A 70,931-nucleotide genomic window follows, 5' to 3' on the forward strand; every position below is an offset into this window, starting at 1 on the left:
GAGGCTTCGGGGCTCGGTGCCGCTCTGCAGCGCTGGTGGGCTTGGGCACAAGCGTTTCCTGCCGGTGCGGTGTGGGCGAGAGGCTGTTGCCTGAAAGTGCTGTTGCGAGGGCCTGATCTGGTCCTACAAGGAAGGTTGTTGGTGTCCCTTTGCCTCTGTGTGTGTTTGGGGGCTTGGTGAGGGTGCTTAAACTTGCCGTTTGTGTAAAAGCCCGCCCAAAAGCTGTTCAGAAGCTTGTGAAGCTGCAGACCAATAAACGAGAGCATTTTGGTATAAATGTTAGGGTCTTTGCGGGGGGAGGGGGGGACGGAGACGTTGTGAGAGAGAGATCAGTTCGTATGCCTCCATGTGTCTTACGAATTTGAGAAGCAGAAGGTATTGGAAAGGGGAGTAGAGGGCTGAATTACTCTTAGATCAGCGGTGTGCTTGTTGTGGGAGCTCACACTGGAAACGTCCTCTGTGCTGTTTTAAATGCTATTGCTCGATGAGTGTTCAGATCTGACTGCGTGCACTGTTAGTGTGCCAGGCTCGTGCCTGCGGTAAATCCGAGTGGCACTGTGTTAATGCTGAAAGCTCTTCACCAGGTGATATCCACAGACCATTTCTTGTCTGGCACAGCTTCCAGCGCTCTTCTAAATGTGAAGTTCCTGCATCCCACCGTAGCGATTTGAAAGAGAAAAAAATTGAGTTTTCCTCTTTCATGCGATATTTAGTCTTGGTGCCCTAGCGATTGAAAGGAGAGAGCTGTTCCAGTGTGCGATCACTTGCCACAGCAGAACTTTGGTGTTGACAAACCACACAGCTTTGTAGTGGAAGACATAATCCGTAAATGGAATGGCTCCCTGCTTATGGGTGTGCATCATCAAGCTTCAGCTGAGGTTTCTGTGCCCTATTTCAGTGCTGGGCCCAGGTGCCTCTCATGTTCTCAGCATGGTGCTGCAGCTTTTTGGTATGCCCTGAGTTCTGTAGAAGAGTGTTGTGGAGCTGGAGGGGGATTGTTGTGCTGAAAATATGAGCTACCTGCTGCCTCAAGTGATGGGCATGTGAGCACAGAGAAGCAGAAGAGTGGTCTTGTACCATGTGGGAGAGTTGAGTGTGAGTAGCCCTTCCTGCTGGCAGCTGTTTATATTTGCTCTGAAGGTGTATTCCCATCTGTTAGAGGAGTGCATGTGTACAGCACTTACTGCTGAGGTGTGTGTAGAGGGATATAGGTTTAGGGGTTATAAACCTTAGGTTTATAAGGTTAGGGTTATGAGTCCACAGCATGTGTTAACAGTCACTGAATGGCTTCCCATTAGGGAATGCCTTTCTGTAAATGGAGTTGCCTTTTGATTCCCATTCAGATTGACAAGCCTTCAAAACACTGCGTGGTACTTGGTTTGGCCAGTCTGTTTGAACCTGACTTGCAATGGCTTTGGCTGCCTCTTTGGCCTCTGCAGAGTAATGCGAGGATAGAATTCTGAGTGACAGGGGCGGAACCCAGCAGGCTTTGGGTTTTGCTTCTGCGGCCATTTGAGGAGGTTCAGCACACTCTCTTCACTTCCCCGCTGCCGAGCATGTGGTGTTGGACCTTAGTGGCTCCCTGGGAGCTGTTACAAAGCCACTGAACTTAGACTGTGCTCTGCTCAAGGCTTCTGCTATGTCTGTCAGCAGAGTCTCCTAGAGTAAATGGCAACAGATGCACCCCTGGCAAACTATTCCCAAATGTTTGACAAAGCCAGTAAGTTATTTGTTGTGCATGTCTCCATCCGCATCAATATTCTTGCAGGAGCACTAATGTCTGCTGGCAACCTTCGTGTTTCAGATCATGAGTTGATATGTAGGCTGTTTTTTTTGCAGACTAGATGCAGCCACAGTGCTTCCTTCAGTAAGACTGTAGATCGTAAATCTAGTTGTTCTGGTAGTAGTTAGCTTTCCCTTCTGTTCCACTAGTCTCCTGGCAGAGAAACTAATGAATTTTCTTTTTTAGTACAGAGGGGCACCAAAGGTGAATATATACCATTCAAAAAGGTGGTATTAATTGACCTGGCTTTGTTTTACTGTCTGTAATCCAAGGAACAGTTGCAGAAGCTGTTGTATTTGTACGTAGGTGATGAGCCCTGGAAACAGTGTAAGAATGGCTGGGGATGATGATATCTGCTTGATGACACAGCTAATCACCTGCTTTTGGCTTAGATGAGCCTATAAATCACATGTAGTTAAATCAAGTAGCTGCATAACTGGCTTCCTGTGAGTGCTTGCTGCACTACCCTTTGATAAAAGATTTCCAATAAGGTTTTAGAAATTTCAGCTTTTATTATAGACTTTCAAAATTTTATAACTTCATTGTAATTCATTTTTTTTCTACTTGTATGATTTGTGATGTCTGCTGAAATGTGGCAAGTGTCAAAGCGTAGTTTGGATTTTTAAAAGGGCAGTTCAAGGGAGCAAAGAAACTTTACTCTGGTGGAGTGCCCTGAATTGAACTGAAGGTCGGCTCAAGATAGATGGTATCGTGAGTGCCTGGAAACAGCTGTTTGTGTGGAACTGTAAAGCGAGATGGTTACCCCTTTCATGAGCATAAGCTAGAACGTTAGAAGGATGTAACCTGGCTTTATTCATGCAGCAAAACAAACTAAATTTTCTGAGTAAAACTTCTGGCATGTGCAAGTTAACTCTTCATCGCCCTGGGACTGTGACAATCTGTCCAGACCTATTGTGTGGTGTGAAAAACACTGTTTTGGAATGTTCAGATTTCGTTAAACTTGGCTACTTGGTGTATTTTGTAAGATATCTTGTTCTTGAAATATGTAAACAAATTATGTGTACTTGTGTTTTAGGCCCCTGGAGGAATTGCAACACCCCTTGTTTACGGCCAACTTCTAGCTTTATACCTGTTGCATAATGACATGTAAGTAGCTTGATTTAATCTCTAACTTCACATACTGAATTTGTCACTATTGGCTTGAGCTCTAGTTGCCAGAATATCAATTATTGATTGTGTGACAAACAACAAAATCCATGTAGGCAGTGCTGTCTTTTTAAATTAAAAAAATTCACAGAACTTCCTGACTGAGCAAGAGGTGGAAGAGTATTCTCATCTGTTTGCTTTTGCCCACCCTTTTGAACTGTAGGGAAAGAAAGTTCCTGAGATAGTGAAATTGACTCCTTTGGAAAGTGTTGAACACCTCAATGTCTTGATTTGTAGCTTTTCAAGGCTAAATGACTAAATGTTTCAATATGTCCAAGTCTCCAGAATGCATGTGACAAAGCTGGGTTGGGAAGAACACGCACAAAGCAGTCTAAATCTTTGGTATGCAAAATGGGGTGTGGGCATATGAAGAAAGTATTTTTGTACTATTAAGTAAAATAAAAAAGTCTTTAAATGGTGTTTATTTCATGCTTTGTACCTTCTATATTTGTATGCTTTATAATGTACATAATACAGTAGTACATGTATATAATATAAATACAAATGCATATACTGGGGGTGCATGCTCAAATGTGGTTTTTTTGCTGAAGTGCATGATCAATGTTTGGACACCACTGGTCTAAATGACTACTGACACTGTGAAAACGTACTATTTTACATGTGTTCATCAAAGATGCAGCTATTCCAAAAATAAAACTGCAAAACGAACTTCTGTGAAATGCTGCCTAGGATAGAGGAAAGAAAAACCTTTTCTAAGCTGGTGTTAAATGAGGCAGTTGATGAACTATTTGTTGTATTGTGGCAGTCATGATGGTAGTTGAGGGTAACTTTGTTAGAAGTAGACATAGAAGGAATATTCTAAAGCACTGAGACTGTGTTAATTATAGCATCTCGGCAAAGCTTTTGGTATCTCCTTGTAGCAAGTATTTGGTTACTGAGAATTATTTTTAATTCAATTTTTTTTAGGAATAATGCACGGTATCTTTGGAAAAGAATCCCTCCTGCTATCAAATCTGTAAGTACTTTGTAAAATACCATTTGATACTAAACCAGTTAGACATAAGCTTGCAAAAGAATGGATTCTGTTTGGTTCTGTGCTGTGAACTGCTTGCCCAGCAGATGGCCTGCTGGTCTTTAAGATCTCCTAGCTGTGCATGGGTTACCCGTTTCCCTTCCCAAATAACCTGGTGCAGTAGAATTCGGTAAAACTGTGGACTTTTTAGCCGAAAACCTCCTGATAAAGGGTAGTCAGCTGGAGGAAAAGAATGGATCTGACTCTGGGATGGGGCAGCATTCCATATGAGGGTGCAGAATCCTTTGTGCAGTGAAAAATGACTTCAGGTAAGATGCATCTACAAACTGATTAACTTTCTGACGGCAATTTGTTTTGCACTGCATTTGGATCAAAGCTGCATTTTGAGGTTCTAGGTAAATAGCATACCAGAAATGCTTCCAGACTTTACTGTTGTTAATTTCTTGGTTTGAGATCATATATTTTACAAGGAAACAAGCATTCTATAGTCTTGTATTAAGAAACCTCATGGTCAAGATGGGAGCTGTCAGGTGGTTCTGAAATAATTTTCTTTTGCCTTCAAGAGAAAAGAGTAATTACATCAGTTGACTCAAGTCATCTGGACCAAATTTTACTTGGACTTTCTCTGCAACTTGCTGCATTTGTTGCACAGCGATGTTCTGTGAATAATCAATCTGGCTTTTTTGGTGTGACTTGCATTTCATGTGAAGCATCGTTCTGGTGGGGGAAACTTACTGCATGGATTATTTTGGGAAAGTTATACCTCAGAGCGTAGTACTTTGTTATGTGTATGTGTTGATGAATCTTCTGATTAGTTCGAGTCTTAACTTCAGAAACAAATCTATTCTCCCTTACAGTTGGAAATATTACTTTATTACCCAATTTGGTGTTTGTTGCTATTCTGACAGACTTTGCTTTAGATTAGACATTAGAAAAAATGTCTTTACTGAAAGAGTGGTCAAACATCGTAACAGGCTGCCCAGGGAGATGGTGGAGTCACCATCACTGGAAGTGTTCAAAAAAGTGGGCATGGCATTTCAGGACGTGGTTTAGTGGGTGTGGGGGTGTTGGGTTGATGGTTGGACTTGATGATCTTAAAGGTCTTTTTCAGCCTGAATGATTCTGTGATTCTGGGTGGTAAAGTTTTGGTAGAGGAGGGACCAGGGAGCTCGGAGCAGTGATACCTACTAGAACAAGGTTTCCCGATGCTTGTCTGTTCATCCTTACTGTGATATACTCTTAACAAGGGGAAAAGGAGGGGAGTGGCAATGGGTTTTTATGGAATGGTTGCTGTAGAGAAGACACCATTCTGGGTTAACTGTTTTTTTTGTTTGTTTTTGTCACAACAGGCAAATGCTGAACTTGGTGCAGTTTGGTCAGTAGGACAAAGAATCTGGCAGAGAGACTTTCCAGGAATCTATACAACAATCAGTGCGCATCAGTGGTCCGAGACTGTTCAACCAATTATGGAAGCACTTAGAGGTACAAACTGAACTCCTTTAGGTAGCATGGAATTATGTGGCCTTAAATTATTTCTGTGTGCTCAAACACAAATAGACAAGTAGACAAATGACTACTTAAGAAAAATCAGAAGTAGTCAGGAGCATTGTTGCCAAGTTTTTCTAGGTTTTATTTAAAGGATTTTAGGTAACAGGTGTAAATGAAACGCTTACTACAGAAACTTGCAGAAACAGACTGTTGTTATTTAGGATTGTGTGTGTAGTTGTATATTCTTTCATATTAAAACTTCACACACCAGATGTTTTGTTCTGTAATAGCAAAATAGACCACTAGTTACCCAGTTCTATCAGACTTTTAACCAGCAATCTAGGGAACTTGGCTTGGTATTTCAGAGCCTTGTGACACTTAAGAAAAGGTTTTTCTTTTCGATGTGGCTTTAGGCAAATGTTTTAACTATACTGTGCAACAGTAACGTGCAAAGTCTTACTACTAGAGGGCAGTACAGATTGCTAAAAAGCCTTCCAAGGTGTTTTGCAATAATGAATTCTCTGTAGCTTTAGAAGCGACTGATCTGCAGATGCCTTGGTATCAAAGTAGATGTGGTTAAAAAGGCATGAATAGTTTTGACTAATTGCTTTTTAATGATTTTTTCTGATTATGAACTACTTGACACTCAAGCTATTGCAAATGGAGAGTGCCATTGGAAGCAGTTTCCTAAATTGCTTTACATACTGGTGGTAGTACTTAAGATACTGCAAACTACATTTGGAAGTTAAATGTGCTCTCTGAGGGGTTTTGTCGTGGCATAGCAGCCAGAGACAACAGCTTGCTCTGGCTGTGGTACTTCAGTGAGTTGTGGGAAGGGAGAGGAAACTTCTACCTTGAAGTGCTAGCTTTAAGGGTGGTAGTGGTTTTCCAAATCTATTAGAATTAGAAGAATTTTCTCAGATTTCCTAGTTATGGAGATTAGGCTACTGTCTGCTTACAGCGTTTATCTCTTCTTAGATGCAACTAGGAGACGAGCCTTTGGACTGGTTTCTCAGGCATATACCTCAATAGTTGCAGATGATTTTGCAGCCTTTGTCGGACTTCCTGTAGAAGAAGCTGTGAAAGGTACCTTGCATTTATTCATGGAATAGTTTTTCTATAGATGATTGAGATCAGAGAGCTGTTAAGTGATGGTCAATAGAAATGTGTACAAATTCTGAGACTGTCACAAAGAAGTGATGAGGCAGTGAATAGAGATAAATATCTTGGTTCTGGTTAAGTTTTTTACTGTTTGCCACTAGTTAACATCGATTATCCTCCCCTTCTACATCTGGAAGCGTTAAAGCAATTCAGCCATGAGGGAGGACTGAAGGTAGTGGGTTAACCTAGTTTTGTGTGCTGTTACTACCTTCATGATCTTAACTTGTCCAACTAAATGTCTAAATGCTTACAAGAAGTGTGTCTGGGTTGTGGCATATAGGCAGTGTACTGAGATGCTTTTCTACTGGTCTTAATGTGCATCTTTGTTTTGCATTTCCAGCAACCATACAGTATTTTTTCTTACAAATGTGCAAATGCCTTTTCAGGTGTGTTAGAACAGGGCTGGCAAGCAGACTTTTCAACTCGTATGGTAATGCCTAAAAAGCCAGGTAGGTGGAGCTGTTATTTCATTAGACATAGAGTTTAGCATTTTCTAGTAATTAGGTGTTAGTTTTTAATTACAATTTTGCACAATATTCTCTTAGATATTTTTATGGTGGCTTATGCTGCTGTAGAACACGGTGTGTTTCTGAAATGTAGGAAGAACAAAGTAGTGGGTTTGGTTTGAGGTTACAAGTAGTTTGGATTAAACTATATCCTCAGATTAACTTTTTTAAACAAAAGCAGACAGGATATGCAATGATTTCTCCTGCTCCTCCTCTGGTGCTCGCTCTGACTCAGTGGAACGTAAGTTGGATGACCTCAAATGACATGTCTTAATCTAATAAAGATGAGTAAAATATACCATTTTGAAGCTGAGATTTTTTTTTTTCACAAGAAGTAGAACTTCTTTATGCAGGGATCTAGTAGATTGTTGTGTTCTGAGGAGCTCAACTTGTTGGTACAATTTCCTTTGCTTTTTGAAACTTACTGTACTGGATCTTTTCTTCACTGTCATGATGTTGATAACAGAATATCTGTTCCTGCTAAGATCAGCCTGCAAAAATACTTGTGTTTTTTTCCTAAAGGCAATATCTATGGCTGGCTGAGGCAAAAATAAATGTTAAGCTATGAAGGTAGAGATGAAATGACTGCTCTTAAACTGCACAGTACAGCTCTGGCAGGAGCAAAATCATAGCATATCTAGAAGGGTAACATCTAAGAAAAAACATGGTTTGGGCAGAATTTTTAGGCGTTCAGAGCGCAGAACATTACAGTAAACATGTGCCAGGCAAGGTGTTGAAATTTATCCCTCGGGGCATAAAACTAACGAGAGTTAACTTCAGTTTTTGCATGTGATCAGTTTTTTCATGAACTGGTTGCAACATATGCAGTGCTTACAAGGACTGAGAGTTAGTTACATGTGGTTCTTTTCCAAAAGTGAGTGCAAGAGCTGTTTCAGAGACCAAAGAAAGAGGCAGGGGACTGGTGTCTATTTTGAAGCTGCATGTCTAACCAGCTAAGCCTTGGGTATTCTGCTTTTGGGCTATGAAGTAAAACAAGCAAATAGGTTTAATTTCAATTACCTTTTCCCAGTTTTGGCTTGATGTATAGAACTGTTTAAAAATGGGTCCACTGGGCTAACTTCTACTGTGTTTTTCTTCAGGTGTGCTGGAAGCTTCCTTTAACAGATTTATTCCTTCATCAGGTACTTCCTGTTTATATGTAATCTACTTGCATGATTAATGTAAACACAGTTTCACCAGCATCACAAAATAGGAATTGGGTCTTAGACAAATGGATGTCATCGTTCCCCCCTCAAAAAAAAAAAAGAAAACCCAACAAAGCCCAGTTGGGTGCTATGCAAACATGTTTCTCCCTCTGTCTTCTCTTTCCCCTCATATTTTGAGGAGTGCCTGAGATTCCTGCTGCCATAGCTGAAGAAGGGAACAGAGTCCAAAGCAGGGGTAGGCAGCCCCTGTAAAACAAAAAGGATTTTGGTGAAAACTTCTGACTTGCAGGCAAATTCTTCACAAAGCACCTCTGAGTAGGTTTTGTTGCTTTTGTGTGATGTGGGACTTCTGAAGTCTTCCCTGTAGAAGAAAGCAGTCTTCTGGTTTTCCTCAGAGCTCAACTGTAGGTTGAGGTGTAATATGTTATGTCATGCTGATTCTCAAAACACTGTTGTCTCTATTGTTCATAAGACAGTGACAGCAGATATGAATTGGTGGCTTGCTGGGTCAAACATAGTTGCCAGAAGTGTCTTAAATCTACAGGTTTAATTCCAAGCCAATTTCAAGAGCTGGAGTCTTGCTTTTTGAAAACATTCTTCTGATTGTCAGCCTCCCCTCTCTCATACTTGCAGCCCTGAGCAGTATGTCTACTTTAATTATATCCTGAATGCTAGTCTGTGAGCTCTTCAGGGAGAGTAAATGCAAATTTTCCTGCTGTTTTTTATTTCTGATTTTTAATTCCGAATTTATCTCCCTGCCTTTAGCCACTTGTCTTCCAATCTATTGTTAAACTCTAATCTCAGGTTAGCTGGCGTCTATATAAGGATCTGCATGTGCATTGCATTCTCTTGCCACCCATGCATACTTTGGTGTGTTTTGTGAGTCAGATAACCCAGTAGGTTTATTTGGTTTTTTCAGTAAGGCAACTTGTAAGGGAAGGAGTAACCGCAGAGCTCCAGGACACTTTTTGTCAAGTGGAAGTACTGTCAGTCTTTGTTAGTCAGACTTCAGTATATGCAAAAAAAAAGGAGACTGCTGACAACTGGAACTTGTTACAGCTGTCTTTGTTGTTACTAACTCTTGGACTACTTAATGTTGCTGATAACAGAAAAGTAATGTCAGCTAAAAGCTGCATAGGTAGGAGATACAGTTAAGATATGCCCCTGTAAGACTGTTTAACAGTCTTGATGCATTTAACTTTTCCCTTACTGTTGTGATGGGTGGTATTGCAGACGGATTTGCTTTCTTAATATCATTAATGATGCATTTTTTTATTTTTGTAGAACCTGCTCCGGTTCCACCAATTCCAAATGAACAGCAGTTGGCCAGATTGACTGACTATGTGGCTTTCCTTGAAAATTGATTGCCCTGCTCCTGTATTCAGAACAACTTGGGAATCCTGTGTACTGACAGTTCTAGAAATCTAAGATTTATTTCATTTTGTATCTGTTAAATGTTGCAGCACCCCCTGCTCAAATGTGTGAAGTGTATAGCGTATGTTATCCTGATTTGTGTTTTGCCAAAGCCAAGCTAGCAATTGAAACAGTCCTTTAACTCCTGTAATATTTATTCAGTAGGTACACAGCAGTATTACATAGTAAGTTGGGTTTTTTTATTGACTCATAGTAGAGAGGCAGAACTTTTCAGGTATATTAGAAATGAAGAAGAGAAGAGTAATGAAGCAGGTTAACTGTGAGGAATTTATGCTAGTAGGCTCTGTGCTTCTATGGTGAGTATTGCAGTGCTTATCACAGATCAATTGCCTGTGGAATTAAAGTACAAAGAGTGGAAGACTGCCCTACCTGTATCTGCAGAGGGAAAATATTTTGATGGAACAGTAACTTAAAAGAATTTACAGTAACTCTTCTGCAAGTATGTTTGTGGCATATTTATAATTGATCATTTTTCTTGTTTGTCTTTCTGGGTTGTTAAATGTTCTTGTTTTGATGTGAGAAATTTCACATTGGGCATATTTTTACAGCAGAAAAATTGGAGTTGTTTAAGAAAGGCAAATCTTCACTTTGAGGAAGAATTTTTACTTTTGGAAGTTTTTGAGTAACATAGGACACCAGGTATTTTGCTGGGTGACCATACACCTTCTTGAGGCCTGTCATGTCTTGGTTCTTTTCAGTATACTTGGCCAGGATTTACAAGAGACAACAACTCTTACATGTCTTTAAGCTTTCTGGATTACCTCTGCAGTTATTGGAGAGGCATTTAAAAATTAGAGGAGGTGTCCCTGAATAGAGACCAATTGGGATGGGGATGATATGTTATGCTGCAACGTCAGATTGAGGAATATGTTTTCTTTATCAGAGCACTGCTGTGTTAATCTTTGAGTTGAGAGTGGATTTTAGAAGCAGAAAGATGCCTTGTATTCCCAGGCTTCTTATTTGTATTATGCTGGTAAAAAGGCTGTGGGAAAATAGTGGTGCTTTAAAGGGCAGTGCATGCCTTCATTTGCTTCTCCCCCTGCCCCCCTTTTCAACATCATATTTGGTGGTTTCATTGAAGATGGCAAGTGTGCCGTATGTTGTGATTGTTTTTTCCGGTGTGCACTACCTACTGTACATTCTCGTGCTGGGGATGTGTTAGCAGGGAGGAGTTAAACTGTGCACTGCTGCTTTGAGAGCTCCCTTTATATGTAAACTCTAAAGCAAAATGATTATTTATTTGAAACCCACCTAAGACTTGGATTTCTAAATTCAGTGATATTAAAGAACATGTTTACACTGACCTTGTGTACTTGATTTTTTTAATTTTCCTTAGTGTACAGTTTTTCTGGTTTGGCTAGTTTTTTAATGAATTCTTATTGGCCTGATTTGGATAGGGCTAGTTAAAGATTAGTGCAATACATTATGCCTAGACAGGTATTTTGAACGGTTTTGTGTGCAGCAATTGTATGGTTTTATATTAAAAAAAGTACCCTTCAGATGCCTTTTAAAATATTCAAAGGTGTAAAGTACTTGAGCTAAGTAAGAAAGAAAATAAGAAAATATTATATAATTATAATATATAATTAATATTATATAATGATAAATATAAGAAAATTAGAAAATTTCCCCTTCTGTGTGTGTATTGTGCAACTCTGCAGTTGTTTGTAGCACACAAGGTCAATCCTGCTTGCAACAATGAAAGTCAGGTGTGATGAAAGGATTACTAACCACTTGTACCTAAGTGGTAATGGGAGAGAAGCAATGTGGACACTGGTAGTCTGTGTCTGTCTCAAATCTAGGATCAAATCTACGTCAAGTTTAGTAAGCTTAACTCTATCTAGTTCTAACAAGTTCATGATTTTGAGATCTCTGGTCTGCTGTAAAATTAAAGCTGGCTTTTAGCTTTGGGTATGGCATGAACTCATAGCTTGCCTTGAGTACTGTTCCCAGCCATGCTTTTTTCTTTGTACTTCTTTGGAATCCAAGCTATTTGAGATCTTTTCCATCCTCGTTGCCCATTATCATGGTTTCTGGTTCATAAGTATCCTTTTTCAGGTGGACTGCTTGTTGCCACTCTTACTAGTCATGTAGTGGATGTAGTATGGCTCATAACAGCAGAATATTTTCTGTTTGCTCCTGATCCTTTCTGCGGTTGGCTCTGTTCTAACATTGAGCACTGCCCTGTTCTCAGTGTAGTAATGACAATGACTTGAGTATCTTTCATCAGCAGTGGTAACTAGGTTGGTGTGCATCATTGCATGTCCTGATCCAGGGTTTTCCCCTCTGGTTAGTGCAATGCATGCGTGGATAAGAAACGGGCAGTGAAACAGTAGGTGATATTTCAGTATTGTAAGACACTTCTGGTCTTTGTAATAAGACTTGCTTTTGACTGCTTGAATAACTTTATAATCCTGGCATTGTTGCCTTGCTAACCTGAACATCTTTATCGATGTTGAACATAACAGGTATTAGAGTAATTTATGGTAGCTTCCTCCACTATGAAAACAGACTACCTGCTACTTATCCTTACCCAGTCCTTTCCCCTGTAGTCTACTAGCTTGCGTAGTTTTGGGAAAATCTGTTGTATATGAAGTAGGCCATTTAATCTACATTTGTTGATTCTTTGTAGAAGAAGTTAGTAGACTTGAAGCTGCCTACAAAACCAAACTGCACTTCCTCAAATACTGTTCTATGTGTCTTTAGTATTTCTCCATTTTATTAACAAAACGCTGCCTGGTTCCCCTGTCTAGATGCTCATCTTGTTTTTTTTTGTTTTAAATGGGCAGGTGAGGAGTAGGCTGAGCTTAAGACTTGGTAAAGGAGGTAGAGGTATTAAATGTTGGAGAAGTAGGGGTAGTACAGCCAAATGGAATGCTGTGCTTCATGTCTGGGAAAGGCAAATGGGACAAGTTGCTTTTATTGGTGTTAATTTGAAGTAACACTGGAATAAGCCTTAATCTGCTGCCAGTGATACAGCTTAACACAAGTGGCTTTGAGGTATGTTGTTGATAACTGTCATGAGACCTCTAATGGACTTGTTTGGTACGTATTGAGCTAATAAAGTCAAATTTTTAGTTTTCCAACATGTTCTTAAAATTAGGGGATGATTTTATCCAGCAGGCTATCAGCTGGTTCACAGTACCTATAAATAGCACATTTGCATCCAGCGGCAAGTTATTTGTAGTTCTTTGTGGAGACTGTGTGATACACTGTCATGATTGATTGATTTGGTTCCTGAACTGGACGGTGCCATGGATCCTCAAAATGGGAATGAGGGCAGTCTCAAAGTACTGTGAAACACTGTGCTTCTGTTTCAAAATACTGGATCAGAAAGTTTGGAGTTACAGTAGGTCACTAATAAAATTCACCATTGGATTTAATGGCTGAAGACAAATGCAGCTTTTCTGTATCGGCAGAGGGTCAATAGGTAGAAAGACATGTTATTGTATAGCATAATTCCTTTAATTAAATGAAGAGGGTTTAACCACTTTCTGAAATGTAGAGAGAAATCTGTCCATAGAGCTGTGGTTAACCTAGCAAGCGAAGATATAAGACAAGCTTGGTAGAAAAGGTAGGAGAGTTCAGTTCTTTTCAAGGCAGTGAGTAGTCTCAGTACAGTAGCTATTTTTAGGTTTGTTCTAACTCATATTATGGTCTTCAATTGAGTGTACTTGGATACTATGGAAAAGCCTAAACAACTCTGACACATGGCATTACTAAAGCAGAAGTAAGACATCTCTGTAGAAAAGCTTTTTTTTCCTCTCTCTCTCTTTGGCATGGGCCTGTCTTGTTCTAAAATATTGCAGTCTTAAAGGGGTCAATAACTAATTCTGCTCAGCAGCAGCGTTAGTCCATTTGTTAGACGTGATCTGTGTCAAAGGATTTCAGTTTACACTTTCATGGCTCTGACAAGCCTAGCATAGCTTTGTGCTTCCCTGTCCAGAGCCCTGTCTTGGTAAACGGACTGAGTAAATGACTTCCTAAAGTGAGATCTTTGAGTGTTTGAATACTTACCTGGGCTGCTTTAGTCCTGTGCTTTCAACTTGACAAAGAGGAAGTATTTTTGTGGTTGTATTTGCCTTTTTTTTTTTAATTGAAGCAATTGGTGTGGGTTTTGGAGTTCTTCCAAATGCTTTTCCGTCCACAGTGCTGGAAGAGTGCTGGAGTGGGAGGACCTTTGGGTTAAGAAACCATTAAGAATTCAGTTGGGAGCAGAGGTTCATGAAGTATTTGAAAAAAAAATTCCATTTCAGTTTGTTTCCTGTTTTCATCTGCATCCCACATGTAATTGAACATTGTTTCTTTGCATTTTATTAGCCTCTCCTATATCGGTCAGTGATGCTCATTTACCTGCAGTTTCAGTCTGGCCAGAGAAAGCTGTTTCAGCATAAAGGTGGCCAAAAAAGGAGAAACTTGGTGTGGAAGCACAACACTAGGGTACGCCTCCTTGCTGAAGACCCTCATGGAAACCTTCCATAGGCTTTAATAACAAAGCCAAGTGGATTTTTCCAGGATCTGATCAGAACTGTCAAACTCAGTTAAGAAAGGGAAAGCAGAATGCACATGTAGAAAAATGCCTGCAATGCCTGGTGAGACGAATGGTACTGATGTTGCTGTAATGCGTTTTGATCGATCCTGCTGCAGATACCGTGTGTAGATAATGTTCTTCCTTGTTTTGGTAATTTGATTCGTTCTGGAAACCCAGTGGAGGTTTTTCCGTAGATAATATTCTTCCTTGTTTTGGTAATTTGGATTCGTTCTGGAAACCCAGTGGAGGTTTTTCTGCTTTGCTGATCTATAAAATATGTGTGGAAACTGGCCGGTCCAGTTTCTGAACATTTGAAAAGCTCCTTTTAAGGGTGAGAAGGGCATCAGCTCAGGGCAGTGCTAATTACTCCTCTGGTGCCCTGAGTTTATTCAAGTGACTGGCTACACTGGTAGCAAGCACAAGATGCAAACCACTGGGCTGTGTACATCTTGTTAGCTTCTTTCCTCTCATCATAATATCTTGTGGGGCTTCCAAGATGAATGCTGCAGATCGATTACTCAAATTAAGAGTTCTGTCTAGGCAAGGAGAGAGCTAATAGTGGTGTCATTAAGTCTGTATTCCAGCAGCCTGGTGTATGTGCAGTAAAACCCTATGTAAGACAGTAGGGGACATCTGGAAAAATGTCTTGGGTGAGTGGTTAGTTCTGCCTGTGCCCTACCCTGCTAGAGGTGCCTGGGCCATCATCCAGACAGCTTGTTGGTATTTTCTTACTTCTAGGAAGGACTAACTGGGCTAGCTGACTTGGCCCTACCAGTTCCAGAGCTAGAAGCAGTTGGAGGTATCTGCTGCCCAGAGCCTGGCTTCCTGCCTTGAGAGAAGCAGTCCTAAAGCTTTTGTAAGGTGTCTGAAAGTAATTATTAATATGTGTTTAATCAAGTCCAAGAGTGACTAAAGTAAGAGTAAAAAGAAAGGGCTCACAAGATTATACTCTAAATAGGCTTAACCTTGTGAAGACCAGGGCTTGTAAGTCACTGAAGATCTACAGTGAAGCTTTCCTCTTCAGGTCAGTTGACATCACAAATCTGTTCCAATGCCCTTAAATCTTCTAATATCTTAATTCTTAATATCTTTTTATAAGGTATTAATTCTTAATTTCTTATTCTTAATATATTCTAATATGTAATCTATTGCAACTTCTTTGTAATATAGTAAATGATTGGCAAGCTTCCTGTGGTCCACTTAAGAAAGCTAAAATCAAAGCCTAGGTTTTATTTGTTGTAATTCAGAATATTTGTCTCAGAAGCAATGGAAACACAAAGTAAATGGTTAAGTCTACCAAGATGCTGCAAAGAACCTAAATATTGAAGTAACAGTCTATTGTACTTTGACTGCGGCTGTCTTAAATCTGAGAAATACTAGTCAATGCTGATGGGCTGTGTGGTTTTATTTTGGAGCTGGTGCACTGGGACATGATGTGAGTTATTGGCCACCTTTGGCAATTCAGTGAGGTTTTAGTTTCACCTGGCTAGCTGTGGATGCTTACTTAAAACAAACCCCTCTGAAAACAACAAACTTCTGCTTCTGTTTAGTGTAAAACAAAACATCAGTTGGCTCCCAATGGACCATGACAAGGGAAAGGCAAATGAGTTGCTGGTTTGTGATGGGAAGCAAACTTCTAAATATCTTACATTCTCAGATCATACTAATTAATTTGGGAGGTTTGCAACTTTTTTAAATCAATTGTGTTGAGCAATGGAAAGTAATGTGCATTCCTCGTTTCCTGAATTTAGGATTGATTATTAAATGCTGACTTCTTCTGTGCTTTCACAGTAAAGGACTTCAGGTGGGATGCTAGGGCTGTGTGGCACAACTCAATGTAAATAAAGTCAGAGAACATGTTAAGCATTTGTAATCGGGATGCTTATCAATTCCTCAGCATTGCCCTGAATGTGGATATCTTTCTATTAAATATGAACACGTTCAAGAGAAATACAAAACTGGGAAGGAATGAAGTTTTTTAAAAGTAGGAACCCGGTTTGTTTCTTCCATGCGAGCCTTCAGTTAAGCTGGGATAAGTGATAGAACAGACAGTACTGAATCGTGACTAGCATCTTACTTTGTATTATAACAGCCCATCAAAGCTGAGATTGGTGTAAAAGTATGTGATGAGAATCCATCTGAGGTGACAAGACTTGTAGATCACTGACTGCACTGAGAATGGGACCTGGCCTCTAATTCACAAGGTAGGGCACACTCTTGCAGGTGTTTAAAATCTGTCAGATGTTTGAGGTATGAAACCTCTTTTATTGCTTTGTCTTTTTATGTGGACTTGAACCTGTCTGGGGTAGAGCGTACTAACTCTTACGGTACCCTGAGCTTTACAAACTCAGGAGGATGACACACTGTGCTTTCCTGTGCTAATTGGGATCTGGTTTTAGACTGAGCTTATGAATAAACATGTGGGACTTAAGTACCATACACAGTGAAGGTCTTGCTGCATAACTTAATCCTGCAGCAAACAAAGGGAACTGTATTTAGTTCAAACATTTTACTGTAGTTCCAACTCATGTGGTGCATTTTTGGCCTGTCAGTACAGTGCAGCTCATACAAGGTAAATGGCGTATTCAGCTTACCCTGCCCTTAAAAGAACTAATATTTGGAAATAACTTATACCTTTGTTTAAATTTTTACAAATTGGTTAGCTGCATAAATACTAACTGCTCCCAGAGATTTAATGCTGTTTGTGGGTAGTGCTGTAATGTGGGTAAATCAATGGCAAATGGGCTCAAGCCTTGATCCGATTCATCAGCAATGCTTGATCTTTCAGAGTTGAGCTCTTGGGACTTAGCTGACTTAAATGCTATGGCACTCCTTATGTATTTGGTCTTGCAGGCTGGCATGTGCTAAACTTTGGAGGTGTGGAAAACACTGGAGATTGACTTGTCTCCTACTGTGTGGAAGGGCACCTGCTTGTGACTGACAGTCTGTACAAAACAGGATTGGATAAAGTATAGCAATATAAAAATACTGGGTGTGCTTTGGGGCGGGACTTACTATGAAATCTTCACGGTTGGAAGTCCTGCACTGCGTTTTTATTACTAGGACATTACAGTTGTATCCTTCTCAAGATCAGAAGGGCAAGTGATTGGAACAGGTAGTAATAGATCTTGGGTACCTCAGGTAGACAGCCCCCAAAGCCTGACTGGGATGAGATGTAGAGAGAACTTGAATGCAATAGTAGTCACTGCCTAGACCAACTAGTGGTAGATGAGAGAAGACTGTTGATCTATTTTTCAGTGCTGCTTAGGACAGATGTTAGCTGGAGAACTACTCTAGCTGTCACAATATGGTTAGGTTTCATGTGTGGTTGGAGAGAGCAGGCCAAATTCTCTATGTGGAAATTCTATTTCAGGAAAGAGATTGATGCAAAAAGAGGCAGTTAAAAAAACTGCAAAAGGGAACAATCAAAGCAAGGTGCCTACAACGCCTATGTACAACCTGGAGACTTAAACCTACTGTTTTAGAAGCCTGGGTAAAAGGTGCTTTGCTGCAAGTAGAAGCCTAACACCCCTGCAGTGGCTCCATAGGAAAGTTGAAGAGGTGTTTTGGGGAGAAGGTTGGCACTTAAAGCAGAAAGCTTGTGCAAAGAAGGAGTAGAGAAGCCTGTAAAACATGTAAGATCAAATGTAAGTGGGAAATGAAAAGTGTAATGAAATGAGAATCAAGCAGTGTTTTGCAAAGGGTGCTCAAACTGATGGGTCGTAGTTACTTAAATGTATTGCAAGTGGGAAGTCGGCAAGGGCATCAGTAGAAGTTGTCCTTGACAATGGGGAAAATTACAGATGCTGAACGATTTTGCGTAAGTCTTTGCGTAAGTCTTTGCGTATTCCCACCCCAACATGTTCTTTGCAGTGGTATTTGCTCAGGGTTCCTAGGTCAATTTAGAGTAATTATATGGGAAACATTAGACTATATGCAAGTAAGATACCAGAAAACTGTCAAGACCACAGTATTTATCAGAGTCCTGAAGGAACTCTGATACTAAACTAGAAAGTTGCAAGCAAACGGTGTCTAACGTTCTGTTGCAAATGGTTGCTGTGCCAGAGGCCTGATGGGTTGTCAGGGTAACACTTCCAAGTAAAGGTCTGTAGCGAGAGCCTGGGAACTACCAACTGTTAGGCATCTTGCTAGGACTAGATATTAGTGGTAAAGATGATGAACCACTGAACTTATAGATAGAACAGTCCGTTTGGGAAGAACTGCTATGGCTTCTGTAAAACAAGTCCGGCCCGTTGTCTGGAACTCTATCAGTGTGTCTTCAGGCATGTGGATAAGAGGGGATCTAGTGAATGTACTGGATTTGATGTCCCACACTAAACACTGAGGAAATAATATTGCTGCAGGATCACAGGAAAGCTGCTTTAAGGCCTGAAAGCTGGTTAAAGGGTAGAAAGCAATGGGCAGGGCTTACTGGCTACTCTTGCAGTAAACGCAAATCAGCTTTGGGGCCTGCTGGGACCAGTGCATGGAACATTTTTATTGATATCCCAGAGGAGGACATATGCAGCAATCTCCCAGTTTTCTTAGGAAGCTCTTTCGGGTAGTCATTGCAGCACTGATGGCAAGGAAAACGGGAAGAATCTCCCAAAACTGACTGGGTAGACAGAGTGGTAGCAGCTGAGTTGTAGGGCACTGTAGGTAAAGGCATCCAGGGGCAAAATAGTTGTGCTTGCATGATGCTGAACTTGAAACTGGCATTTACAGCTTTGAAAGGAGATTGGGGAGTCTTTACCAATAGCTGTCCAAAATCATTAGTGATGTGTGAGAGTGAAAAAAGCCAATAGTGCTAAGCATCATCAAGGAGGTTAATGAGAACAAGAGGGAAAAATTTTCTTGTTATATAAAACTTTGGTGCGGTTGCAGAAAAATTCACTCGAGTATTATGATTCTGACTTCCACCTCTTGAGAATGACAATGGAATTAGAGAAGATGCAGAAAAGTACCTGTAGGATGCAAGGGATAGAGCATCTGACTTCTAGGTACAGAATGGAAATGCTGGGGGCCCTCAAGGGAGTGTATAGAAGAGGTATATCTGAGATGTTTGAAATCATGAAGGCAGTGGATAAGCTAATGCAAAGCTTATTTAGCAAATCCCACAAGATTCTAGAGGTAGGGCACACTTTGACACTGGTTTAAAGCAGATGGAGCATACTTCTGTATAGCATGTAGTGAGCCTCTGGAACTTCTTGCCGCAGAAGGAAGTAGAGGCAGAGCATATCTGTGTACTCTCAGAAGGACTACAAATTCACAGGTATTCACAGGTCTGTAAATAGATAATAAAAAGAATAGGCAAAGATGTACCTTCTAACCTTCTTGTTCTAGTGGATGCTGGAGGAGTCTTGAGGAAAGAAAGGATTACTGAGAAGAGCCAGGCCTAAATAGCATCTCCAGTTGCCACCGTGCTAGCCAGGCTACTGGGCTACATCGACCTTTGTTCTGACCCAGTGTAGTACTTCATGTGTTCCTAGCTCTGAGTCCCTTTCTCACAGGTACTGTGTTCATTTGCTCATCTTTTACTGGTTTGATATTTTACTTGGATGACATGGGTAAGGGCCTGTGAAGTTTTCAGTATAATTGTGAAAGAACTGGTATTGAAATAAGAGTTGTGAATTTGTAACATCCTTGGGGATATTGTATATAATGAAGCGTGCACTTGTATTCTGTCAGATCTGAGAACTTCCTTTTGTTTTCTAAGTAGGGTGGAGGTTATTTGCTAAATCTTAGGCAAAAAGCATCATCTTGCTATATGGCCAAGCAATCAGTGGTTGAGAAGCTTAGTTTAGAACATTTGGACCCAAAGGACGTGAATGCTCCCTGATTTGCATGGCACGTCTTAGGTCAGCATTTTGTTTGCCTCCCACGGCCCTCACAGGTTCAAGGCCCTTTAACATCTGGTGAGTAAAGCTCAGGATTAGCAAATGTTCCCGTGAGGTCCTGAAGAGCAAATTTTGCTTTCATGTTTTGTACTAGCTGATTCGATGACAACAAAAATGTCTAATTACGAGGGAAGATCCTATTTCTGTTAACAGTTTGGATCCACGCTGAAGGTCTTGTCTGGGTTTAAATTTCCAGCCTTGTCTCATTACTGCGGACTATTTTGTGTAACTTCAAGTACAGTCAGTGTGAGAACCTTTGTATGCTACTTGGGGTATTTGGAGAGGAAAATTTAGGTCAAAGGGAATTGCTCGGATACCATCCAAAGGTTTGGAGTGTCTCTAGCATTAAGTCTTAGCATTGGGGAAATCTCTCTGACCACAGGAAATTATTTAACTTTTTAACACACAAGTTTTTGGGCTGTTTGTCAGGGGTTACCAGTTCCTCCTTTCCCTTACTTTCTCCCACTCCCCTTTTTTTTCCATACTTACTGTCCTGGGAATGGGCCATCTTCTAATATGTGTGTACAGTATCTAGGGTCTAGCATAATACAGTGAACTTCTTAGGTTCTGATTAACATTTTATAAAAAGTGAGGAAGCATGTGGGAGTGGAATTGGGAGTGGGACGAATGGTCTGATGTGCCAAAAAATTTTGATCTTTTCCCCTGCTGCTCAGTGACTCATCCAAACCATGTGTTGTGTGTCAAGTTACTTGGTTTTGCAATAGTTGATTTCCATGGGACAGTCTCCTTAGCCCCCTGCTCAGGTGATTAGTATTTATCTAGACTCATTCTTTTAAGCTTTTTGGCTGCCTGTCCAGGTCTCAGCTGGTTTAAGGATTTAACAGAGCACAGCTGAGCTGTTAACCAATTGTGATGAGATTTCTTTGGATGCTTGAGGTGAGCACACCATTGGGAACAGAAAAGAGAAGAATTTTATTTTATTTTAATGTGTAAATGCTGGCTTGGAGATTGCAGTAGGAATGACCTGAAGCCTGGGTAGATGATGCATGATTTTGAAACTAGACTGTCAACTAGATGATCTGAAGTTGCCTGAAGTAGGATTAAGTGAGGAGGTGATTGTGCTCTTCCAGAACTTTGAGGGGAAACTTGCTTCTCCTTCAACAAGAATGGGATTTGTCTTGCTGCCTTTAGGCCTGTGCCAGAAAAGCTGCTAAGACCACCAGCAGTACTGGAAGTGAGTGAAAGTTTTAGGACTCCTATTTGGAGGATAAATCTTGGAGGGTTATTAACATGGAGAAGCCTGTTGACAGGTGGCTTTGTATGCGAACCGAAATACAGACCATCCTTGCTACCTGTGCATTCACCTTATGTGGTTACTGGTTGGTTTAATTTTCCCCAGAGTTTAGTCAGTGATGTTTTTCTACCTTAAGACACATTTATCATCACTGTAGTATCTCCTGACTACACCTTGGCCCCAACCTGGTGTTTAAGACACTGAAATCAGCCAACCAGCAGGGAAGAAGAGGACGACAGTAAAGATAGCTTGCTACTGTGAGCACTTGAGCGGTTTGTAGGAAGTCCCTCGCCTGGGGAGGGAGACTTACTTTACTGATCTCTGGAAGGTGAGAGGCCTAGGCTGAGTTTTGATTCAGTTGAAGGCAGCACCTGTAGTTTTGCACAGCTTTGGTTACGGAGTGCAGAAAGAATATTTATGACTTTCCTTTTTCTGTTAGCAGCATAGAGTCTCAGCGAGGAAGAAGAGGGGAGAGCTGTACTTTACTGGCCAGAGACCTTTGTACCAGAGAGGAAAGATTAATGTTTTTGCAATATACTTACTTCATGTTGGAGTGCTTTTGTAACGCTAAAACTTTCATCCCTTGAGAGCTTTTTTCGTTAATAGAATGTGTGATTGAAAAAATTTGCAAACTGAGCACAGCCGAGTTTGGGCTTGACCTGGGGGTTAAAATAATGCAAAACAGGTAGCTCTTAGCATCTTCCTGACCTGCCCAAATGCCATAATTCAGCCAAGGGTTTCAAAAGTCAGAAAACTTCAGTCTGAATTTGTGAATCTGAAAGATGGGTGTTCTTCAGCACTTCTTGAAAAAGACTGAAAAAGCTCAAGTTCTCCTTGGCTGAGAAATAAAACCTGGTAGGGTTGTGCTAAATGGTATCCTTTCAAATTGTCATGTGGGTCAGTGTCTGTGACTGCAAAGCCTGGGGAAAGGGGAAAAAAAAAATCAGCACTTCTAGTAGCTTGTGAGCCCGTATGGTCTGCAAATAAATCCAGAGGTCCTGGTGAAGTGACAGGTAGTGTTATGACCAGCTTTTTGAGTACCCTCTTGAGGCTTTCACCCTTGCCCATTTTTTTGTTAGGTGGTGAGAACATGCCGTTTCCTTCTCACACAAGGGCTAACTGTGGAGTGGTTAACCACCTGCCTTGATGGATCACTCCCAGGTGGCCTTGGAGAGTCTGGCTCTGTGCATGAAGCAAATGGATGTTATGTGCCTTAACTGCTCTCTGTCTTTCTGCAGCGTGCTCCCCCTTGCACGGAGGGTGTCCTCTTCCTTGGTTTGTGGGAGGTTGCAGACATGTGCCAGCTAAGTGCTATAAATAACATCAGCTAGTCTGCTGCTCTTTCCAGGGAACTTTAAGCCTTCTTTTGAATCAACATTACCTTTAAGCAGCATTTCCTTGAATTTTCAGAGTATGTATGCAGACTTCTCAGGGTGGATGTGGGTTATTTTTAAACTATGATGAAGCAAGGTGTGTACAGCGTGGTGTGGCAGAGTGATGTAAACCATGGCTTGCAAAGTTTGTTACCAGCACTTTGTTTTCAAAGGAGTAAGAGCTGAAGGGTGAGGAAAGGAGAGGTGGAATGAAGTTTAGGTTCTCTGCAGTTGTTGAACTGCAGATGCTCGTGATGGGACAGAAGGTCCTTCCCTCCTGAATGTTGGAGATGCTGTTCTATCTTCTCAGTGGGAGGTCATAGAGTAAAGGATGAGGAACTTGGGCAACAGCACTATTTCTGTTGGAAGGCATCTGGTAACCTGAAGATGCGAGATATTTGCAGCCTGCCTAAGTTTGGTCTGGTTAGTTGATTCATGAGTAAGTCGGCTTTTAAAACAAAAACCAAAGCTGTGAGTTGTGAGTATTTACCTGAGTGTGAGATCAGGGAATGTTTGGCTTAACCTAGTAGCCAAGGGAACAACCAGATCTAATAGTTGGAAGCGGGCTAGAGGTCAGATGTGGTTTATGGGGCTGTTCTCCTTAGGCAGTGAAGTCTATTGAGAGTTTATTTTAGTGGTAGAGCTGTAACTGCATGTTGTTTTGTAGATGTGTTGTGACACAGCCAGTGCTGCTGGACTTGGTGTGGAAAACGGTGCATGCCAGAAGAGAGAGGCTTTTAACTGTGTGATTTTTTTTTTTTTATCTTGAGCAGTTTATACCTTCTCAGGATACAGCATAACTCTTCTTACCTTTGAGATTGGAGTGAGTGTGGATGCTTGCATAATCAGAAACCACAGATGACGGGCAAGTGCCATATTATCACCTCTGTAAATGAGTATTGCTCCAATATCAAGAAAAGTGTATTTGGGTGATATGATCACACCACTGTATCAGTAAAACGATTGGTCAGAAGGTCATGTTCTACATTTTGGTTTCCTCAAGTACTGGCTTATGCTGGATGTTTTGAGTGTCGTCTTAGCAGGTGCTTATCCATGTGCATGTGGAAGTGAGAATATACACTCACTACTCATCTCCCTCTTCCTGCTAATGATCACAGCTGGTTTTTTGATTGTTGTGCTTAGTAGTTTTATAGTTAAGGCTCTATTTTTTGCCATCAAGTCTAGTGCTTATTCCTGCTTAATGTATGAGCAGGAACATAAGAGAAGGTTTTGTGGTGGCTCTGTCAAACAAGCAGTGACTTTCTTTGTTTTGTGTGGACTGGGAGGATTGGGGTCAGCAGCCAAAATATCTGTGCTAAATATCTGTGCAGACAAGCTGTCAGAGTATTGTTCTCCCTTTTGGACTCTTTGAACATGCTGGGTGACCATAATGAGAGTGTAAGCACCACAGCAGACCCTTTTCTAATCTTATGACATGGATGGAAAGGATTTGCAGGAAAGGCACTGATGGAAGTTACAAGCTGACAAGACTTTTTCTGGAGCAGCTCTAATGTATAAGAGCCAAGATACAAGATTAGAATCAGAAGAAGAAATTTCATGGTGGAATGAAGTTCATTGTTTTCATCTGAATGCTGCTAAAGGAGAAAGGTCATGGTACAGTTGGTGAACCTGAAAAGGAAAAAAATATGGCAAGAGTCATGGACAAGTATACTCGTGGACAGGGAGGGAGTAAATATAATCTATTGCTATTTCAAAATTCTGCCTGTTCCCTCAAGCAGTCCTTTTTGGACTAGTTATGTTCAGCTTGGTGGAGAACAGGTACCCAGATATTTGTCTAGGCAAGAAGTCAGTTCTGAACCCTCGGTTGGAGGATGATGGCCAGTTTGCCCAAGTACCTGACTTTCTCACAGGGAAGAGTAATCTTAGGGGCAGCCGGTCGTTGAGTCGTCATCTGTCCTGCAGCCTGTGCATTCACACCACAAGAAGAGACGTTGATGTAAAAGAAAATCATGCCCAGCTTGAGGAAACAGAGACCTGACCTCAGATGAGTAGTGAAAACACGTTGAGTAGAAAAAAAAAACTGAACAGCAAATCAGTGGATTATAGTGTGGTTCTGGGAATGCAGTTAATTTATAGAAACAAGACCTAGCTTGGCTATGTTCAGAGCGACCTAGTTCTATGTAGAGACTTTTCTCCTCTGTGGTGGCATAGGGAAATGTCCTTTGTTCAGATTCTCCCTGTTCCTGTGCAGATAGGAAGGCAGTGTCCTGTGAGAATTTACTATATGCTTTGTGAGATTCAGGTCAGTATAGTTAGTATGCAATATTTCTGGACTTCTCTGGAGAGCAGCTTCACATGCTTGCCTTGTTCAGAGTTGCTATGTTGAACCCATGTTTTTATTGAGAAATGGGCAAGATTTGTGATCTGCATGCTCACCTGGCTTTTACTTTTGTTTTGAGAGATCCCTTAATGTTTATTTGGAGTTTTTGTTGTCATTGTGTTGATGGAAACCCTCCATTTTTTTGTTCTCAAGCTTAGAAGTCTTTCAGTTTTTCTGAAGTGAAGATAATTCCCCACAATGGGGAAGGGCCGAGTGGATGTTTGAGAGGTTTGAAACCCTTTTTGTGAATAACTGATTCAGAGCATTAGGGATTTCATTCCTAGACATGCTGCGAAATACAAGTTTTTATTTCTTCTGTACTATTAGCTGAAGCTGGAAATACTCTGCAGCGATAGCAAAAAGTCAGTAGGATATTTCAACTGAGCTAATGTCTGGGGGAGGAATGGAAGTCTTTTCCTTTGCTGTCTTAGATCTGTGTTTGTTTTAAATCTTTTGGCCTCAGCAAAAGGCTGAAAAAGAACAATGTGTTTCTGTAGTTTCCTAGGACTGTCTCGCCTTGGGGGCAAGAGGTCTCTCTTTAAAAACTATTTCCCATTCAGTTTATCTCTTCAGGGTTTCATCCAGTTCCCACTGTAGTTAAAAGTCTTCTGACTTCAGTGCAAGCTGATTTGGATCAAGATACGTGGTTTTAACAATGTGGAGGAGGTTAGTAGAGCTGACTAATTAACACTTCAAAACAAAGGCTCTGTGGGCTCTGCTGTGGCAAATAGTATGGATTTTTTTTTCTTCCAGCTTCTGCAAAGGTGAGCAGTAATCTTGACTCTGAAACTTTTAAGTTTCACTGTTGGCATTTTCTCTTCATTAGAAGTGACAGATGATCAGATTCTCAAGACTTAGTTTAGTCCACTGGGAAATAGAATAAATTCCCTTTTCCATAGAAGGGTACACATTGTTACCAGAGTGCTTTTTTTAATAAACAACTTCACAGCTTTGCTTTTCTTTAGGGGAAAAAAACATTTGAGGGTGAGGTGAATGATCCCCCTATGAGACGCTGCTCCAGAGCTGGAAAGCTAGGAGGGATGTGGGACTCTGGTCAATCTGTGAGAAGTTTTTTCCCTTTGAGAAAATTCTTACTGTAACTCATACTTATCCAATTTTCAGGTCTTTGTTAGTATTTGAAGAGCTTTTAATGAAGCCATAACAGATTTGTTGCTAAAACATGACTGTCTGCAGCATTTGTAAAAATGTTCTTATAGTCTCAAGAAAAAGCCATTTAGAAGGAGTTTCCAGTTTATATTAAATTTATCCACCTTCCATAGTTGGTACTTGAAATACCAGACTGTACGAAGGTCACTGCAGTAGTCGATCTGTCTGAAGAAGGTGGGAAAGCCTCTGGAAGTGTTGTAGGATGTCTGGTGAATTCCTTTGAGGGCAAGGTGTTTCCCTGTTAGCAGTATCCCCAAAGAAGGTCTTGAAGACCAGGTAATAATGTACGTACCTGAATCTGCATTTGTGCCTGCTTCTCTGTATCCATTTAGTATCTGTATCCAGTACTAAACCCCATCCTTTCTCATTTCTAGCATTCACCTATAAGCTTTAACTCGTGTGCCACTAAGCGGTAAAGTATGCGAAGCTGACAGACGCTTGTATTGCAGGGTGGCTGTGGATTCACTAGTGAGTAGCTGGAGGGTATGTAGACTTCAGGCCAGTGTGCTCTGGGTAGATGGCTCCTGCATCTGGCCCCAGTGTCCTGCTCTTCGGCTGTTCCACAGGTTGCTGTGCCTGTGTCTTGAGGCAAGAAAGACATCATTATGGTGGGAGTGCGCTGCGTTTAGCAAGGGGTTATGTTTAAAAGAGTTCAAAGAGGAAGGCCTGCTTGTAAGCTGTGACCCCAGGTGTACCCTAGTTCCTGTCCTGGAAGGCACTGAGGTACCTAGATGGCAATACCTGCACCAGATTGGGTGGGCATCCCCATCTCCGCACGTGACCCAAGGTTGCCTTGATTTCACAGTTACCACCCTGATAAAGAAAAAGGGCAACAGTGGCACTGGTCCTAGCTATACAGCCTGTCTACAAGCAGAAAGGCACACTTAGGTGTGTGCTGAGGTGTTCAGAAAGTGAGGCAGAGCAGCTGTGAATCAACAGAAGTAGGGGAAAGTACATTAAAGTGATTAGTCTGTTACCCAGTTTCTTCCAACATCTTTGCAAATACTGACAATGAGTCATTCTGAAGCCTTGTCATTCTTCCTGTGGTTAAGAGTTCCCAGACTTTTGTAAGATGTGTCCCATTAGAAACATGGATCTTCTCCAGACTCTTTTGCAGTGATCTAGGCTATTGTAACAAAAGCCATGAAACCTTAGTTCAAAGCTTTATTTAAAAAAAAAAACCCACACCAAAATTCATCAGTACAGTCAAGGTAAGTGTAAGGGGCAGTGTCCTGACTTATGCATGGATATAAACCAAATCCTGTTTTTCCTAGATGGGTATTAAGAATGTACATTAAGCTATTTGGATAGCCAACATCAAACTTTAGAAAAAGATCCAATATTTACTTATGCTGTGATGTTTGTAATAGATGTGCTTTATTGTGCTCCTCTTTGGGAGGAGAGTAGGAATTGGGAGCTGGCTTCACCGTTTATATTTTGAGACCCAGCCAGATAGTAGGAACAGTACATCTTCGAGAGCATGTGAGATAAAAGATGTGAGATGCAAGAGCGTGTGAGACACGAGCCCATGGGAAATCTCCCACTGACTTCAGAGAGGACAAGGACTCCCACCTCGAGTCTAGCATAACATCTAGAGAACACATCTGTCCAAATGGCAAGAGAACAAGTGTGGTAAGGAACTTTGCAGGCTCTGCTTGGAGGCCACTGAGAACAAGAGTGCCTAAAGCATAGGAAACAGCAGAGGGGAAAGGGGGAAGGAAAAATAGATATGGACTTGTTTAACCCTTGATTAAAATTAAGTTCTCAATTTTTCAGTATCGTTCATGAGGGAGAAGGTGGTGCTGCTTTCCCCATTGCTTCTAAATTTCATGCTGTCTTTAGGCACCTAGAACAGAACTTAATATTCTTGGTGCTTGTATCTGGGAAATATGCTCACTTAGTAGAACTTAAGTGGGGGAGGCTGAGCTCCAAAACTACTGGCATATCCAGAGCTTGGTCAATTTAACAGTGTACCACAAGACCACTTTCTTCCCTGTTGTATTGTATCCAACACAGTGGCAAATGATGTTTTTCCCAGTAGTAGCCTTCTTGGGCAGCAGTCATGCAGTGGGAGGGGTGACTTAAACACAAAAACCCTCTTGACTCCAAGAAAAGTCTTCCTACTCAGAATTATTGGAGGACTCTCCTTGTTTAGGGTTTGCCAACTGCATCTGTGACATACAACTCAGCTTCTTGTCCCTGTAGCATTTGTAATAGAATTTGACATGCTGCTCTGACATCCTTCAACATGCATGTTTGAAAGCTAATGGGTTTTCAGCTGTTGGTGTTCTCCTGTGTTTGAAGCTGATATCGGCCCTTGCCGGTGCAACATTTGTGTTGTCATCCATATGTTGGGAGTGGTTAGATGTGTAGTAGCAAAATCAGTAGGAGGAATAACTGGGGAAATAAGATTCCTCGTCACATTTAAAGCATTATAGTTTTTAGTATTTTGGCTTGGCAAATCACTTATTTAGGTAGCTCCAATTAACTAAATTTTGTAAAAAAAAAAGTAGTAGTTGCAGGCAAAGGCAAAGAGATCTTGACTTTGAGGATGAGCTTATGATACTTGGTAGTATATTCACAACGTAAGTATGAGACTGGGGGAAAGAGGCGGCAGAAGGAGATGTTAAGAAATCTTGTATTTTAGAGTGCTTCTCCCACATTCCTCCCTCCCTGCTTTTTTAACGTGATGTGGCACATTTTTGTGTGCCTAATTGCTCTGGACCCTGTGGAGGGATGTACCTGATGATAGATGAGATGGATTTAGCCAAAAGGTCCTGGGGTAGGAGTTCAGAATTTGAAAGAAGGTAAGATAGTATGGACCTGAAAATCTCTTGGCAAGGTTATTAACTCAGCAAAGGCTTGCATTAAGTGTGAGATTTGGCTTAGAGCTGGTTCCTTCGATTTTATTTTTTTTAACTAGGCCATGAGGGTCTTCACAGTTTTGCAGCCCTCCCAGGTGCACATTGTGGACTGAATACAAACCCTTGCAGTTTAGCAGCTCAGGGGTACTTTGCCAAGTTTGTAACACAAAAAAACCCATGAAAGGCGATCTTCTGTTTAAAACTCTAGATCGTGCCTGTGCTCAGGTAGAGAGAGAAGGCTGGCTGCAGGCTGCATGCTGAGTTTGGTTACCTGTGGCATCCTAGTGTCTGTGTAGCCCAGTAGCATGTTGGGGTGGTATGAATCAGTGGGGAGAAGAGCTGCAATAGGTTGTGGTGCACAATTTTTACCTGAAACAAAACAGAATAGCTCTTTCAACTCTTTTGGAGCTGTGTTGACTCATGCAAGAAGGAGACCTTTCTCTGGTTTCCCCTGACTGTCTCTTGGGCTTCTCTGTTTTTCTTGCAGTGGTGGTTTATGCTGCATGGATTGCAAGTAGAGAGTGTCTTCCTCTGATGCATCACTGCCTTGCACCCCTCCTGCTCCTTGAGACAGCCACTGGCACAAACCCTTCCTTGAAGAGGTTAAAGAAATGGCTTTGTTGGATTTATTGCAGGATGGGGCTGGTAGGAAATGGAGTGGTGTGCAGTGCCAAACCCATGATGTGTGTGCTCTTTCCATTGGGAACACTGAGTCATAAAATGAAATAAAAAGCTGTTACATTTCTGCATGATGAAAGAAACGGGCCCCAGTCTACCCTCTCTTATGCACTCCCACAATCTCTGTCCAATGAACGCTTTCCCTATTATAGGTTATGAAACCTGGCTCCCCTTGGTAGAAATTCAGTTTATTTCAGCTGAAAAGAATTGGGCGTCACCTTGGATGGGCCTTCTCCCTCACCCCTAGTCAGGGCCAAGCACTAGCCTTGTGACTTTCTAAATACAATCCATGTTACTTAATTTGCTGTTATTTTAATTCAGCTGACAAGAGCTTAGTAATGTCTCCATTTGGTTGTGTTGTCAGCTGGTTGCGTTGCTGATCAGTTGTCCAAGGTATGCTTGGTAGAAACTAGAGAAGGAAGCACTTCTGATAGCTGTGGTTCTCCACTTCTAATACCTGTTTCAGGTGTAGAGCAAGAGTGTAACATAGTGACAGGAGAAGTAATATTAGATAATTAGAGGTAAGGAAGCTTAAGAGAGGACGAGAGTATTCTCACTTTCTGTGTCCAGCATAAGGTGCACTGGTTAAGTACCAGGTTTTATTGCATGGTCAGTTACAAAATGATTTTGATGTGATTTTAGGTCTGCAGCTTTCTTTATAAGTAAAGCTTAGGCAAAAAAAAAATAAATGTCACAATTATGAACTGAGATACACAGTTAGGTTCCAGTTTATATTACTGTCACCATAGATGAGCCATGGTCTCAAACGATCTGAGGTTTCCTCAAATGCCTCTTTGTTGTCTGAAATATGAACAAATGCAGTGTAATTCAAAGTGTGTGACAGCGCTCAAACTGCCTTTGGTAGAGGCAGCGTAGTGTGAGTAAAAGGTAAAGAATATCTGACAAGAATGAATAAGGAGTGTTTTAGGGCTCAGACACAGCTGAAGAAATTGCTGCTACTTGTGCACAGCACAACAACTGATAGTTGTGTTGAGTTTTTCCTGTGTCTTAGCTGAGACCTGTTGCTTGTGTGTTTGTGCAGGGCATGGATGCTCAGCTGTTGTGGTTTTGCTGGTGAGAAGGTAAGTTGTTGAGACAGGGTAATTTGGTTGTTTGGACACTGAGCAGTAGGATCTCCTGAGTGATGCCATTTTGAGGTGGAAGTTATACAGTAGCTAACTATCTGGAATACTTGAAGTGTTCAGAAGGTTTCATGTCAGGAATAACTTCACTGACGCAGACTTGCAAAGAAGGCTTTCGTGCTTCAAAGGATGCTGGTTTTGCCTAGGTCGATACTGATGAAGCTTGTTGGGTGGGCAGGAATGACCGCTTATCCCCGCTTCACAGCCCTGTCTCTATGGCCCATCCAGAAAGTCAAAAGAGCATCCTGCTGCATAGCTGAGAAGATAATCTGTGGAACCTGGGTGGTAGTGCTGTATGCTGGCCACTGTCTCAGGTAGGTATTACCCTTGCACACTTGCACTCGGCTTGTATTAGCCATGTGATATGGCTGTGAGGCATGGCAAAGTCCTTCCTCCTCTGAATCCAATGTGTTGGTGGCAATCAGGTGCTTGCTTCATTCTGTGCTGCTGGTTCTTACCACCAGGAACAACTGCTTGCGTGCATTTTGGGTATGTTGTGAGCTAATGGGAGTGAAATGTAGGTGATGTAAAGATGGCATTGGTGTTTTGGCAAGGCTGATTCTTCCGAGCAGTGTCTCCTGTGTGTGCGCTTGGGGGAAGTTCTGCTGTTCTGCCCGCCAGTGGGATGTACGAGCGACTACAGTTACTTGGTGATGATTGGATTTCTCTCCGATGTCCCATCTGGGCCACGAAATTTATTTCTAGGTAGTTTAAGCTGTGCTAGTGACAAAATTCTTGTTGCTTTGATTGGACTTGACCTGCTTTAACCAGTATGTTTTCATGTGCTCTGGGAACGCATCCTTGCTTTTTCCGTTTGGCTTTCTGGAGAAAACACTGAAGCTATCAGTGCGTGTGAATTTCTGGAGACAGGGTGGTTTCCTGCTCACAAAAGGAACAGAGTTAAGAGCCAGGAACTCTGTTTAAATCCCTTTGTTATTAGCAGAGTGCACTGTGGCCTTTGGCATTCCCTAGTTCTGCTTCTCTCTCTGCAAACTGAAGGTAATTATGGTACCTACCGTTTGTGGGAATGTGGAGGATTGTTTTAGATGTATGCAGCCCCTTTAAAAAAGTGATTCATCTGTTGTGTATTAATGGTTTGTTAAATTTATTGAGTGCTTTGGGACTGTTGAATGAAAGACCTTATATAAATGGCACTTAATTATTGTTATTACTAGAGAAGGACTAGCACAAAAGCAGCAGTTATCTGGGAATCCATGAAGCAAAGGTCTGGAGCATAGTGCCAACATCTGCTACCACTTAAAAGTTCAACCCACTTACAACATGAAGCACTCTTAACTTGGAGACGCACACGGAGGAGTACTTTTGCGATCACTGAGTTGTGGCAATCCTTCAGTAAGGCTCCTCGTATGCTGAGTATATTCTGTACACCTCACCCCGTGGGAAGTACTCTCTCCTGGCGGGATTGTCACAGGCATTGCGTGATGCTCTTATCACAAGTCTGCTTTAAACGTTGCTGTTTCATTCCTCACAGAATCGAACAGAAATGTGCACTCATGTTTTTCATTCATGACCTCAAGTGTCCTCCCAAACATGGGCAGGGCAGGATTGTACTGTAGAACACAGAGCAAAGTTTTCCAAGGCAGGTAATGAAGCTTTCTATTTCTAGGAGCCCTAACAGCTCCTTCAGACTAACAGCTCCTTCAGACTCTTGGATTTCAGCATGTGGAAAAATCCATTAGTGTGTGGTGTTTGGCTCTAGGTGCACTATCTACTTTGCTTCCAGAGCAGTGGGAAGCTCTACCCCTCGGTTTGAAGAGAAACCGATAAACCTGCAACACCAGTCTACTGTGAGGCATCTACCTAGTGGATGCAGAAGAGAGAGGATGAAACCTTCTACCCCTAATGTTCACTGCCAATGACTGTGGCAGTCTCATTAGGCCCATTTTCCAGCAACTTCACTGATCCTATGATGAATTCACTAACAAGCTTTCTTCTAGCCCTGGAAGAACAGGAGAGGAAACAGGGCAGGGCAGAAGGATTTAATTTAATGGTCCTATTTATGTTCATGCCGGGGACCGATAAACCATCAACTGGTTGTGACTCAGCAAAGCTGTTGGCCATGAGGAGCAGGTAGTGTAAATGGCTGGTGGAAAAGCTTGGTATGGTGACTGAACTGAAATAAATTCTTCCCACAACAGCTAAAATGGATTACTTAGCCATTTTGTGAGCGTATTCAGCTAAAGCCGAAGTCCATAATTCATGGAAGAAGGTGCCACTGCTCTTTTTAACCCACTAGTTAAATATAATCCTGGGGAATGGGAGCTTCCAAATTTTGTTGTGATAGCTATGTATGGATTTTTATACTGTATAGCACCAGGAGCTATAGGAAGAGGCCCAGGCCAGAATATCAGATGTGTGAGCAGCCCTTCTAGGACACGCAAGATCCAACTTGAAGTTTAGTTTTATATCAGGTTGAGGAAGAGTTTCCATCTCGGAGGTCTCCCATGGACTTCCTAATCACAAGAGGAAAAGCGGGGGGAAGGAGGGGGCTCCACCTCCATCCCCTCTCTGGTCTCTCAATCAGCCTCAAATTCCCTAGGATGCTTCGTTTAGATCCATCTGCTGTATTTTTTCCAGCAATTGTCGTAACTTATTCAGAAAAACCTTTTGTTAGTGGTTGGGAGGAAAGAGAAGGACAGGTGCTAAAGATCTATAGCTTCTTTTCCTCTGAGATCTTTCTTCTGGCTTTAGCAGCTTAACTACAAATGGGGGCAAAAAATAGAAGCAATGAATAATCTAAATACTTTTACTCCACTTTGATCTTCCCTGTTCTTATGACATTTTTGTTGCTCTTTCCACCCTGCATAGATGTAGGCAAATGTTTCCTCCAGCATCTGCCCACCCATGAATGAATACCGCTCAAAGGCTTGTGGCTGCTCACCACACTTGCATTAGTAATATTTTGGCTAAGAGCAGTGCCAGTCACAGGAGTGCCCTGTACTCAGGATACATCTGTGATTGCTCTTGTACTTGCTTTGCCAGAATACTGGGAAGGAAGATTGCCTCAACCGTTCGTAGCTTCATGGCTCAGGAGAGAGCAGTACCATTCCCTTTTCTTAGACCCGTCTTTTGTGCGGCAAAAGCTCTGCAGCCTCACCTCAGTCTGTACAACAGAGCCTTGCGGGATTAAAGTAAGCCAATGATTAATAGGTTCCCAGGTAATTTCATGGTGATGGGAGCTGTAATTTCCACAGGTAAAACTGTGGATTATGGTTTTGACCGTGAGTCTGTGGCTTTCCTGCTTGCGTGCTGGACTGTAAGAGTGCCCAGTAGGGCAGATGTTGATTTGAGTATGGAAGGTGAGTCCTTTTGCCAGTGGCTCGGGAGAACGGAACTTGGTATTTGTGCATCGATGTGAACTCTTGTTTTGCAGAAATCTTGTTTCTTTGTAGAGCAGTGGATGCATATTTCCTTCCAAAGGCAAGCAGGAGAACGTTGCGCTTGTGACTTGTCTGTATTTGACTAGACTTTGAGAACTGACTACATTTGAAATCGTACTAGGTAGTGCATATGATCGTACCATTCCCGATTCAAACGGCTTGGTTTCACGCTTCGTGATCTGCTTCACACAGTTATTGATGTTTAATGGGATAATTCCCTTGGTTAATAAGGAACTAATTTTTTTATCCTAGTCTTGAAGTGTTCCCCTTGGGAACAATTAAATCTGACTCCTGATACTTTAACTTTGACATTGCCTTTGATACTTTTCTAATCAGACAAGGTCTTAAGTAAGTATTGTTGGTGCCTAGTGGTTTAGAAACCGTAAGTCAGAACCTCAAAGACTGAAAAATCAAAACAAAATTTTTTTTTTAGGGCTTGTTCCCGTTCCCAAGGCCTTCCTGAACTGCAACGGCTAAACTGTTTTATCTCGCAAAGTAAGATGACTGCCAGAGTAGCATCTTGAACAAAATATTAGGTATTGCAACAGTTGTCCGTGTTGATTGTGTGGGGTGTTGTTGGTTTATTGTTCCCTGTGTCAATTCTAAACATTTAGTGATGTTGCATATTGCTCAGAGTCTGATCAAAACATTGATGTGGTCATCCTCAAGTTGCCTACACAAGAGGAAAGTACCTGGGCTGGAGTTCAGGCAGGTGGGATGGCCCTGCTGTGAGCTTTCCAATGTTTAACAATCCACATAGAGCACACTGAGCATCGCCCTTGCACGTGCATTCCCCAGCAGGGGAGCTGGGGTCAGGACAAGCACCAGTGTACTCGGCAAAGATAGCTTCCAGTCTTACGCTGAGGGCACGTACAGCTCCCGTAGCCGTGATGTCAGGGCACATAAATCCTGCGCTGCTGCCGCTCAGTTTGCACTCTAGTTTTCTAATGGTTGCGATTTCTCAGGCCCAGCTTCCGCTGAATTTGTTCCTCAGGACCATTCAGCGTATCTATATTGGGCATTTTATTTGGAACTAGAGAAAAAGCAGGATCCTTCTGCATTTTACACCCTCTTGGATCAAGGGCTGGATGAATTTTCTATCTTCCACAGTAGTTTCAGGAAATGTTGTTTTGTTCCTGGTGATGCTCCATCAGAGTTGCTCTGAGGAGACGCTCTGGCTGACAGGCAGCTCAAGCCTTGGCACTTGCTCCAGAAACGCTTCTGCCAAATGCCTCGCCACTGAGGTGCCGCTCCCGAGCGCCAGCTGTTTGCTCTTTGCGAGGTGGGGAGCTGCTGGGGAAGTGTTTCATGAATCACAACTCCCACGCCTTTGCATGCCCGCTAACTCCCAGCCAAAATACTTCCACCCTTACTCACAACAGGTACCACCTTTACTCCAGAATCTTTTTCCATCTGTCCTGTAGGCTGTTGTGCAGAAAGGAGGTGAGAGACACTGGGGCTTCTCTGAAAAGGCAGATGGCTGACCTGAAGCAATAAATACATGTGTGCCTGCATCGGATGTTCGAGTTACCTTAGTGACTTCTGTTCTCTTCTGTTTCTGCTGGCAGCTGCCATCCCCAGCACAGGGGTGACAGCAGAAAGAGGACTGAGTTACCCATCAGTTTGGCTGTAGGAATATCTTGCGGCTTGACAAGAAGCGGTATCAATTTTTTAAGTAGGTGCTTTGAGAAGCTTTCTCAGCTCTGCTAGCTTTCCGTGGGACTGTGTTAATCCTGCATTGGATGTAGATTTGATAGTAAGTCAGAAAGGATATTTCCTTTGGGTCTTTAGCTAGTGGCAGGGATTTGTTGCAGTATGGCGTATTTTAAGCACCTCAAAGCATACGCTGGCTGGTATAAGACACTCTAAAATGGCCTGATTTTAAGATTCATGTGTGTTGGTGCCAGACAGGACCCATTCAATCATTTGTCTGAACTCCTAAGACACCAGAAAAATTCTACTCAGTGAAACAGATTGTGTTCATACTACTGGTATGAGTGGTTAAAATTGTGATTCCTCAAAGATAGGACAGCTCTGAGAAGAAAGTGCTTCCTCGATCTGCACAGACCTGACTATCCAAAGTGAGACTGTATAGCATGCAGTAGGCAAGTCAGCTTCTGTGGCCCTGGGGGTAGCGAAAGGGGCGGGTGGTTTGTACCACTGAGATTTGAGGGAGCAGTAAAAGATCTGGGGTGGAGGAAACGCAAGATTGTGTTTCTTGCTGGTGTGAAGCTGTGGAAACAACCCTGTTGTTGCAACATTAATCATGAAGGTATAGGTAGCGATAGCCCTTTCTACCGTATGTTGGTGTGGTAAGAGTGGTGTTCTTGTACAGTCCTCTTTTTTTTTCTTTTCCCATATCCATGAAATAAGGATAGTCTGCTTGATTGTTAATCTTTCCTAGATGTAATGGAAGGGTATTTGTCCTGTACTTTGAGTCGGTATTTGGAAACCCAGTGAAATGAACCCAGTGAAATGGATGGGCATTAACTGGCCAAATCCCACTAGGCCTATCTTGTCCTCAACGCAATTCCTAGGGCTGAATCTGCTAGCTAAAATAAGTCTTACTTAAATATGAATAGGGCCACTTCAGTTGGTTGACGTTGGAGGCTGGTAGGAGTGACTGCAGCTGGCTCACGCTTTGAGGAGGCAATGCCAGGCAGGAGTTTGTCACTAAGTGACTGATACTTATACCTCCACCCTGCTCCCCTCCCTCAAGCTAAAGCTTTCCATGGAAACTTTAGCTGCGTTGGCTCTGGCTGAGGCTTCAGACATAGAAACATCCTTGCGCTTCTGCTTGCGTTCAGGTCTTCAGTAAAACACAGCGGTGAGCCAACCCCTGTGAGCTTACAGTCTGGTTAATGTGGCATTCCAGCGATTGATGGATTAAAAAGTTGGCTTTGACACCTAAGATGGTGGTTATCTTTTTTATGATCATGCCTAGCAGTCTCCAGGGTGTTCAGGTTACAGAACTGGGGTGACTCAGCTATTTCAACATCTGAACTGCCTTAAAACGTCGTCTGTCTCTTCATTAAACCATGTGAAGAGCTTGAGCAAACTGGGAGTGGAGCTCAGTGCCTGCGGTTAGCTGGGTTGAATCTTGGCCATGGTGAGAGGCAGCTTCTCCCTAACTCAATGATAAACCATTCAGAAGGTTGGTTGGCATTAATGATTAGGAACCTTTGTTTTGGAAACAAATTTGGCATTAGAAAACAGAAAGAGTAGAGATGCTTATTTTATTCAGGACTGAGATACAGAGAATTTTGGGATGTGGTTCTGACTTTTCCAACAACAGAGCAGCATTTTATTTTACTCACAGCTTTATTTTAATGTGATGGGCTACTCAGGCTTTAAAGAGCTGGTTTGGCCAGAGGCAGGTCTTCAAGAATCTGCAGCAGTTCACACTGGATATCTGTGCCAGAGCTAGAAATAAACCTCATGTCTTCAGACTTGATCATCACTGTAAGGCAGCTCTAGAGGTGCTTTGTTTTCCTTGTGTTATATGAAAAGACAGCTAGAGTGTCTGCCTTGACAGAGTTTTTCCTTTTCCAGGGAATGAGGGGAGAGTCACTCCTTCCTGTGGCGATGAGAATTGCCTCTGTGTTAAACTGCAAGAGATTAAGCCGAACATTATGTACAGATTAGAAGTGTAACTTTGCCCAAGAGCTAACGATGCAGGAAAAACAGAGTCGTGGCTTTGGCAGCAGCCTGGAACATAGAGCGAGTACTTTATGTTGGATGTGGGATGCAATGCCATTACTTGTTACAATTGCACGAAAAGCTTTGAGTCTGTCTTGCAACGATTTCTGGAGGCTTCCTCGGGGCAGAGAACTCAACAAGGCCATGGGGGAGTGCTGCAGCATTTCTCTAAACCAAACCAGCCGCTCGTTATCTATTGCCTTAAATCTCTAAACCTCTCTGCTCCCCAAGCTGAACGTGCTCCACTGCTCCAGGCAAAGTCATGCGGCTTGGGCACTTGACGGGAAAGCGGGAGGCACTCCGTTTTTTTACCTGGGAGACAGAGGTACAAACACCTAGTACAAACTGTGGGGTTTTCTTTTCTAATTTTCACTGTGTCTGGGTGGGGAAGAGTTTTTGTAATACAAATGAAAAAAGGTGATCTGTAACTCTTTTTTTCCATTTGGAACCTGAGGGGGGTAGAAATCACACCCCTAATAAAAAAGGAGGAAAAAATGTTATTGGACCTGTTGAGGACATGAAAAATTTCTTACATTTAAGTTCAGCTTCAACAGCTGAGCTTGGAAAAAAAAAATCTGTAGAAGAAAGAAGCATTGTTTTAAATGAAGCCATTTCAGGCGCTAAACTTGGAACTTTTCCCTTGAAAAATGTTATAGTGAAACATGTTGAGAAATTTGAAACTTACAACTCATCTGGAATAACTCTTTCCTATGAATACTTTCATTTTTCATGAGCTCTGTTTGCTCCAATGTTTTAGTGAAATATTCCTAAATCACTCTTAAGCCCCCTAAAAAAGGTCTCCTCCCTGCATTCAAACCAACTGTTAGTCAAAAATGTTTTTTGGTGAAGGGAGAAGGTATGTCAAGTTATGTTGGCATTAGAGTTTGAGTTCAAACCCCATTCAGTCTTTCTGATCAGCTGGGTGATACTATGCTTGAGACTGCAGAGACCAGCACGCTGAAGGCTCAGTGCTTTGTGGTTTTCCTTCTGTTTTTAAATTTCTGGCTAGAAACATCACGGAAATTGCTGCCACGCTTTGAACACTCTTGGGTGTCAGAACTTGATCAAACTTTCCCATCACTCATCCTCAGGTACCCAAGGTACTTCAGGCCGGTGTGGGGAGAGGTTCCTGGCTGGGACAACTTGGAGCACCTAGAGTAGGTTTCTGCTGTGCCTTGCCCTCTGGAGTGCTCTTTCTCTGTCAAGTGACTGGAGAGATACCCCGAGTGGCTGCATTAGATCCCTAGACGAGCGTGATGTGATAATCTCCCTGTGAAATGCTGGCAGAAGTGATGAGAACGTCCCCGTTGATATCCATGCACCCAGGGTTTCACCTACAGTGCCGTGCGATGTTTTTATCCCATCCAGTTCTTCTGGGGGGCTCTGCTTGTTAAAAGCACAGCCGCGGGGAAGATGTCTGGCACCGTGCCTCCTGGGTGACGTCATGGGCTGTGATTCTGAAAAGGCTGCTACGTGCACGGGGAAGAATTTGATCTTGTACAAACAGGCCAGCCACAGGCAGTTATGGTCACTTACGTGTTCTGCTTCCCAGCAAATATACACTGTTCAGCTGAGATGCATCCCTCTTGGTTTCGCTTGCCAGCACTTTTCAGCTGACATCAGTCGCACGAAGGCGACACCAAGTAGGAACTGTATTAACCAGCTCATCTACTTTTTTCTTTGATCTTCCAATTTTACCCTCATCTGTTCCTCTGTCTACTGTTTTATATAAAACACTTTGTGTAGAAGCATACTGGGGGGTTGCTTTTACTTGCCATTAGTTGAAGACAGTGAAAGACTGTAAGCGTGCAGGCAGAGAGAATGGGACTCTGAAAGGTGCTGCTGGGGATGGTGGGACTATGGTTTTTAAAGTTTTTAGACCTTCCAGGCTGCCATCATCTTTGTCTTTCCCCCAGCTGGCCATTGGGCAAGAGGGAGAACTAGGACCCTGTGTGACGCTTGACGTATGCTATGAGACCCATCTGGTCACGCAGTTAAGGAGGTGACTAAAAGTCCCTGAGGAATTGCCTCTGTTGCTGCAGAAGCGCCTGTGTGTGTCCCAGCAGCCAGGGAGGGAGCAGCGCTCCACGCAGCCCGGAATACTTGGTGTCCCGTGGTTTCCTAGTGAGCTGGTAACGGGGTCCTGTCTCGGTATCAGCAGTGGGATATTGATGGCAGCTCTGCAGATTACAGCTTGGGCAGGGCTAGATTAAAGCATTAACGTGTGAAGGCTGTGTGTGAACTCCGTTAGTCAGACTCAAAAATGCCAAAGCAAAAATTAGGGGGAACCAGTAATAGGAGGAAGCAGAAACTCTTCTACGTTTAGAAACATAAGAATGGCTCTGCTGGGTCAGATCACAGATCTGCCTGACCTGGCATCTTGTTCCTAGCATGGTCTGGGGGTAGAGATCTGGAGAGAGCATCAAAATAAGGCATATATGTAGCAACCTCCTCCCAGGTGCTTTCCAAATCTCCAGCAATTGTGGCTGGGAGGCTTCCTGAGCCAGAGGTGGTTCCTTTGTCTTTATTAATTCTTATTTTGATTTCAGAAATTATTTAGGGAATTGCAGCAGGTCCCAGGTGGCAGAAGCAGTGGTGTGACCAGCCTTCCTGGATGCAGCGTGACCTCCTGAGCAGGGCTGCTAAGCAGCTCTTCTGCCTGCAGGTGCTGCCTGTGGTGCCAGTGCAGGTCTGAAGGGTCATTGAGGGGTGTATGGAGAGGAGAGGCTTCAGCCTTGCTCAGGAATATCGGGAGGAGGGGGCAGCACTCTCAGCTCTTAAACTGGTAAGTAAGGAAAGCCAGGCTGTGGTATACCCATCACTGTAATTAAAAAGACTGCTCTCTGTAGAGGCTGAATTCACTTTTGAGTTAGGAAATCCAGCTTACTGCTGCCACAAGCAGCCATGTGTGTGCAGTCTCTTCATGAAGTTACCTTGGATGCCCTGGCTTTCCGTGTCTGTGCGATGGAACATGACTAGGCTTTGGCTTTCACCAGGGCAGCACCATCCTCAGCACTTCTGCAGGCACTTTGCAGTTCAGACCTAGTCTAATTTGCATTAAGCATCGCAGGCTGAAGTCAAACACATGTAGAAATAATTGCCATATCCCTGGACTGCACTATAAGTCACTCTTGTACTGAGGCTGTTCCAGTAACTAACTGGCAGTTAGTAAAGAAATACGTCACCACTGAAGATGCCACTAAGCCTAGCCCATTTGTCTGTCGATGGAGACATTCCTTGTCTGGCTTCCTCATGAATCACAGGGAGACTGAAAACTTACTTGCCAGGCCTCCTACTCAAATTTTTCCTGAGAATATTAATCTAAGGTCCTTATGCTGTTGTCCAGAAGCCTCCTAGATAGCCGAGCCAAGAGAACAGAAGGGACTTCGGGAGCTGGTCCAAAGTCCTACAGCTTCCAGTCTTGTTTGCACCATGAAATTTCCACTGTGGCTTTGGAAGACCAGAAAGAGAGTCCAAACACCAAACTGACTAGTGTGTAAGATGCAGTTCACTAGTTTCAGTGCAGGGCAGCGAGGTCAGTGGAATCTTCCTCTCTATGCAAACTGTGATGTGATACGCAAAGAGCTTCAGGTATGATTCCCAGAAGCACTCCATACTCCTCTTTTCCAGGGCAATGACTGTGAAATCAGCTCTATTTAATGCCCTGTTTTTCTGCCTTTTAAAAGATGTACTGTAATATTTACTTCCCAGCATGAATTTACAGTTGTTTCAGTGCCTGGGATTCCTCATTTGGACGAGTGGATGAGTATGGAGATCTGAATGAATAGAAGGGTCTTGGGGTCAGAGTTGGAGTTCAGTGCTCAAGAGGGTGACATACGTTTTCCAGGGTGGTTCTAGGAAGAGGAAGTACTTCGCAAAATGGGTCACTAGTCTTTTAGGATTCTTCTGTGTCTTGGTGAGCTACCATGCTAGTAAGAATACTGTTACTTTAAAGATTGATGCCCTCCTTTCCTTTTTGTGCACTGAACTAAACGCTAGAGCCTCAACCACAAGCCTTGCTCTAATTAGGTCTGCTTCAAACAGACATGCACACATGCTCTGAAGAATTATGGGCTGTCGCTGCCAAGGATGCCATCAAATGACTAAGTGAAAGGGAACATTTACAAACAAATAAAACCTGTTATTAAGGGGATTATTAATGAAAGCCTTCAAACAAAATAACCCCCTCCTCAAAATGTTTGAGGTTACTTTTTTGTAAGCTCCTCTTTTTTTCTTTTTAGTAAGCTTCATGGGAAGAAAAGTATCATGCAGTTCCTCCAAAAGAAGTGACTGAAGAAGCAGTAAGCATCATATGGGGCAGTTCTTTGGGACCTGGAGGTTTCGCAACAGCTCATGTCGTGTCTGTCCACCCCTGCCACTTTGCACGGATGTAGTGACCTTCACAGTCTGCTCTAATTAGCACCAGGCCTGATGAGGAGCTGTGGAGTGGGAATCTGGAAGTGAGGGGGATGGAGGAAAATAATTCATACTGTTATTATTTGGGTTTAGTTAGCTAGGCAAGATGTTTGCAGGGCTGGCAAATACAACTTGGTGCTTAGGGTTTCATTTAGCAAATGGGGGTGAGTAGCTGGGACACAGGGGAGCTGGTTGTCTTTTCCTCATTTTCAGATTATGTAGGCAAGAGTTTGTCACGTCACCTTCGCTCGCCTTGCTAGCTGTTAAGGCCTTGCTGTACCGAGCACCAAGCTGACAAGGTGAGAACAGTGGTTGCTTGCTTTGTTCTACCACGGGGAGGTCACTGCTTCCTGGCAGAGCAGCAGCAGTGTGTGTCCTTCCCCAGCAGCTTCAGTTCCTTATCCAAAGTAATTTCCCAGTGAATATAACATCAGCAGGTTGGGAATACCTGGTCTGTGTGCCAGAGAGCTCTTCATGTGCTGGGCTGGATATATCAGGAGCGGATGTTTCCTCTTTGGTGCCATCTTTGCCATGGAAAGAGCTGGGAGGACAGCTCTCTTAAATCACTGAAGATCTTGCTTCCTGTGAGAACCAGGTCCTGGCTCGAAGATGGCTAAACAGCTGAGAAATGCCAGCAAAAGAGAGAAGGAAAGAAGCCCTGAGAAAGGAGCTGGTTTCTCCATAAGCCCTTTCACTGGGCAAGTGGCAATGTGTAGAAGAGCCCACATCTCCCGAGAGCCTTATCTACTTTTACGCTTGCTCGGCCGTTTGGTCATAGCCTGAGTTACAAGGTGACTCGATGTCCCTTGTCCCTGTTACAGCACTCCATTCCTGGTGTGTATCGTCTATTTTGAAACCAAGTAGGGCTGATGGACCAAGCTCAAAGACGCTTTTGCCTAAGGTAGCACCCAGTTTACCTACAATAGCATATGCTGTTGATGAGCAAAAGGCTGTGTCTTGCTGTGCAGTTCTGACTGTCCAAGGCTGAGGTGATGTTCTACCATGCTCGTGTACTATAGGCAGGGTGAGGGAACCAAAGGGAGTCAGGGTCCTGCAGTCTCCACTGTTGCTTCTGGTCTGATGCCGGTCACGAGCTCAAACAGCTGGTAGAAAACGGATGATGCAGAAGAAGCATCTTTGGAGCTGGAAGCAGTAAAAGGCTTCCACAGCAAATGTTTCTGGGAATCAGGATCAAAAAAAATTCAGCGGGATTAAGAGTGTGCAGCTGGGAGCAGGGACCCTGCCAGTTCCTCCTTGCTGTCACTGCAGAGGAAAGCAAGGGAATGTGCTTAAAGGGATTTCACAAGATGCAATTGCATCTTTCTTGAGGTTTGAGAGGCAGAGGCATTACTGACGTCTGTCTTGCTTGCATCCGATGCAGATTGCCCCTGTGGACCACATGCTGCTTGTTCTCTGCCTGTGCAATCCAGCTGCAGTTTGCTCCAGATAAAAACCTCTGGCCTAAGGAAACCAAGGAGCTGAGCTGCTGCTCTGAATGAAGCACCTATCTCACGTGTGGCGCTGGGCAGCTTAGTGGGAACCTGTGAAAGGGAATAAATGGGGTTTCAGTGACTGAATACAAAACTGAGATCCTCAACAAGTCCTCCTGTTCAGGAGCTGCCTCGCAACAGAAGCGTGGGCTGATTGCAATACTTTCCATGTTGTACCGGTACAACTCTTCCATTTGGTGTGTCATGTTCCCAGCACGGCGGCTGCTGCTAGGAAAGGATGGCAGTGTTTAAGGATTTGGATGCAGCTGCAGCAGAAGAGGTCCCAAACTTCTGGAACCTGGCTCCGTCCTTCCCTGGACCCGATAAGGCAAGCCCAGAGCACAGGATTTACCTTACGGCTGAGGTTCCCCACCAGATCTACTTAAAAGGTGGCAGCATCTTCCCATCATTAGGTGGGTAGCTTACTCAGAGATGGAGACAGGCCTTTTGCCTTTGCTGCTCGAACCCTTCCTTTGCTGGGGGCATGCCCAGACAGACTGCAGAAGAGCTCTAGCTCTTCCAGCCCAACATTTACCGTATGCGAGAGGCAGGCAGAGCTCAGCCCCACACCTTAAACGCCTGCCCGGTCTAAAGAGAGGGCTCAGTCCCAGCTCCTTCTCCAGCAAAGGGACTTTGCCTGGTACTTACTGCATGCTCCTACCATGTGTGTTTAAACCCCCTCCAGTGAGAAAGAGGACCTCAAGGGAGATGTCAGAGCAAGCAGTATATAAGCATCTTCACCTGGTAGGGCTTTTGACTGGCACAGGGAGCTGGGGCTGGGTGTCTCAGGGGTGTGACACAGTGGAAGATGTAGACGGAAAGATCTGGGAGCAGCTAACTTGTTTGGAAAAGGTTTCCTGGTTGCTTGCTCTTGAAATGACTCTGTTGGCTTAATTAGAGGGGTCGCTGCCTCCTGTGCTGGGCGGGAGGGGAGGATTGTCAGCACAGCCTCCGAGTGACGGAAGGAGCAATACTCCAACAGACACCTTTCCCTTCTCTCGATAGTGTAAGATGATCAGGGCAGCTGTGCTTCGTAGCTTCTGGTCTAAACCCATCCCACGTTTATTTTGAAAGCTTTCCTGGGTCGAATGTTTGTGGTCTCGCCTGTAAAACTGCCTCCTGGGATCCTTGCTTGTAAGAGTCCTCTGCACTTTCTTTCCTTGGTGGCTGGTACTCTCCAGTTTTGCTTCTAGGTTTGCGTTCGCCCTCTGCCTCGGCTTTCTGCGTACCCTCATCGGTAGCCTTACGTTGGCTTGAACCTCTCCCAGCTGTTGGTATGACTGATGTCTGAGCAGCATGGAGTTTCATGTGTGACTTGGGCACACAGTCAACTGAGGGGCATATGCCTGCAGCACCGTGCGATTGAAGCTCTTTGTAAGTCCACTATTCAGTACTCCATAGCAAGCTGGAAAAGAGAGCAAGCCTTATTGTAAGGCCATAGAGAAAATGCTGCACTCAAATATCTATTTTTTTTTTTCTTCAGGTTCAACCTGTCCACCTTTTCTTCCAGTCTGTGGAGAAAAGCCCTCCACAGCGACTCTCTCAAACAGATTTAAGTTAGTACACAGGAGGTCTGTGGGTTCCCCTTACGTCTGGGCCCGGCTCTGCCTCCTCGGGTGACACCACACTGGGTCCATAGCTGAGCGCTATCCATGGATTTACCCTCTGTAAGTAAGGATGGAGGCGTAGGAGGCAGTAACTGCGCCATTAAACGTTGAGTGATAAACGTATCCGTAGGGACACACAGCTTTGTATTGTAGTCGGATGTGTGAAGAAGGAAAAGTACTGATGGAGAATGTAGGATTTGGGTAACTCTTTTCCCCCAGATACGGATTCTTAAGAAGGAAAATTGATATTTTTTAGTTGCATCTGATTGATAATTTGGCTGCTTTGGGGAAAAAATAAGTCTTAATAGATAGATATTTTGGTCAGAATAAACATTTTCCACTGGAGTAAAGACAGATGGAATGTTTTGACCCATTCCTGCAGCAATGTCTCACTCCTGACTGCATGTAGTTAGTTTGGAAGAATTAAACTTATTTAAGGGTTTGGACTATTAAAAACATCTGCTTTCCCATGTATACTGAAACATTGCAGTATTTGAAAATGGAGAACATGTATCATGCTCATCCTAGCCACCATAAAACATTGTCTCCACAGTTTAAATTGTGGGATTTTAATTATGGTGTGGATATATTATTCAGTCCTATGTAATGCACTTTTGGTTATGGTGCTGTGATCTCTTTTCCTTGGTTGGAACTGGGCCAGCTGACCATATTTGCAGTGTGTGACCAAACATCAAATGCATCCGAATAAGCAAAGTAATCACTTCCAGACTAAACACGTTTCAAATTTGTTTAAAATATTGAACAAGCTTCATCACTGGGAGATGTCTCTTCTGTGACATCAAGCTACGTTGATGTCTCATTGATGCCAATCTCTTTTTCTCGTGTTTAGGTCTAAAAACACTTGAGTCCCCTGCATCCCAACGAAGTCTTCCTTTGACTGCGGTGACTCTTGGCTGAGAGCCAATCTCTGTCTTACGTCTGAGCATCTCCGAGTATTAATAGCTGCGTCTTCAGTGGCCCCTGTGGAGCAAAAAGTTGTAGCTGTTACCCTCCTCTTTCAGATGGGAAAACTGGATCGTGAACAGACAATAATCCTCATCTGTTTAGCTTGGAATGACTTGGGGGAAGCTGGTGACAGCGCTAGAGGAAAGAAGAGATTTGGCATTAGTTTTGTTCACTACAAGACCCTTACTTTTTTTTAGCAAAGCTGTTTGCTGGTGGTCTGGGAGAAAGGGAAGCAAAGACGCTTCAGATCTCAGCTGTGCTGGAAGAGCAAGTAGAGCCCATGTACGTGTGACGTCTATCCCTTCCTACTGATACACAGTTTCATGGTTCTGAATTTTTTTAGGCTTTTTCTGTTTTGATGTTTAGTCCTGATGTTATCCTGACAGCATGCTTTTCACTTGCTTTCTCTGCCTTTTTATTTAGTTCTCCAAAACCCTGAGGTAGGAGTCTCTACATTTATATTTGGAGACAAGAGCAGTGAGCAGCGAGAGCTTTGGCTGATTGGCACGTATTCTACATCCCTTCAGGTGCTGATCTCGTCGTGTCTCATACTGGTATGTTTGGCACCAAAGGCAGTGAGGGTATCCAGTGGTGCAGGGTCTCTTGTAGGTGGTCCCACAGTGAGGGGGCAGCAGTGCCACTGTAGATGCCGGCTGGGACATGTGATGCTTGGCTGAAGTTCTGCTCTCGTTACAGAATAGGGGTACAACGATATGGCCCTCCCGCCTACATACATCATTTTTTGTGAACTTGGCTGTCTTCTTGGTGGCTACGTTTCTGTGGTTGTGGAAAGAGTTTATAATGCATCTGTGGTCCTTAAGGATTCTCTGGCTCCCTGTCTCTGTGGAGTGAAGGGTGCTATTAAATATAGCCTCCCACCAAATTCCGATGACTAATCACACAGACCATAGTCCCAAACCAGCCATGACTCAGACACCAATGACCCTGAGTAACGCTGCAGGAAGAGCTAACACGCTTCTTCCCTGGCCTTGCAGAGGCAATGGGAATGCTGAATAAGAGCAGACCAAATAACAAGGCTGGTTCCTGAGCCAAAAAAAAAAAGGTGCCTGCAGTCATCAGGAATTGTCCAATGTTAATGCTGAGCTTTCACGTGGCCGCAGCTGAAGCACGGTGAAGGGGCTGAACATGGGTGCTGTAAAGGTCTGGGGCAGCGTCAGCTGGCTGGCAGGCTGGTAGGAGAAGTTCCCGTTGTGAAGCTTTCCTTTGAGTTTAACAAGATACTCAAGCACACACCTCAGGGCAGAGAAGGAGGTCTTGGGCCCAGTGACATTGTAGTTAAGATTAGGCATAAGTTTGAGCATCCTACTGGAGTAATGCTTTGGATGAGAGTTAAAGGATGAGTTCCTGATCGAGCTCTCTCCCTCCCAGAGAGAGTTTTCATCTTAGACTTCTTAAGGTCTTTGTAACTGAACCCTGCCTTCCCCTTTTAAAATCATTTATCTTGAATAGCAATGTAGCTGGTCATTTCAACCTGCTTCTGTAACGTTGTGCTTGCTGCAGTTATTTTTGTACGCTGAAAAGTGTAACTTTTTTTTTCTTCTCTGATTGTACCTAAATAGTAAAGGACACATGGAAACGGATAGCATACATGTTTTTTCAGTGTCATGTGAATACAAGAATGAGGATAGAGAGTTTGCGGCAAGTTGCTGTGTTTATGAATGAACAAATGGACTCAAAGGAATTGGCTTCCCAAAGCAACTGCAGCTGTTAAAAAGTCCTTCTAAATGTTTCTGGCTTTTCCGAACATATTCTTATCGGTATGTTTAGTTAGAAAAATACTTTTTTATCTAGTGAGAAATGTCTATTCTGTTTTTTCAGAACCTGAAGTTTTGAAACTTAAAACAAAAAAAAAGCCTCCATTTAAATTCCAGGAACAATCAAGATTTTCCTTAAGGAGATACTTTCCTCAGAGTTTTTATTTTGTTAAGAACAGGGCATTCAGAGGTGAGGCTGGATGCATAGCTTTGTCGTGTTTATGAAGTCATGAAAGCATCTGGATGTATGGAAACCCTCAACCAAAAACTTTTGAAGTCTCTTTTTAGTATAATCATCTGGGCTTACTCCGCTAAACTATGTATTTATTGGATTTGGATAGAAGATGAGGTAAGAACCAAACTGATATTGTTGAATTTAAGTGTATTATTAAGATTGCATCGCTTTAGGGATACTAAGTTGTGAATGTTAATTGTATGCACTTTTCAGTACCTAATTGCTGCTACTACAATTGATTCATAACCATCATGCGTATCAAACTGGAGAGCAATGTCTGTTCCGTGTGTACTTAAAGCAACATTATGGCCTGCCCTTTTCCTTTAAGTATTAGGCGGCAAAGAAACAGTAAACTGTGCGTGGCCCTGAGTTTGCAATGCATCCCTCATGTTTGACTTCATTGGCATCAGCTCCTTAATTACCGTGTTGGAATACGTTTGTAAAATGAAATACAAAGTTTTTGTTTCTGTTGAATCTTTTTTTTTTTAATTAAAAAAAAAAAAATTTTTCTAGTGCTCTCAAATACTTTAATTTTTTTAACCCCCTCCTTTATCTCATTATAGTCTTCAACTCTGGAAAAATTATAACCCCTTGAGAGTTAAAGAAAAACGCTCCCTCTGCTTTCACAGACGTCAGAATCTTTGGAAAGGCACTAGACAGCACATCTGTACAGGCCTGGCTGATTAATTTGCCACTAACTTTTCAGTGTTTTAAATCACTTCTAAATAACAAAAGGAAAGGTCAAATAACAGTAATAAAACCTGAGGCACCACTTGGTCCCAGGATGAAGAGCTTCACTCTGGCTCTGCTGTGTATCTCTTGCTGCTAAACACCAGAGAATGGAATAATTCAGTATGTGGTGTATCAGTGACCTCTCCCCAGTCTGTCTGCTCTAAAAGTACTGATAATGTTTTTAACTGTTCTTAAAGTCTGATATGTTGTAATATTACTTGCAGATGGGATGCTACCCGCTCTGATAAGAATAGCTGTATTCGAGGGGCCCAAGGACCCATCTGTGCAGCGTCATGTCCACAGCTGTGGCCATGAGTGGATGCATGGGAAAGATGAAGTTCAAGGTTGGTATATGTGATATTTCACTCTTACTCTCCTGCCCTTCAGCAGCTTTCAACCCAGGAAGTACTTGAGTCTGTTAATCTCCAGGTTCTTACAGACTTTTTTTACTACTATATCTCTGCCTTAAATTTTTTCGGGCATCTCAGAAACACCTGGGAGACTGCATGTCTCCAGGCTGAGCAGAAGAGTTCAGTTAAGCTTCTGATTAGTCTGACTTGCACTCAGTTTTCCCACATAGCAGGGTCACAGCAGCTTAGTCTTGTGATGGGAATTACACCTCAGTAAGTATTTCTAAAGAAGCCCTTGGAGTAAACCACTTGATACAATGAAAAAAGAATGTGATAGCTATAACATTTATTTTTTCCTGTTTGCAAGGCCAGAAGAAGCTTGAAAAGAAAGGAGGGACGCAAACAGAAATATACAGGGGTGTCACCGCTGTTGATAGTAGAAAACTTCCCAACATGAAGAACAAAGTCATTATCAGCCCACTTCAGCTGGTGACACCTCGTGTTCCCCGCATACACAAGTGGTTCACTGGATTCAACACCATGAGTGAGACCCTCAGTAATCAATAGAGAAAGACTGATGGCAACAAAATGGTGCCAGTTTACACCAACTCATCTTTGGTTCTAGGCTTAGTCTCTGCTTTTGTTTCTTTGAGCCGGTGCTGTGAAATTGCCAATCCGTGAAGGAGCTAATGAGCAGGACAAAACACTTTCATGGGACAATTATTTCCCCGCTCTCCAGCAGTGCTGATAGTGTTGGGGAAGACCATGTCTTCTGTGTTACACAAGTAGCACACAGGTTTGAGGTGTTTCAGTTTCTTGCAGCCCAGGTATACAATGGTGTACCTATCTTCAGTTGTGCTCTGTGGGGGGAAAAAAGATAGTCAAGGAGTAGAAATGCATTCCTTACTACAAGACGGAAAGTAACCTGGGGTGCCTTCCAACGATCTGTGCCTGAAACTAAGCCAGCCAACGCCGAGAGGAGAGTTCACCGTCTCGTGAAATCTCTCGTCTTAACCTAGGCTTGGGGGGTTGCTGGACTGCGGGGAGACCAGAGCAAAGGTACCTGCTACCTGCAAAGCTGCTGTGGGAGAATGGCTTGTATCTGGGCTGAAAACAGGTCAGAAACTGGCAGATCAGCGCCCAGAAGCAGCCATGCGGATGGCCTGGAGGAAGCAGCTGAAAGCAAACGAATGTTGGTTTTGTACTGTTTCCAAGAACTGGCTAGGTTGACTCCTTATCTGTGATTTATGTATCTCGTGAACAGGCTGCTCAGCTATCTGGGTGAGAGGACTCACCGCCTTGGAATTAAAGCTGGGAAATGCTTTTGGAAAAACAGAAGTAGTGCCGGATGAGGATAGTGCTGTCCCTCTGGCCTGGCAGGTTTGTATAGTGTTTTTTTTTTTTTCCATTAAGAGAAATTGATTATATTATTTGGAGATGTGTCCTTGGAAAAATCATGATTTACTTAGATGCTGTGTATGTCACGTCCTGTTGCTATGATCTCAAACAAACAGTTTCCTTGTCAGAAATCTCCAACTCTCTTCAGCAGGCTATGTGCCCCAAAAGCTCTGTTTGGCTTCCTCCTTATGCAGACATGCCTCCTGCTTCTTCCTTGAGGCTTTCTCCTTGGCCTAGGTACTTGAAAGACAAGTTGCTTTGCCTTTATTTAGATCTGTGATTGCCTGGGGATCTCAGAGTCAGTAGTTACCAGCTTCCAAGCTAATTGTGTGTTTATAATACTCCGGAAGGACGGCGATTTAGCTCTGGAGTAAAAGATGATATTTCTACTGACTTTTGTGTTTGACTCCTTGGACTGTGTATAGCTTTTTTTTTTTACTTTGCAACAAATGATTCTTCACCCCAGGTGGACTTTAGAATAAGATGGAAAGATAAGCATGGTGGGATAGGATAATTGGATTAAACCCAGTGTTTTGCTGAGGTAGTGTGCTGCTTCCTGCCGGCCTTAATCTCGGAATTTATAACTGAGGAACACGCAGTGCCTAGTGTCGAGGCTGCAATGGAAAGTAGCTAAGTGTAGAGGACAAGAACGTGGCGCTGAATCGCAGGAGAGCGACTACCCTATAGCAGGGTGGGATAATCTGGCCCGGGTGGGAGCACAGGAGCTACCCAGAGTGTCTCGGAGCACGGTTATCGCACGAGCGATGTCACATTTCGTTATTGCATGAGCGGACTGTGCTCATTCATTTCGGCTCTTGTTCTTAGGGCTGACGATAGTGAGAAATTTTGTGCCAACCACACCTCACTGGGGATTTCTTGGCTGTTTGTGTAATCCCTTATGTGCTGGACCAGATGATCTCCAGCAACGTGGGGCTTCCCCTTCCTAGGGCGGCTGCTGTTTGCTCTGGGATTTCCCAGCGTATTCAGGCAGTAACGACTCTACTTCTTGTGTGGAAGGCTCAGATCTACTGTGGATGCACAAATTGATTGTACGGCGTGCGCACAGCCCTCCGAGAGCTGGATTTCATTGACCTGCCACTCAGTTGTGCAGGTCTGTCAGATCGTTGCCGGAATCTTTGACTAATGGGGAAAATCTTAAAGGCCTTTCAGACTTGGTCTGTGGGCAGGAAAAAAAGCACGAATGTAAAGAAGTGTGACCATGCCTCTTTAAAACTCACAAATTGTGACTGATTAATGTTCTGTGGTGTCACCTGGCCCTGCCTGAGCTGCAATAGAAGGAAATTTGCCTTGCAACCAGAGTTATAGCGTGTGTGTGTGTTAGCGTATAGTTATATGTGTACCTGTTTCTGTCAAACCAAGTGGGAAAACCTTCGGGTCCCATTCACCAGGTTGAGAGAGAGACGACTCGGTCAACCAAGCGTAGAGTCCCAGCCGAGTTGGTCACTCTGCCCCAGTACATACGGTATTTGACACAAAGATTGATTTCCACTGGCTCGCTTACTGGGGATTTTTTTGTTGCATGTTGCAAAATCATGCCCTGTTAATCCCCGGACAGCTCCTGTTCTCTGCCGTGTACCATGGTGCTACTAGACCTTCGTTACTTTCTAACACGTGATGAGGAATGGGCAGTTTCTAACCTAATTTGCATGATCGCAGTCTCCTCCTTATCGTTCCCAGGTTCCGTGGGATATTTTTCCAAACACCTCATCCCCTGTGGCCTGCAATGGGAGACAAGATTTTCATAAACCCTTAGCAGCTGGGAGATGTAAGATGGGATTGTTCCAAAGCACTTACCTTATGAACTCCACTTCTCTTGATGTTAGTGGTGAGTGACTTCAATTTCCATGCGTCAACATGGTTAGAGCAACAACAGGAGTTTTGTAAACTCCCACGGTTGCAGCCAAGATTTTGGCGTTCACCATCCTGAAGTCTCTTTAGAGATGATAAAGAAAATCCCAACAAGAGACCCTAAATGAACATAAAGCTTTCCCCGTTCGTTTCAGCACGTAACATGGGAGCAGAGAGCTCTTGACAAGTTGCCTGAATGTTCCTGCCTCTGTCCTATAAAACAGATACAAAAGAAATAATCTGAACAAGAGTTGATTAACTTTTCAGATAGGTGAACATGTAATCTTGAGTTAAATGAAACTTGGCCTTGAAGTATCAGGACTTTTTGTGAATGGCCTCTGCTCTAAAGTAGAGGTTGGGACATTAGTCTGAGGGGAAACGGGTTTCTGCTAAAATTATTAGCAGTAGCAACCCTGTCCCTGAAACCTCTGTCATTAGGTTGTAGATACAGATACGGAATTCAGGTCACTAGTGGGTATCGTATTGGATGGATTATTCACCAGTTCGGTGGGTGTCGTATCTAAAATCTGTGGTCTAGACTCCCATCAGAACTCACCCTGGGCTGACTCAGCTGCTTATGGTTGTCTTCTCCCTTGGCTTGAGGAATGACAGCCAGCAGGGTATGGTGTTCTATGGCTTCCTTGCTGCTAGCTAGCCCCAGAGGGCCATTAGGCATCTCTGGGCCCGGTTCTTGGAGAGAGACTGAACTTCAGTTCCCAGATAGGAAATGTTGTGTCCCCTCAAAAAGAGGCAATACAGCTTTTTCCTGCAGCTGACTAAAATAATTCAGTATCCTCAGTATCACCTGGCTTGGCAAATCACTGTAGTTTGAGGGAAAACTCCACTGAAGCCAACTTTTCTTTAAGTCCTCCATCTCCCAGATGCACCACCGGTAAAGACTCCAGCTGTCTAAGCAGGCGGACTAGAGCTGCCGCTCCCTGTCTGTGTGCAGTGTGTATTCCTGGCTCTGCATATCTCTGTGGTAAAAATAGCCATATTTTAAATCTACTGGAAATATTAAGCGCTTAATTATCTGCTTTGGAGCTTTTTTTCTGTTGAGACTAAGGAGATATGAAGAATTTGGCTGCCGTTCTCTGCTCCTGCACCACCCAGCCATAATGAGAGCTAAAGCAACTTGGTGGCTACTGTATTTTCAGTGGCCCCTCTGGTAGGAAAAGATTAGAACAGAGGGGATGCAGCTACTTCAATACCCCCTTGTTCCAGGCGTGTGTGTGTGTCTGTCCCCAGCAGACCCCTTGGCTGTGCGTAGCTGTTGTAGGAGCTACCTTTATATGAAAGAAGGGAAAGTAAAATCTATTTATAGGCAGTCTGAGCGGCACATTACTCAAGGCTAGGTTGTTGACTCATGCCCATCTGATATCATTTAAAGGGTTGGATATTGCCAGGGAACAAAAATAAGTGCTGTTACTCCCTTCTAGTCGATAGAATTAACTGTTTTTAAGCTGACATTTGCTTTTAGGGCAGAAGCAGCATTGTGTCTCAAGGGTCCTGTGACAAATATATGCACTGCTGCAAAGGTGCTAATCTGGATTTCCTTGGGATTCTGGTAATGGAAACAGAAATAAGAGGGCAGCAAAATCAGCAGAGAGCTTTCAGCTCTGTCTGTCGCTTATGTTCATCTCTGTTAAAAGGACCTGGGGAAATCAAAGGGGAAGGAGGCAAAAGGCAGCCCTGTTAACACCTAAAAGGCTGCTCTCTTTCCACGGTAGAGTCTTGGAAAGGCCCTTCCCTCCTCCTCCTCATCCCAGCCTGTCTCAGGAGTCTTCTTTGTTAAATAGAAACTGTTCTGTTTCCTGTCTGTCTTGAGCCATTGGCTTTTGGCATCAGTTTTCAAGCCCTGAATCGCTCTCTGGAGATGCCTGCTGGACAGCCGATGGGAACCGATTGCCTATCAGCAGCTGAGATGCAGTTCTTGGCTTCGCTCTTCTTGGGAATCACAGCCCGCAGACCTGCACAGCATCGCGCGCGTAGCGTAAGAGACCCAGCACCTCTCGTGGGCTGAGCGCACGAAATCCCGAGGCAAATGCGTATTGCAAACTTCAGGGCACGAGGGAGGTGGGAGGGAAAAATATCAGCTCATAAAGCTTTGGCTGCTGGCTCAGGAGCAGGGAAAGAAATACAAAAAGAATGAATGTAGTTCCTTTTCTTTTCTAGGTCACAGCTGAGATTAACTGTGAGCTATTTAACACTGAAGTAGAAGAGAAAGCTGAAAAGCTGCTTGAAAACCGGTGAGCCGAATGCCTCTTTCCAAAGAGGAAGGTGCAGGATTTGCTCGGTGTAAGGTCACACTGAACGAGATGCTCCTCTTTCCTTCCCACAGCTGGGATGAAGAAACCCCAGGCATCCTGCCTGAAATGTGACATAAGGGGGAGATGCCACAGGCGGGTGGGGAAAACTGGCTGTGAAACAGGCCTCCCATCTACACCTTTACACTGTGGCTGCTCTGGGCCAGGTTGGCTCTGTCAAACCGGAGCAGCAGCCGTAGATGAGAGGACGAGAAGACAGAGCTGAACTCCTCACAGCTGCTTTAATTCCCTCTGCTGCCCAAGTCCGAGCATGATGGTCATCGTCTCCCATTGCAAGGGTGCTGACAGCCGCTCTGCCGAGAGGGTGCACCCTTTGGCTCAGAGCCGTGGCAATGGTACCTTGATTGCACTGTTATAATTGAGGCTAATCAACACCAAATGCCGTTTTGCCTCTAGAACAGATTTTTTATATATTGTGCTGGTAATAGCCATCTCGGAAATATTCATGGAAGGGTTTGTTTTTCTCCCAAGTGAGGATGGGGGCAGAGAGAGTAACACTCGTAAGAGTCAATACCCTAGCTGATCCCAAGCCTTTGTGGGGTCTGGAAAGACTTCTTTAAAGTGCTGCTCTGTCTCATTAGATGCATTAATCAGAATTTAGTCTGCCGCTCCTCAGGTTAGCGTTGCATAAGCTGGGCTGTGCTCTTCTTACCTAACTAGGAAACTTACCCTGGACCTGGAAAAAACCCTTCCCTGATATAGATAAATTCCTTTCCAATAAAAAAGCATTTTATTTTTCTGACGAAACAAGCTTTTTCATGAAATGAGCGTGAGAAAACTGCATCCAAAAACACACAGCAAGAAAACACATCACAGGATTATAGGCGAAGTAGTCATCAACAATTAGAATAGCCTTTTGGAGAGGGGCCTGAAATAACAAAAAAAAAAGCTGTATTTGTGATGTGTTGATTAATGATGTGCTAATAGCTGAGACATGTCTGTAATAACTAATTGGTTTAGAAAAAAAAAACCTAAGCAGAGCCAGGATCCTCTTTGGGCTGAAGGGGCATTTACGGTTTGCCAGCAAGGCAGACATTAGGATTGTACCCAGCAGATCTGGGAAATCATAGCTATTGGTTCAGCAAAGCCCAGAAAGCACATGCCTAACCCTACCCTACCCTTCCTCCAAAAAACTTGTGAGAGATATATATAGGCAAGACAGAGCAAAAGAAATATTGCTGCCATTGGAGAAAGGGGGAAAGATTAAGTGAGTTGGCCAAGTCAGGCAGGAGGCCTGTGTCAGAGCCAGGAGCTGAAATCACCTCTCCTGAGGACGGTCTTTAATGTCACTGCCAAAGGCAGGCTCCCCTCTAATCAAGAGCTGACTTCCCCGTGGCTCCTTCTGAGACCCCTGTGCTCCGTAGGACCTGCTGCTTGGATCCAGCTCCTTTCTTTGATCTTCTTTTACTCATCTGCCTTCAGCCGGCTTTCAGAGTGGCCCATGCTAGAATAAGCATGACCAGTGAAAGGCTGGGAGAGGGCTTTTCCTCTTGGAAAGAAACAAATGAAAAAAACCCACCAAAAAACCCCCAAACAAACCCCCAAACCACTACCAGAAGCTTTCTCTGAGGTTCTTTTTAACCTAAACTCCCAGAGAAGTTTAATGCCATGGTTATACAGGGTAGTCTTAAGAGGTGGGGAGGAGAGGGAGAGCAGGATTTAACCCTGTGGCTTGTGGTGAGCGAGGACCCCAAGGTAGGGCAGGGACAGCCAGGATCTGCTCTGCAAAGCCTAGGGCAGGCGGTAAATGCTCAGCCCTGACTGCAGGCAGGAGGGATGGAGTTAATCAAAATGAGAATTTCACCTCTTCGCTCTTCTGCCTCCTCCCTTTTAGGAAATCCTTGCTCTTGAAGAAAGGAGCTGGTTTTGCAGAAACAGAGGTGACCCTGGGGGTCGAGCGGCGGCTGGGACGGACTGCCGGGGCAGAGGCTGCTCGCTGGAGTAAAGGAGGTGAGTGAGCAGGTTGAGTCAAGGCTGCTGTGTTTGGTGGTGAGGAGCATGTCAGCGGCAGCTGGGGTGGCCTTGCCTGAGCAAGTTCCCCTCCTGCCGGCTCCGCGGTGCTCAGCAGGAGGGGTGGGCTCAGGCCCCGGCCGTGAAACGGCTGCAGGTCTGCACCCTGTACAAGGTTTCACTGTGTTGGTAACAGACTCCATTCACAGCCCGACTGGCGAGAGCGAGGAGCGGTGCGAGAGGGAGGAATTTAAAAGGGAACGCTTTCAGAGGAGCTAGTCCCCTCCACCCTGCCCCGAGATGCTCACCTTGCAGAAAGATGCTGTTCAGCAGCTAGTGGGGATGCAGTCCCTTGCCTAGTTGCATTTGCCCAATCTCTGACCTTTTAGAGCAGCTGGAAGAGTCCCAGGCAGCCAGCAGGCTTGGGAAAAAGCCCCAAATGACCGAGAAAATGAGACTTTGGGATCTTTGAACTGTTACTGCTGTTTGACTCATGGCTGCGGGTATTTTCCTCTCTGTGCAGCTGCTGTTGGGAGAGCTGGGGGTGGCTACTGGGAGATGATTGAATACATGTGACACCCCTGAGGTAAAAGAGCTCTGTGGTGAGGCCTTAAAATGTTAGGGCAATCCTAACAACCGGCAACTCTGACAGCAGGACTGTATCTGGGGGAGCAGGCGCTGGCTCTCTTGTGAAATTCCTTGAGTTATTTGTGCAGTGGTAGCACCCACTGCCCCCCCGTGCTATGTGAGCAAGGTCAAAGGGACGGTCTGTTGCCCCCGAGAAACTTACGGCTTACAAAAGAAATGAGAAACAGAAATAAAGGGGCTGTTGCAAATTTGAAATCCTGAAAGAAACAGGAGGATTTGTCAAACGTGGGTGCTGAAGGCCAGGCTCCTCCAGCAGCCTTCAGGTGTCTTCTCAAATGGAGCTGGCTCTCGAAGAAGGGTTTTAATGAGGTGAAAAGGAGCTCACCTGCTCTAGAAGTCGGGACTGAGGATGACTGCATCCTTGTCAGCCAGCTCCTCTATCAGTTCAGTCGTACAGAGAGCGGCACTTAGCCTCTGACCGCTGCCGGGCTGCGGCTAAGGGAGCCGCGCGGCCGTGCTGCTCGCAGCTGCTGGCTCCTCTCGCGTCCCAGCTCCGCTTCTGAGCGGGGTCAGAGTCAGGGTAACAGTCAAAGCGCCGGGGAGAACTTTCAGTGGTGATAGCTGTAGCTTCTCCTCCATCTGCAAAGCTGAAAATGGAGAGAGACCAAAAAAAAAAGTCTGAAACCCCACAATGACAATAATAATCCCCAATTCCCTTGTAGTCTCATCTCACCCCACCCTCTATTTTCTCCTCCAGCGGGGAAATGTTTTCCCAGCATTGCTGGCACCCTTAGCAGGACAGATCCGGTGCGGGAGTTGTGCTGGGGGTCAGGCAGAGAGATGGCATGAAGGGCTGGGATGGGACGTTGGGTTTCTTTGAGGACAGTGAGTTCAGATCGTTGCTCTGCCAGAAGTTTTCCCACGTGACCTTAAGCCTGCCTCTTAAACTCCCTCGCTGCCTCAATTCTCCAGCAATTAAATGGGATAGTACTTTTCTCTTGAGCTGTTGGGACTGTAAGCTCTCTAAAGCAGAGGCTGTTCCTTCTTATGCCTGTGTGCATCTGCTAGCACGCCTGGTCCCGCCCGTAACTGCTCCTGTGATACCCCTCTTCACGAGAGTGAGCGAGCACATGTCCTCTTCTCTCTGCTCAGGATCAGCCAGTTCTTCCCCTTGAGGTTTCCTTTCACAGCAGCTGCAGCGGGCTCAAGAAGAACAGGACTTGACTCTAAGTTGTCCAAGTGTGAAAGCACAGCGTGTGTTTGCACCCGTCAAAGCGTGAGGCAACCCTGAACTTCAACGCGAACCCAGAGCCGGAAAGGAACGCAGCAGCTTCTCCGACGTGTGTCTAGGTAGCGTTGCTGCACAGTGCCGGTTAGCCAGGAGCATGTGCAAAAAAACACGGGGCAGTCTCTGCTGGGGGCGGGGGGTCCCCGAAGGTCACGTCTCCGGCCCACAGCGCGCCTTGGGACAGGCTGTGTGTCCCCCGAGCAGCTGGGTCCTCCTGGACCGCTGGGCTCTGACTAGCAGAGCTGGCCACAGGACTCCGAACAGGTGGTGTGAATTTTGCTCCTTTTTTTTTTTTATGAGCAGGGCAAGACCATCTGTTATGCTCTGAGGTCATTAATGATTTCCAGGATTGGCAGGAAATAGAAAATACTTCTGCTGTGTACAGTGTGTAGGGCAAACAACTAATATCCATACGTATGCAAGAAAACAGAGGAGGGTGTAGTATTTTATGAAATATTACAGCAGAGTGGCTTCCAGCGGTTTTGCCTTAGGAAGCTGCACAGCTGTTTCAAGCTGTTGAGCACTTGGGGAGACGATCTGTATTTGCATGACAAGGCGATACCAACGTAGCTGTCTACATCACCTCTCTCTGGGTGCCATGGAAGGGTGTCTTCTAGCTCCTTGCTCAGACGGGGGATAGGACTGCCTCTGCCTGCAGCCGAGGATCTCCGAGGTGTTAAATCTTGTCACTCAAACCCACCTCTAATCTGGAGAACTTGATGTTTTGGGCTGTAGCCCAAAAAGCCTAATGAAAATCCCGCTGAAGCCAGCGGGAACGTTTCCATGTAAACGCTCGAGGGGTTGCCTTGGATTTCATTTGCTTTCGGCAAATCCGCCCCAAAGCCAGCGGAATGACTCTGTTTTGGGATGCTCGCGCATCCTTTGAGGATTTTGAGGAGGTCGCAGCGGGCAGGAAGAGCTCGCCTCCCGTCAGGAAGCAGGACCCTACCAGGAGCACGTGGGGTCCCGTGGACCTAATCGCCCCCGGCACCTTAAGGAAGCGCTCGCATGGGGCAAGACCACTTGGTGCCGGTGTCAGGTGCTGGTGTACAAACCACCCGCCGCCCGCAAGGCAGCCGTGCCTGCCCGGAGGCCGGCTGTGCCGTGCTGGTGCTCCGCTCGCGCGGTTTTGCGACTGGCCCTCGACATCCGTCTCGGACGCCCTTGACTTCTCTGGGACAGGCGGGATCAGGCTGGCCTCCCGAATCGGTTATCGGGAGTCTGACTCGAGCGGGAGGCAAAAAGGCTTGTGGTAAAAATGGCTGGATGTTTCATTTGCAGCCAAGAAAGGGAGCTTAGTTTTCCTAGGCTGGTGTAGGTTTCCTATGTTTTGACAGTACAGTTTTTGTTTTGACACTATCAAAACATTTCATTTTTATGTGCTGCTTTCCCGTTTCGATGGAGAGCCTTTTATTAGAAAATGACTTCAGGATGCTATGTACCGTGTTATTTTTATGGTATGTTAATGGTCGGGTTTATGTTTTTACTGCTACTGCAACAAACTGTTTCTATATTATTGGAAAGGGGAGGTTTTCTGTTATCAGGGAAAAAAAAAATCCACATTACTAAAGCAAACTATACTGGTATTTCTGGGTTTTTTTTTTTTAAGCAATTCACTGATAAATTTCTACAGTGCAATTTTTATTTAATTTGCCTTATTCCAGCTAGGAGCTTCTACAAAAATATTGGAGCTTTCCAGAAAACAAAAATGGCACCTGCCAGCCCACCTGAGTGTGTGTGTTTTTGCAGAGGTAAGGAGGCATTCATTTCGCTAGTGCAAGAGTCCCTTTAATAAACCTGTTTCATGATCCACGTGGTCTGGCAATAAGAACCTGCAGTAATTTAACATTACTGCTTTCATACCGGTTATTAAATGTGCCGGAATTACAACAGCACCCAGGGGCTTTAACTGACCCTGAGGTTGGATACCATACAGACAGAGTCAAAGAGTCCCTGCCTGGAGTAATTGCATAAAATAGCCAAGAGACGTATTGTTAATCCTCCTACTTTACGTCTGAGGAATTTGGGAATGGAGAGAGGAATTATTTTCCAAAGGTTGCGCAGGGAACCAGAGGGAGGTGAAACCGTGAACACTGGTCCCAGGACTCCCGCACAGCAACAGGACCCCCAGCAGCTCCAGCAGAGTTTCCCACTCTGTCTTGCCAGTGGTTTTTCCAGATCCCAACCTTCTGTAGTGAGAGACCTTGTAAAGCTCTTTCAGGAGCTGTGCTGTTGTTTAAAACTTTGCTGTGTCCTTGAGGAAATGGAAGTTTTCCTCCCTCTCTTGAAACTTGTGGTATCTTCACCTGTAGCATCACAGGAAATCAATCGATGCGATCCTGCATGAAATCGTTTTCTCAACAGCTTCATCCCATCCAAAGTTCTTATTTTCTGAAGGTTATCCCAAGAGTGATGGTTAATACATGCATCTTCTTGAATTTGCTCGGGGGTAGTGGCTCACCGGCGTTGTTCCAAACTTAAAAGCCAAACTTGGAAGCAATAAAGTGCTTAGATTGTTGTGGTTTGATGGTCCTACTCAGGTAGAGAAGTGCATCTTTGCACCTTATGTACGGCCTCTACTCCCGTTCACCCAAAGGGTAGCCTGATTTCACTGCCGGCCAACTTTTTTCACTCCATTTGAGTGAAACTGGACGAAATGGCGAGGACTGGCCAGTCAGCTTGCAACACAAGGGCAGGGGTTGCAGTGCTGGCGGTACGCCGAAGTCGAAATCTGGTGCAGCGGAGTCTGGCGTGAAGCACGGACTGCAACTCCTGCCCGCTCTGGAGACGTGCCTACAGCCCCCCGTAAGGAACTGGAGGGTGCCTTACTCGTAGATGCACAACACCGCTAGTGCTTGAGGACAGATTTACACGCCGGGGGACTGGAGACAGACTGCCCTGCGGCGTGATGTGTTTGGGTTTACAGATTTCAAAGTGTTCTAATCGCCTTTTAAACAGCTATTCCTTTATTCGAGGAAACCTGCCTCAGGCTTTCCCAGTTTAAATTCCAGATTCCCATGGAAATCCAGGAGTCTGGGGACAGTTCAGGCTGACGTTTATGCTTTGTGATGTCTTGCCTTCGTTCAGAAGCGTTAGATGATACATGTAAAGCGAACGCTGAAGTAAAAGATCTTAGCAAAGGGTTCGCCTTCTTTTAATTTTGTTTACAAGATGAGAAACACAGTCCAGCCTTTCATCGTGTTGCAGTTACCCAGGCTTAGAATAAACAGGCTGTTAAGGTAGCATGATCGCATGCAGCTTGCTGGGGACCTGCTCCATTCAAGTCTCACCTACCAAATGTTCGGGCCAGGCCAGCTCCATTCTCTATGTACTTTTTTTTAGCATTCTGTGAGCTTTCTAGGAAAAAAGTTTCCTGTTACAAGGTCCTGCAACCAAATATAGTTCTAACTCCTACACTAACAACACTTTTGATGTGCTGTTCAAAGCAAATCCATCGAAGCAGGATACTGTTAATAGAACTCGGGAGAAACAAGAGGTCAAGTGACGTGAGTAAATAGACCTTTCAGTCTCTTTGGAGCTCCTATTCAAAGCCAAGAGGAATTTATCCTGACAAAAACACTAGTTTTAACTTTGGACATTGCTCTTTGAACCCGAAAGAACTACTTCATGCTAGTGGATTGCATGAAGGCACTTACCCACATCGTTCCAGTGCTCCCAAATGCATCCAGGGACAACTCCTATTTTTTTAATACACTTTTCCGTCAAAATCGATAAATCCCAAACCAGGATATTTAAACCTTTGGCATCCTCTAGACCTGTGGCAGCATTTTAGCACGTCAAGTAGCAAAATCATTTGTAACATGAGATGAATTGCCATTGTTTATATTTCTCATGTAGCAAAAACTTATATTGGGCAGTTCTTGGGGCAATACAAGCTCTCTCATTTGGGCAGTAGGAAAATGCAGTGAATTCAAAAGAATTCCAGCTAGTAAAAACTGATTCTTCCTGAAGCCTGTCCAGTTTCACCCGGAGGCCTTTCGAGAGGGCATGCAGATATCTCGTATGGAGCCTCTGGCTTCATACAGAGGTGAATATCAGTTGATACGTAAGTCTTAGACCTTTTTTGCTGCTTCATAGGTTCATACATAACTTCTGAATGGAGTCTGAGGCATTGAACCTGAGGAAAAGGCACTGGTGATATGCAAGGATTTACACAGGATGGCAACTGGCCGGGGCTATCTTTATCTAAGGAACCTCTATTTCTGAAATCTGCTGTTTTTTTTGTTGTTTTCCCCAGCGAGAGATCACTTTCTTCTGTACACGGCCCGCTGCTTTTAGCTGACTGTCCACCCTCCCCTTCACATAACTGAGATGATGCCGGCACGTGAAATACTGCATGTCTTGCAGAAAACGTATGCCCCAGACATTTCACAGGGGAGTCACACAACGTGAGCTTATCCGGAGGGGTTGCTGACTGCCCTGTATATTTGGGAGCGGGTAGGACGTGACCACTGGGCTGGCTTCCCCTTTTCTGTGAGGTTTTCACCTGTATCTGTCCTAGTTTCGGATGGGTGCCACCGAGATGCACATCTGCCTCAGCTGATGAGGAGAGCTGCGCAGAAGGGAACTCAACAGCCATGACTTGTCCCACTCCTTAATGCGACGTGTTGTGGGAAGCTGTTTACTGACGCTGTTACAGCCTTGGTTTCACCAGGATGGAAAACCAGAGGTAGGGAAAACGACTCTGGATGAAAGTTTCATTTCTCGGGGCCCACCCACAGCCCTGTGGTTTGTCTCTCCATCTCTTGTCATTCAATAGTCATGAGCTGCTTCTCAGTGTGGGGACCGCCAGCAGTGATGGAGAGGTGCGCTCGTCTCTTGGCCAAGACGTCTTTTGTGTAGCCACGAACTCAGAGCCCTCCTGTAACGCTCGCTGCTCCCTGCCACCTCCTGCCTGCTCCCACGGGCCAGAAGTGACCTTGCAGAGGCCACTTGCAGGTTTTTTCCAGGCCTCCAGCAAGGTTATCCAGCAATGGGAGAGCTTTAGCAAAAAATAGTATGCCTCACCAAATTTGGTTTTCTCTCAAAGTCTTGTATCTAACCGAAATACCTCGGCACGGGCGCTGTGTCAACCTGCGGGCTGCCAGCCTGGCAAATACATACTGTGCGCGAGCTCGCGTGTGCCCCGAAACCTCCGTCCCGCTATTTCCGCGTAACCCGAACTTATAATTTCTGTCAAGGGAGATTGAATTAAGAGAAGCCTGTGGTATTCTTCAGGCATGAAAAGGAGCATGTTGGAAAACCCAAGCTGGCCCCAGCCTGTTGAATGTCCAATGAATACTTGCTGATGGGAAGATAGTACGTGGGATGTACTCTGTGGGGACTCTCTCCCTTCTTTCCTCTCCTCTGGCTCTGTGCCTTTTCCTAGCCATTTCCATGGCTGTCATAGTGGTGATATTCTTGTCAGATTCCTCCCTCTGCTAACGGACATGGTCGTCAGGCTCACTGAGCAAAAATCCTGCCCTGGTTTGGCTCGGGACCTGACTGGTCACCGTTCCCAGCCCCTGCGTGGATTTCTGTGCCCGCGCACGCCTACGGCTCTTTCAGACGTACAAGCAGCCCTGTGAGACAGTTACGTCCCCAGGTCCAAGGGCTTCCCTTTCCTCCAAGTGACTCATGGCCTATGTCGATAGAGGCCCTTTCTTCCAGAATGCTCCCAGAGACATTGGACACGTTGCAAAAAAAGGGCAAAAGTAATTTGGAAGTTACTGTATTGTTGGGAAAAAATGTAAAAAAGTAAAAATTGCAAAGTGGGTTTTGCCTTCCCAAGGGAACAGCAGGCTGGCTCAAACAGACATCCCTCCCACCTATCTTTGGACAGACTGACTCACCCTGTGTGGCTGCTTCTTTCTCTTTCCATCGGCTACAGCGTGCTGCATGCCTAGCTTAGGTGGGCGTTTAACTGTTAGGATCTTTACAGGATGCTACATTATCTTAATTTCCCTTTTCAAAAGAGTTTGGTGCACTTTCTTAGCAAGTCACTAGATAGTGTGTCAAAAACGTGTTCAGAAATACTGAACCACAGACTCAGCTCAGTCTAACACAATGCACAGAAGTGAAGAGCATTAGGAGCTTGCCCAGGCTTTGCTTAGGCTCCTGATCTTGGTGGGTGAGGATGGAAAGAAAATAGCCACTGCTGGGGTGGATGCATGGAAAATGAGCATCCGGGGACGCTGGATATCCTTAGTCCTGCTCTGGGCCGGGAAAGCACAGGTAAAGGCTCCCCTGGTTTGTGAAACTCCAGACTTGGAATTCTTCAGTTACACTGCAAAAAAACTGTTATACCCGTGAGAAGTCCCAGAATTGCAAATATATTCACCTCTTACGGCTCTCTTCATTGTCAAGGCGGGATAAAGCTTCCTTGGTACCTCTGTGGGTTGGGAGTAGCCAGCCCAGCTGCTGAGCAGCTGGCTTGTGCTTTAATGCACTACAAGAACAGAGTAAAACGTAAAACTTACTGGTGTAAGCCAGGCATGATAATTTGGGTACAGACGAATGATGCTTGCAAGTTTTGGTTAATGTGTGTAGCTGAAAGCAGAGTTTCAATTTAAAGATAAGTTTTCCACAATGCTGAGTGAGAGGAGGCTAATCTTAACAAAGATACTTTTCCCATAATTTGTCATATTTCTGTGACTGCGCACATCCCTATTTACTTCAAGTACAGCCCTCACCACAGTTATTACATCACGAACTTAATATCTCTCCCTGGGAAAAGAAACACTTTTTAGGAAAAAAAAAAAAGGAAAGGGAGAGGGAAAAAAAGGAAGTGTTCGAAGAAGTTCAGAAAGCCTCAGATTCCTCTAGGGTCCCCAGCTGTGCTGTATGTTGTCCCAGCTGAACGCCAGATATTTCCGCTCTGCACATGAAGGCATTCAAGGAGAAATCAAAGAGGCTGTCTTGAGTGTGCTGCGGGCCAAGTGGGTATGTCCTACCTCCAAACAGCCCTGATCCCCAAGGTTACAGCCCTTGACTCTTCCCTCCTTGGGGCTGAACACGGAGAGCTCGTTATGGCTACCTGCCCGTCAGCGTGCAAAGCCATAGACGAGTCTTCAGATGCTTCATGGTCCCAGGGGCCTGGAAGCCACATTCTCTGCCAGACCATTTCTGGTGATGCAGCAGTCTTCCCTGCTGAGGGGAAGGAGAGCAGCACTTCTCTGGTGGTCTTATCGCATGATGTGTCCTGTTGCTACCACTCTTGACAGAGGTGCCTCCTTTGGAGGCACGTGCTGGTGGGTGGCCGAGCACTGATGGCATTGGGGCGGCCCTGGGTGGCAATTAGTCCGGTGTGGTAGGAAGGCTCTGCCAGATATGTTGACCCATGGGGTTGGTTATTGGTCTGACGTTAGCCGGGCCCAGCCCTTAGCACGAAGCCAGGTTTTGGTGAGTCGTATCTACAAGCAGAAACCCTTGTCACGGTCCCCCTTTCCTCACGCCCCTGATGAAAGTCCGCGTGAGGTTGCGACCATGCAGCACCCTTGGTCGGGAAAGCTGGCTGGGGGCTCTGCAAGGTGGCAAGTTCTGTCTAGCCCCATGGTCCCATCCCTGCAGAAGCACAGCAGATCAAAGCAGAAGTGTTATAAACTGAATATTTGGCAAAAATTATCTGGTTGCTTCCTTGATGAAGTGAAGATGCAGGGGGCTGGGCTGACCTGGACTGGTCATGCAGGTGGTTTACCTGGTTCGTATATCTTTGAGTTCGGAGCTGCTACAGGTGCCATTCAGACATAGCCTTGCCGTTGTGTTATTTACTGTCCCTCAGCCTTCAGTGGGATGGGTGGGAGTTTTTGTTCTTGTTGAGGGACCATTTCTCTGTACGCTGTGTCTTGGTGGTGTTGGGTTGCCGGTTGGACTTGAAGATCTTAGAGGTCGTTTCCAACCTTAATGATTCCATGTTTCTGGGGTTGTGATTGCTTGCTTAGATGATGTGTTATGCAGCTCAGACCAAAGCCATGTCACTTACCAGCTAGTACATGATTCAAACCAGTATTTCCCATCTTCACAATAACGTTCCACTCGAACTATGAAGAAGATGGTTCTGAAATCAGTCCTTGCATTTGCCTTTCTCTTTGTAACCGCTCTAAGCAGCCGTCACGGAGTGCGAAGGAGACGGGGAGATCTGCTGAAAATTGAAAGTACTGTGGACAGTAGAGCGTGTTGTGCAAGGGCTCTGTCCCTCATCAGTGTCAAATTGCATAAATCAATGTTGGCCAGAAGAAGTGGAACAACAGCTCACTTCCTAAAATGGAAATATCCCCATATGTTGTTGCTGGCCGAGGACTACTCTCGGGGGCAAGCTCAGCGGATGGTAGTGACTGCAGCAGGCTCTTCGCTGCTGCCGGCCCCCACGGTGCACGAGGGAAGAACAGCACTATTTGCCAGAGATCTGACAAGTAGCCGGGGACTTTGCAGCCTATAAAATCCCCTTAATTTAACTGTAACTGCTAATTAATCGACTTTAACCTGAATAGTGTATCTTTCTTGAAAAGAAGCTACTGTTCTCTGGGATCCGACCTCCGCTGGTTAGTCTGTTCCGGCTCGTGTCGCTCCGATATTCCCCATAGGGCTTAAACATTTCAGGCATGTTGTTAGCACAACAAATTAAAATGGGAACCTGGAAAACCCTATATCGGGGGGTTATTTTCACAGTTTAGCAGCAAAAGACTGTTTTTTGAGGGCGGAGTGCAGTCAAGGGTCCGTCCATCCAAGGTGGGGGAAAAAATGACTGCTAGGTGACAGTGGAGGAAACCCAGATGTTATCCTGGGACTACTCACCCTGGCCAGAGGAGCAGCTAGCCTCTCTGTCTGCTTGGGATCCCAAGATTGCAGGTCTTTTTTTTTGGTTTTGTTTTTTTTTTTCATTTTAGTTTCAACTACTGTCACCATTTTTAGCCCTGCCCTGAGGCTTTGGGCAACCTGACCTACCCAAAGCCCAAGGTGCTGGTCATATTCTGCTATCAGTTTTTACTTCTTGGTTTTTCCTTCGCTGGCTACAGCAGGATTGTATCATTAAGGTATCTACAGGTAAGATATTTAGCCAGATAGCATATTTATTTAGCAGTAGCTCTAGACACTCGTTCCTTCTAGATGTCCTTGAAGCTGGCAGGGTGTCTTGCCTACAGCTATCTATCAGTCGTGCAGTCTCTGCCTTGCCAGAGCTTGTGGACGGTATTTGTCCTGATTTTGCTTCCAATGCGTCTGAGCATTTTTATCCATTTAAGGACTAGGCACTTGAATTGCTTGTTCTTCCATATGAAGTTCCCCATAACTTAACCCTTTGACCAATGCAAGCTCTTACTTTGTAGTTGCAGAATCACAGAATCACTAAGGTTGGAAAGGACCTTCAAGATCATCAAGTCCCACCATTAATCCAGCGCCACCATGTCCCCTAATCCATGTCCTGAAGCGCCACATCCACATGTTTTTTGAACACTTCCAGAGATGGTGACTCCACCACCTCCCTGGGCAGCCTGTTCCAATGCCTGACCACCCTCTCAGTAAAGAAATTTTTCCTAATATTCAGTCTAAACCTCCCATGGCGCAACTTGAGGCCATTTCCTCTCATCGTATCGCTGGTTACCTGGGAGGAGAGACCAACCCCCACCTCACCACAACCCGCTTTCAGGTAGTTGTAGAGAGTGATAAGGTCTCCCCTCAGCTTCCTCTTCTCCAGGCTGAACAACCCAGTTAGCTTCTCTCCACATTCGTTCCCCCATTAAGACTTTGCCCAGCTCCTCACCTCTCCGGAACTTTCTTTCCCCAAACATTTTCATCCCAAAAGTTCCTTGATGGTATCTGCAGACCTGTTGTCGTGGCTTTCTGGAGCCTTTTGGCAAAACTCATCTCTCTTGTGATGCACCATGTGGGGTTTCACTGGTTGCCCCTGTGGTCTAGGTCAGCTTGGCATTCCGTATGTGTTTGTCACCTCAGCTCTCGGCGCTGTTGTGGCCTGCTTGTTAGCACCCACCTCTTACATCTCCTAGAGTCTGACCCTCCACGTGGCTCAGTGGAGATCTACAAGACCTTCAAAGACGACCTTCAAAAATGTTTGGGTGTTTTTCCTTACGGAGTCGATGAAAATTGCATCCAGTCCGTAGCTCCCTTCCATAGCTTAGTTTCGGAACCAAACCTGGCACCAGCCCAACCAAAGCGATGCGTCACGCTTCCGCGCGGAGGTTCCCACTGGGGTGTCAGGCATGGCTGTGCAGCTAAACCAGAGCTAGTTAGCCAGTCACCGAGCCTCACCGTTCTCTCGCACGGTCTTCGCTTACTCCTGTCCTGAACGTGTGAGCAAAATACAAGCGAATCAGAAGAGATGCAGGACTAAGCCAGGTCGGGCTGCTGTTAGCAGGGTGTCGGCAAGCAGCCGCAGCAGCAACCGGGGTGTCGGGATCAATAGGGAGCACGTGGCTGCTTTCACGTTATTGTTCTACTTATTTTAAGGTCGGGCATGAGGAACGGGGATATTTGTTCCAGAGGAAAAACCAGCAGAGTCATTCCTGCACGTCCGCCCCTGATTACTGAAGTTAGCCTATGGATTAACACGTATGTCTCTAGGTGTAGATACATACACACGCTTTGTATAAAGTCAGGGTGGTTCTTCAGCAGAAAAAAGGGGCAAAGTCTTGCTCTGATTCATGCAATGGACGTTTGTAGCCGACCAAGCTGGGCGTGGAGCCGGAGGGCAGAGGAGTGAGTTTTAGTGTTGGGAAGCCTGAATTTCGGCGGCTCCTTGCCTGGGCAGCCTTGGCTTCAGCACCCGTTGAGCACTAACTACAGCAGAGACCGGCTCGGATGTTGTCAGCAGTCAAACTAGGAGTCTCTGCTTTAAAAACGAAGGAAGAATTTAATGTTTGGGGTTTTTTTTTTTTTTGCTTTTGCTTTGTTTTTTCTTTCAGAAACAGGAAAAAGGAGAGTGAAAGCCGTAGCGGTCACTCGGATTGTGGAGCTGCCCACTTTTAATATACAGCTCACAGGTCTGGGGTCTGCCCTGAAATCCCAGCTCGTGGGGAGTCTCCAGTCCTCCTGGGGAAGGATTCACAGGTAAGCTTCAGTATGAAACCCCCAAAAAACACGGGAACAAGTGAAACAAAGACAACACCAACTTTTCTTTAGAAACTCCAAGGTTTTTAAGGTAACGTCAGGATTTTTCTGAGGTTTGACTCGTTTGGTTGGTTGGTTTTGTTGCGAGGGCTGCAGCCAGAGATGGAAGCGCAGCTTCCCGAGGGGCGGTGGGAAGGCTGGGGCAGGAGAGCAGAAGGAGACGAGGTCTCCAGCATCGGCTGCTGCAGGGAGGGAGGATCATTTCCAGTTCCCTGAGGCAGAGCTCAGCTCTCGTGCTTGGGAAATACCTGATAACACAAACTTCTCTTCAAAGCCCTCACCTTGCGGGTTTTTCCTATTTGCTCATTGGCCTGGAAGCTTAAGTTTTTTGGAAGCGGAGGTTCCTTTTATTTAACCGAGAAGGTGGCTGTGTGGCGAATGCTCTCTTGCCTGGGGTAAATGTCTCTAGCTCGCTAGCTGCGGGCTGGGATTCAATCCATCGACTGGTTTTGCATGTGGTTGTTTTTATTTCTGTCCTCCTTGGCACAGGAGGGAACATAGGCCATGACTAAACTTTTCTGGCTTCGGTGCCAGCGCAATCGTGTGAGAGGTTCAGGGGCTGAAGAAAATGCTGAAGAATCACATCTGAAATAAGAAGAGCTTTTTGCACGTCAGATGAAAATGGGGCAATATTCGGACGAAAGCTCTTTCTCCTCAGTAGGCTAAAAACCATCCAGCGCTTTCCAGTACTGCTCAGAAGGAGCAGCAAGGGCAAATGCAAAGGGCGTTTGCAGCTTTTCTCCTGGGCTGGCTCGGAAACCCCCGCCCCGAC

General features: G+C 44.4%; 1 protein-coding gene across 1 annotated transcript; it reads left to right on the forward strand.

The window, feature by feature from the left end:
- The first annotated feature begins 2,823 nt into the window (after positions 1–2,823).
- COPS8 (COP9 signalosome subunit 8) lies at positions 2,824–9,956 on the forward strand. Its single transcript, XM_010289520.1, has 7 exons — positions 2,824–2,890; positions 3,878–3,926; positions 5,294–5,426; positions 6,411–6,518; positions 6,980–7,042; positions 8,200–8,241; positions 9,550–9,956. Coding segments are annotated over exons 1-7 (477 nt in total). The 5' UTR covers positions 2,824–2,888; the 3' UTR covers positions 9,630–9,956.
- The last annotated feature ends 60,975 nt before the right edge of the window (positions 9,957–70,931 follow it).

The sequence above is a fragment of the Phaethon lepturus genome, unplaced genomic scaffold (genome assembly GCF_000687285.1).
Source record: "Phaethon lepturus isolate BGI_N335 unplaced genomic scaffold, ASM68728v1 scaffold15126, whole genome shotgun sequence".
In the NCBI taxonomy this organism is placed as follows: Eukaryota; Metazoa; Chordata; class Aves; order Phaethontiformes; family Phaethontidae; genus Phaethon; species Phaethon lepturus.

Excerpts from the sequence above, each read along its gene's own strand:
- COPS8 (XM_010289520.1), top strand. Across the intron at positions 3,927-5,293 it reads TCCCTCCTGCTATCAAATCT|GCAAATGCTGAACTTGGTGC; the intron begins GTAAGTACTTTG and ends TTGTCACAACAG. Across the intron at positions 6,519-6,979 it reads TGTAGAAGAAGCTGTGAAAG|GTGTGTTAGAACAGGGCTGG; the intron begins GTACCTTGCATT and ends ATGCCTTTTCAG.